This window comes from Thermobia domestica, chromosome 4 (assembly GCF_964235325.1).
Source record: "Thermobia domestica chromosome 4, izTheDome1.hap1.1, whole genome shotgun sequence".
NCBI lineage: Eukaryota > Metazoa > Arthropoda > Insecta > Zygentoma > Lepismatidae > Thermobia > Thermobia domestica.
The window spans coordinates 34,232,376-34,304,464 of NC_137457.1; positions in this window are offsets into that span (position 1 = coordinate 34,232,376).

Sequence of the window (72,089 nt, forward strand, 5' to 3'; positions counted from 1 at the left end):
GCCTCGAGTTCATTGTATTGGTTTGATCTTACGAAAAAAGCAAGAGAATCGAAAAGGAAAACAACTGATACTGAGCAAGAAAATAATTTATCTGTAATGTAGCAGCTGTAATAAATAATATATAGCGCTTTTTCTTTCACAGGGCATTATAATTCATTCAAAATATGGATAAACCCGGAACAAATTGTAATAGAAACTCTGTTTCGATTTTATTTTGGAGAAAAGCAATCGAAACAACATATTAAAAGTGTAGTAAAATCTCATGCGTATTTTGCCACCATTTTGAGTTACCATATAGGATATTCAAACAATACCTTACTTTGAAACATCACGTATAGCTTCTCACGGAATTAAGATTGAACTTCGTTCTTGTGTCAAATTAATACTAATAGGTCGTAGAAGTGTGGAATGCTTGTAAAGCCCTGCAATAATGCAACCAAATTGAAATATGGCGTCTGTTTTCCCCAAAATTACGTTACAATCGGTCTGTTACATTTATGGCACATAACTATAAAACTTAAAAATATGAAAAACCCCTAATAAAAGTTGTGGATTAGAATTTGCTCTATCCGTTGATGTTAAAATGATTTCGTTGTCTTAGAAGCTAACCGAGCTAGACTATGTTTTATAGCGAGAGTGTCACTGTAATGAATATTAGCGATAAATATAGTAAACTCATAGCGATTTTATTTTTCACAGCATTCTTCTGTACTATGTTTCATATTAAATCAACAATTAAAGAATTTGGCACGTAAATACATATATAATTTGCAATATCAAATCAAGCAAATCTACTGAATGCTAATGAGATTAACAAGAGAGAGAGATATATATACCAGGAATAAATGAATGATCAGTTGGTGTTATTATAGTAGTGCATGTTTATAATATTATCAGTCAATATAGTACGTTCATTATTTCATATCTTCTCGTCCTTACTGCACATCATCATTTTAATCATCATCCTCGAAATTACGCGGTATGTCGTACTCATGTGGGCTGCCGGAACACGCTGAATGCCGACATTCTGCACCAGGGTGAAAAAACACGTTTTTTTTAAAAAAAAAGAACGTTTTTGTTTAAAACATGTTTTTTGTTTAAAACGTTTTTAACGTTTAAAACCAAGTACTTTGTTTAAAAAACGTTTAAAATGTTTATTTTGTTTAAAACAATAATCTAAATAGGCATATATATTCCATTTTTACACGCTCACAGGTATTTCTTGCCATCTATATTTAACCGTTAGATCAAATTTCTGGAACTTCCCTAATCTCGGTCCGTCGAAATCTTCAATTCCGGAGAAAGAAATTGAATTTTCCCAGTTTCTGTTCATTGAATGTGTAGTTTCTTTGTGTTAAGTTCTACTGGTCGTCTGCATTCTTACATTTTAAACGCCCATTGACGCAACTGCTGTATCAGGGCTTTAAACCTCAATGGCTCAGTTCCTAATTAAGGCTGGAAGATGGTTTTGAAACCAATTTATTCCTGAAGGATGCAGCTTTCCGCTCTTGTGCATCTTATCTATGGGGGGGTAACATGTGGCGGAGGGAAGAGGGTAAATATCGTGTTCTTTTGTTTTTTAACGGTTTTTGGGGAGCCTTTTCCCCTTCTTGGCGGATAGATTCATAAAAATTGGTATATGTAGCAATGAGGTATAAAGCGTCCAGTAAGAGAACGTCTCTGACAGCTCGCAGTGACATTGCCACTACTCGCGTGTCAAGGTTTTTTTCGGTGCAACTGTAGTGGCAATTTAATTAATGGTATAAGGCAGAGTGATCGTGGTTGGTAACACTGGTATCAAAGTAGGGGCTGCAATCGTATATTTGTACTTCTTGCTTATATTGTGGAGCAGGGAGGGGGCAAAGTTAGACAATTTTTGGTGTTTCAGTTTTTTGACGTAAATTACATTTATTTTTACAACAAACATCAATAGCTCAACATTTAATTAAGCTAGAAAGATGATTTTGTACCAAAGTATTCCAGATGAATGAAGCCTTCCGCTAGTATGCCTTTTTGTTAGGGATGGGCATATTCGAGTCGAGTCAAAGGTTTCGAGCAGAGTTTCGAGCCAAGTCTCTGTTTTAAGGTCGAATTTCGAGTCGAGTCAAGTTTGATAAACGGCTCGCTCGTTTAGCTCGTTTTGAAATCATGGCCTAATTACACTGGAAAGCGAAAGTCAAGAAATGTAAGCAGTAATATGGAACATTGTTAGTGTTGCTCAGAAGATTGGACATTGCTCGCATCTCGTCTCGTCTCGATTAACAGGACGTGTATGGACTTTTTTTTAACGAGACAGCCTCAAATGTAAGCACCAATGTAAACACCGATATTTATTGTACTCCTTACCAAAAAGGCTGAGATCTGCACGATCTAACTTTTGAGCCGAAGCAGAAGCCCAACCCAGGTAGTGATGATAACTGGCTCAGTTCGGTTCAACTGAGGAGCAGCTCGAGTCGGCTCGGTTGAGATTAGGCACCAACTCGGCTCAGGTGAACTATCGGCTCGAGCCGTCTCGGTTGGGTGGTCTGTTGGCTCGGTTCGATACTGAATAAGCTGTGAGTTGAGCCGCTATAGCCGTTGAGAACCCGATCCGAGCAGGTTTGAATAAGTTTGGCCGACGCTGGCTAACTTTTAACGATTTTTGGTTCGAGCCTGGATACTTGCTCCTTCGGAACTGAAACCCAGAACCTTGTGAACGATGTCCTTGCCTCCTTGACTTCACCTTTTCCGAGGTCAGCTGTCAGCTATTGTTTAGTATTCAGATACAAACCGCGTATTATTCATGTTTATACACACTGGTGTTATAATAATAATAATAATAATAATAATTAGTTGTAGTAATAGTATCATTGATAATAATTATCTTGTTTATGTAGGATACTTGAAGGAAGTACTTGAAACTACACACAGAATATGGCTCGATTTCGCTCGACACGACTCGAAACTAGAGTCGAATGGGAGGAAATTTTTCGAGGCGAGTTCTCGAGTCAAGCTCAATGATGTCGGTTTCGAGTCAAGTCGAGTTTCAATGAAAACTCGCTCGAACTCGCCGGTGCACATGCCTACATTTTATGTATGTAGTGTTTATTTACGTACGGCCGAGAGCGGGAGAATGAAGTTCGTTTTTTAAATTTTTCATAATTTTTTCATTAGATTTTGGAGGCCATTTCTCCCCCTTTGTGGTACATTCACAACCATTAGTATGTGAAAGAATGAAGTAGTCCCGTACATGATAGTAACCTGTATATGTACTTTTGTTTATAGAGGAAGAGAGGGTCAAATTTGGCTAATTTACATTTAGTTTCAGAACTGTTCCATATAAGCAGTGATGAAAATTTTCCGAAAAATTTTGATACGGAAAATTTTCCGATTCATAAAAGTATACTCCACTTATTCCTACATCAATGTTTGGCGGCGATGTGAGGTGGAAATTTTTCTTCCATATTTATCCGGAAAATTTTCCGTTCTAAACAAATATCAGTGATCAAGTTACAATTCTAAAGTAGTCATAAAATTGAGTAAATTCATGTAGAGAAATGTTACAAAGTGAAAGATCGTTTAAAGAATCTGATAATGTTCACGGCTCAGACAATATTCAGTACTATGTAGGAACATGAGAAACAATTTTTCATGAATCGAAATATATTGTCTTCTATGGAAAAATTGAACTTTTTATGAGTCGGAAAATTTTCACCATTTTGAAGCAAAAAATAAAACATTTTTTTTTAATCAGAAAGTTTTATTGCTCTGTAGAAATAAGTGAAAGGCATTTTCATTAATCAGAAAATTTTCATTGCGATGTAGAAACAAGTGAAAAACATTTCGTAAGCCGGAAAATTTCAGATATTACGTATAGTGATGTTAGGTGGAAAAGTTTGCACTATATTTTACTGCACATTGAGCTATAAAATTAAATTCCTGTAGACAAAAGTTAGACAGGAACAAAGTAAAATTACACAGTGTTTCTCTCTCTCTCTCTGTTGGTGTGTGTGTGTGTGTGTGTGTGTTTTACTGGCGTCAGATTTTCATCTATAATGTTCAAGGTACATACACTTGGGTCAAAATTAGTGAACCATACATAGGCAACAGCTGGAAAAAATCAAGTTTCTCGGATTTTGGTAAAACATTGATACAAAGAGCTACATTCCAGCATTATTTTGATGCTAGGTCAGTTCTAAAATGCGCATGTCCAAAACAATGTGGAGGATTAAAATAACCGCAGATGGAAAAGTTGGTATAATAACCGGTCAATCACATCCTCAAGGTGTCCCGTGCTTCAGTAGAAGAAAGAACATGGTTGAAAAGCGAGGTAAGGTAAACTTTTCCCGGTGTCTTGTGAAGCCAAAGAAAAGTAGAGGAGGATGGTGGGCACTTTTGCTATCAAGTGACAGTCCATGTTGATGTGTTTATCTTTTAACTTCCGAAGAAGGCCACATAAAAGAATCAGTAACATCTTGCTGCCTTGGATTATATTCGTACAATTGCACATGTGGGGAAGGACGGCTAAGCATCATTCTCACTTCCTTTCTTCTCTTTTATCTCCCCTTAGGGCAATCACGTTAAAGAAGTATATTTATAGTTTTCTAAGAATTTAGACAAGAAAGAATGCAAGATAGTTGTCACAGTTTTGGGACTGTATTCCTGTATCATGCGGGTCCGGCTGGTGCTCTTTAATATCGTATCTTAAACAGTGGTTTGTATTTGAGTGGAGACAAAATGTTTCTCTTGAAGTATTTTTAAAAAATCAGTGGCAGTGGTAGTGTCAATTCAAAAAGGAGGGTAGATAACTCCTCATGAATGAGTGCTGCGGAGAGTACACTCGAAACGGGTGAATCAGTGATACCAATTTCTTCAGAACCGTTTTCCCTTCACAAGCTTCAGAGTTTCCCTTTTGCGGACAAAATTTCCCTTCATCAAAACCTTTCAAGTACTGTATTTAGTAAACGTATCATTAATCGTTTTCGCTTCCACCCCCTCACCCCAATCTTATAATCACATACAAGCAGATACCTGATAGCCTTCCTTTGAGCTTACGTAGAATTTGAACTGGATTTCTTGTTTAGGTTGCTAAGACGTTGTGATAGAGCTGGGGAAAGGATATGGAAAGGTGTAGGTCAGGACTTATATTAAAGGTACAATCTCTGCATTTGCCTGGTGTGACTGAATAAAAACCCTATAAATACCTTGGTCAGGAAGAAAAACCTAAATAAATCATAAAAATATAAAATAAATATTATCAAAATTTAATTTTTGTCCTAGATATCATGATAGATTTTAATATTAATGTAACCTAAAGTACAAAGAAAATATTAAGTATATATTTAGTATGCACTTACTTAAGAACAGCACTCCAATATTTACTGAAACGAATACGAAGAGTTACAAAGAAAACTCTAGCTGCTACGGTCTTTGGCTGTACATGAGGAATGTTGGTAAGCACAATACAAACTAAATGAAAGTTTAGAGATGTGGAATTCTTAAGAATTTATAATTCATTGGGTACAGTCACCAGAAAAATTGTAAACTTACCCAGACACACATACACGAATGACCCAGTATTCGCCCATATATACATATTTACTTTCACGACACCCAAATTTTCTTCTCTTACATTGATTAATCCTTTTCACAATCAATTTTCCGGTTGGGAAAAACACCCATTCTTCTATGCTCTGCTGTAACTTTGAAAGAGGAACAATCAATACCATTAGCTTCGAAAGAAGAACGTACTACGGCTACTGCGTTCATGATTTCAGAGTTTAGCTTGTTCCTTTTTTACATTTTATGTCTGTTACAATGCTCAGCTTCCGCATTTGAGTGAGGAAAAGTTAGTACTAATGATGCCAATTATGAGAGTTTTGCTAATTGTAGATCGCGTTCAAAATTTTTGATTTGGGAAACATGAAACCACATGTCGTCTGTTGGTTTATCCTTTAGAGTGCTATTTTCTTCATCGTTTAATTTATGCCAGAGACGCCTCGATTCTGCAAACAAATCGTTGCCATCAAGGAATTCAGAAAAATGACTTCGAAGATGCCCGATATCTATTGTCTTTTTTAATCGGAGCTACATCCGCGCAAAAAAAGTTACATTTTATTAAATGGTGGTGAGTCAAGTGGAAGCCGCGCTTCTATCTCTGTTGGAGGCTCATTATAAAAATCAAGACAGCGAAGCCTAATAGCTTTCACACCTTCTTCAGGTAATTCAAGCAAAACATCTTCGCATTCTTGCCCAAGAAATGCTTCATCTAACGGCAAAAGATTTCTTGGGTTTGAAACATTTATGTTATATTGGTGTACTAGCTCAGGTTGCAAAACAATTTGGCCTAGTGTTCGAAATAATTTCCTTGAGTTTTCTGCAACAAATGGAATCAAAACCTTCCGGGATTGAAAAAGTGCATTAAAGGATTTGAAAAAGTTAGAGCATATTTTAGAAAAACGAAGTATGCTTTCGTATAAAAATTGTTCAGTTCACTTAAAATAAATTCGGAATTCTTTAGTTTGTTCTCGAACAAAGCTATTTGGAAGTAATTGTGAAGAACTGACATATTTTCCAGTAGCCTTACAAAGCTCTGATGAAGAGATAACCACCTTGTTTCGGACACTTTGAAAATACTTTAACATTCATGTGTTCCTGAAACTCGGCCAACACTACGCATCGCTTCGAACTTCCTGATATATATGTAGAAATAGCGCGAAGCAATTCCTCCGGAGCTCGCAGTAATTTTTCGCATCCACAATAACAAGTATCTTCTTTTCAGCTACATTCTCCACTACGGTGGGCAAAATATCTTCAGCCCGCCCAACAAAATATTCGCTGTTTGTGATGTCGTTCTTTACAGCATTGGCTCTTGCATTTTCAATTGCATGGTTCGACATTTCTATGTCAAGGATTTGAGCACATTTCTTAGCAAGAGTAAGTCCAATCTCTCTAGTGGTACAACACACATCTATCAAGGAAGTTTCTTCGTCAACCTCAACCATTTCCACGATCGAAGTATAAATCTGCTCGGCTCCCGAAGTATTCACTTGAAAATAAGAATCTGGAGATACTCGGAAATTCATGTCACATATAGTTTCTTCCAGTTATTCTTTTCCGAACAATAGCTGCAGTGGTGAGGGTTTCTCATCATCTTTCTTTTCAGTGAAGATCTGGAAATAGAACGATGTTATATTCAAGCTGTTTCTTTCTCTGTTTTGGAAGTAATCTTTCAAATCATCCTTAATCTTCCCTATTTCCTTCTCATTCAGGGTTTGTGGATGCATAACTACCAACAGTATCAAATCGCCAGTAGTCGATATTCGGACAGTCAATTGTCTCCAGTAACCTTCATGAGTCTCTGCAACAAATGGCTTATCTGACTCTCGTATGTATTGTTGAAAGACCTTTACTGCCTCTTTCATTCTGTCAGGCAAATGCCTCAGAAAGTCTGCCGGTCCAATCCTCATTGAACCTTCTTTGAAGCTAGCCAGTAGAAAACCCACTGTTCGCTCTTGCATCTCAGAATTTATGCTCAATCTAAATTCACACTTGTTACGGTAACCATCAACAAGAGCTGGTGGTTTAATTTCAATGAGTTCAGAAGCAAGTCCTCCATTCTTCTCTTTTCACTCTTCTGCCCAACCTGCCAAATCCAGATTCCTTCTCGGCAGCAAATCCTTCCGTCGCGTGAGCGAAGATTTTGTTTCTTCAGTGTTTTTCTTCAACTGTTCTTCATAAGGAACATCCCATAAAGGTATTGTAACCTGTTTCATTCTATCTTCTACAGGTAACTCAACTTTCCTCTTTTTAGAATCATTATCATCAGACTCTTTTAATTTTTGCTTACGTTGATCAGTTAATTCAACTTTTGTATTCAACTGTTCATTCCTTAAGTCCAACTCAGAACCAATTTGCTGAGTCATTTGTGGAGTGATTTCTTGGGGCAGCAGCTGTATTTGTTGACTTATATTTAATTTCATTGCATCAAATTTCGTTGTAATTTGTTGACTCGTATTGAGTTTAATTTCTTCGAATGTCGTTGTAAGCTGTTGGCTTATGTCAAGTTTCATTTCTTCGACTGTCGTTGTAAACTGTTGGCTTATGTCAATTTCATTTCTTCGAATGCCGTTGTAAGTTGACTTGTGTTAAGTTTCATTTCTTCGAATGTCGTTATAAGTTGTTGCTTCAATTGCATAAACATATCCAAGATTTGGTTAGCATTTACCATTTGCGATACGGCTTTTTCTGTACTATCCGTCGTTAACCTACCATCATTATTTATATTGGCCATATTATTCTTGTTCTCAATTTTTCTTCCACTACGCAAACAAGTATAATTTAAGTTCATAAGTCCCTTGATATTAGAATTGAACCCTGTATTTACTATTCTTCAAGACTTTTACAGGGTCCCTGGATTCGTCCCACAATTATATAACGAGAATATATTTATAATATACAACGAGAATATATCTATAATATATTTCTATATTATTAAATAATAATAGCAGCAAGACTTTTAGAAGATATTAGAAGCTTACAATTCTTTTATTCTGAAAGATGACTATAAGTATCCACATCACAAAATATTTGTCTTCATAACAATCATACCTTCTTGACAACCTACCATATATCCATGACAACCTAATCAACAAAACTTTTTCTTTTTCAGTATATATCCCTGCTTACTTATTGCGCCTCTGATCATATTCATAAAACAAGTACAGATTATTGCGCCTCGGATCATTGAAAACATCATTATGATCGTATCGTTATAATGGTATTACTAGAAATGTTGGCACGAAAGTGACTTTATGATTTATACGTTTCTAGGAAAACAGAAAATAAATAAAATGCAAATAAAGTTTTAAAAATTAAATTTGTTTTTTTTTTATAAGAATACAAGAATCACATAGTTATATCTAACAGACTTTATATATACATTTTTCCCTTCAGTATTCGTTTTCTTCCTTAACTCGTTTAAAGTAGTGATTTCAGTTTCGAAGACTTAATTTTGATACAACGATACTGCAATTCCTTTATTTTAACCATTGTATTACCTGAGTAGAAAACGTATTTTTCAGTAGTAAAACAAAACATGTATTCATTTATGCAGAAAGAAATATTTTCACTGAATTACATTTAAATATATAAAGTAATATTTAGGCACGAAAGCAGTTAGTAGAGAATACGAGTCATACACCATTGATGTTATAATACAGCTGATGTTACAGCTGTTATAAATAAAGTTATAGATATCAATCCAAATTGAAAAAAAAAACAAGTGTCATATTTGTGCCTAAAATAATTTCTAGGACAAAACTATCCTTTCTTAACTTTCATTTTTGATACACAAGAAGCTTTGGAAAACTGTCTCACACAATATAAAGGTTAATAAAACATAATCTTCCAGCTTTATTAAGTCAATATATATTTACTGAGTTTGCAGTTGGAATGTTGTTCCACAAGACAAAATTCTAATGTTTTATACGAAAAAGTTGGAATATTGTTCCATATGATAAAGTTGGAATGTTGTTCCATACGATAAAATTGGAGTGTTGTTCCATACGAAGTACGGATACAAAACATGGAACAGCACAGAATCGGGAAATGTTACGGAAAAATTGGAACAGCAAAATGTTTGACTCGGTGGATAAAGTTTTGACTTACTTTTACTTATTTTTGGACTTGCTTTTAGGAAAACAAAAGTTTCTTTTACGGCGGCAAATACGGTATAAGTTCATTAAACAAATCATTGTAGTTCTGTTTGAAACCACCACTCGAAATTAATCTAGTACGTTACTCATATCCTTCCAAAAATATACTATTATATTTAAGAAAAATATTAAAACATTTAGTGTAACCACCGCTGAACATTAAGGTATATTACGACCCAAATATGTACTTTAGAAGAATAACTTTCAATTCTGAAATTACTTTAAAAAATATTACAATTCTTTCTTTAAAAAGATTCTATAAATACAATATTTACTTAACAGTAAAAATGTATTGAATGTATAAAATAACAAAAGATTTATTTTCATCACATCACACAAGTGTTTCACATATTTGGTATCGAACACATTACCAAATAAATTTAGTACTGGACACGGCACACAAGTGTATTGCATATTTGATATCAAACACATTACAAGATAATTTCAGTGCTGGATATGGCACATAAGTGTATCACATATTTGAAATCAAACACATTACAAGATAAATTGAGTATTGGACACGGTACACAAGTGTATCACATATTTGATATCAAACACATTACTAGATAAATTCAGTGCTGGACATGACACATAAGTGTATCACATATTTGAAATCAAACATATTACAAGATAAATTCACTGCTGGACATGGCACATAAGTGTATCACATACTTGTAATCTAGCACATTACAAAGGGATGTACTAAAGGGTATGGTGGCAGAAAAGAGAGAGCGAAGGAGTCTACAATTGATAAACGATATTAAAACAAAAAAATCGTAGAAGACTAATTAGTTATCGGAAGACGTGGAGCATGGAAGCTTCTCAGTTGCGACAAGAGACCTGCCAATAACGGCAGAATACCTATGCTAATGATAACCAGATCAATTCAGTGCTTACAGAGAATGCACTGAAGAGAGCAGTTGTATTTAATGCTGCTAATATTTTGCCTTACGTCTTGAAGGAAAGTGATTGTCCCTCACATTCGATAATATAAGAGTTTATAGAATTGTTGTTAATCACTATGTAAACTTCAGTTTTCATGGTTTATAAGAATGAACAGTAGAAGGTATAACGTACAAATCGGTGTTCCTATTCAACTCTGTAAAGCAGGAATTCTTGTATATGATAGCAGGAATCAGGGTGTCTACTAAAATTCCAAAATGAAATGTTGTGACTTTTCTTTACCAAAGTATAAAATTCCATAACATTCAGAAACTGATAGCACCACCTATACTCTTTAGCCCTTATCTCTACTATCAAAGACTGTTCCCTGGAGGAATAAAAACTTGGAGTATTCTCAGCTGAATAAACTGGTTAGATGTGTAGGTGGTTCGGCGATGCCATGCGATTTGCATCACCACTGCTCAATAATGCCACCTGAAGGACAACTCAAGAACGAATTTGGGTGCGACTTGGCCAAATTTTGATGCATGCGATAGAAGCGTGCTTCGCTTGCGACTTGGTAGCTTCTAAAGCATATCATAGACATTATTGGAGGTGAATTTTTACATTTTATAGAACAAGATTTTTCAGTCTCTATTTACGTCTGAACAGATAAAAAAATCATGTCCTAAAACCTAAATTTCGTGATATTTTGTTGACTTTCGCGACCGTTTTCTGATTTCGTGACTTTCGTGACCGATACACAGCCTGGGAATTCTTACAAATTACTAGCGGTAAGTACCCATTTTTACCGGGTCTTAGTTCAGGACCTGGACAAAAGGAGAGAGGAAAAAGACTGTTCTTCAGAGGAAATTCTCACGACCATTCCATTGCCTAAGTATTTCTCCTCTGTTATGTAAACCTACATAACAATATGTAATGTTGATTTCAAAGAAGCAAGGCCTTCTTAGAAACAGCCAGAAAGGTCCACAAATTTTGTTTCTCCCCGTCAACACCTCCTCCGCCGAACAGGAAATAGAAAAATCTGCTTAGTATGTGATTAAATATGACAAAGACCTATCTGTATACAAACTTTGGTTGCTCAAAGAAGCAAATTTTCTATGCAAAATTCGTGACTATATGATTAGCCTATGCATCCTGGGTGTAGGAGATCCAACGGAAGCTCTTGTGATTTTTATCCTACATTAAGCTGTAGGTCCACGTCTCATATAGCCTCGTTACTCAAAGGTACGGTAAATTCAAATATAATCCCTAATCTATGTGCAATGCTTATGATAAATACATACATTATTTTATAATTATTAGTCAAATAGCAATTTCGTATGAAATAATTAACAACGTAGTATTTGTCAATTTTCTTCAAGATATAGATAAGAAAGTATTCAGTAATTTCGTAGTCTGAGGAAGCCCGCAAGAAGATTTTGTTTCATATGTGTCTGAGTGTTATGACCGAAAGCATGTTCTAATCCAGTTACCTGAACTAGCTAAGCAACGTACAAAGCCAGTTCACCAAGTCTAAGTTGGCCAGCTTGTTTCCAGTGTGAATAAAAAGATTACCTGAACACGAAACGACCTGGAGTGGGCAGACAGGTTGGAATTACGATTAGGGACATAACATATATTAGAACTGTGCAATTATAGCTTTATTATACAAATAATCATTTGTACACTTTAATTTGCATTCCTCCGATATAAAACGCACTGACTTCCTACACTGTCAAGGAGATGGAATCTTCACAGAAGGTAGGTAGTTTTTTAATAACTAAGTACTAAAGTTAAGGTTCGTAAATAAATGCTGATATACTGCTTGATTACAATAGTATATTACAACAGTAACTTGCAACTGAATTGGAATGTCTTCTTTTTTTAAAAAAAAAATGTATTTCGATACATTAAATTCAATACTAAGTATAAAATAAATAATTCTTAGCCATAGCTTGTGGACGTTTTTATAATAGGACATAAAGATTAGTTCAAGAAATAACACTACAGTGAAAAGAGAAAAACTACAATATATGAACGAAGGTTATAGAAATCTTTGTGTATCTTAACCATATGCACTTCACCTAAAAATCTAACCCTTCCTGGTTTCCTTCCTTAAAAGTGAGAATCTAACATTATAGTAACAACAAAGTATCTGTGCAAAATCCAGAATATCCTGTTGTGGAGTTCTTGTTTTGACGTGAGGTTTTATTTTGACCAACCGTAGAGCTATGCGGTTAGATTCAAATCAACTGTTATTGTTAATTAGTTGACTAGTTGCTAATCGTAAAGGGATATTATTCGCAAAGCAAGGTACGATGATAAGTCAGAAAATATCACAGTTTTGACATAACTCCTCTTACATTATTCATACTGACCTGTGTTATCGCGTTTTTATTGTTATGCCATTGTGCTAATGCTATGAAAGTCTGATACTAATTTCTCCATTTATCTTCCTCTTTTGTTAGATAGATCATATCAACTCCATTAGAAGATTGCACCAAAGCAGAACAACGAGAATTGATTTGGATTTTATGGTCGGAAGGTGTAGCGAACAAGTGTCAATGAGTAGAGTGAAAAATTCAAAGTTGTAGCACAAGTGTTCGGCTCGAGAAAGGAGCCAGATGACCATCTACGGCCACAAATGGCAACATTAAGTGTGCACGTGATTTTGTTCTGTTAAACAGATCAGTGACTAGATGAAGTGGCACATGGTCTGGAAATTAGTCACGGTTCCTGAAAAACCCTATGACCACAAAACACGGATAACTGCTCGTTTTTCCTCTTCGGTGCAAACTTTTAATGGAGCGATCATGATTTATTTACAACAAAAGGAAGACAATGGAGGAATTAGGATCCGACTTTCATGACTATAAAATAAACGAGGACAGAGGTCAGCATGAACAATGTAAGAGCTGTATAAAAATGAGGATATTTTTTGATTTATCCCCGTAGATTATTTTAATTCTACTTCTACTCTCAAGAATTCCTTGGTTCCATTTTCAATGTATCTTGTTTCACTATGCTAACAACTAATAATAATCATGTTTTAGTTGGTAACGTAGTGAAAGATACACTGAGAAAAAGGTCAGTGATGGTTTAAAAACATTTGTTTTCATATTTGTTTACAGGAATGCAAGGTATGAAATTTCTTTCCTCCTCTAAAACTATGAAAGCATTTTGGCAAAGCATATACACGTTACTGAAACAATAGCCGTTTGCAAACTGTAATTTTAAAACCCAAACTGTGCTCAAAGCATACTATAAAATGCTTTGTTTGTTTAGAAAATTAACAAATACTTTATATCCTGTAAAAATATAACAAATAACACAAGTAGGTGATTTATTTACATTTTTTTTCTTAAAACAGGAACTTAGACCGATTTTGTTGTTAGCTCTACTATTAACACAGACATTTTTCGCTTAGGATCTAAGTCGCAGTTTGTATACTGCTCCTCATGAGATATAAAATTAATACATAACGGAAGCGTGGAATCTACAAAGTGATGAACGGAAGTTAGTGCGACGAATTCTTAATGATATTAAGAATTTTAACAAAAGTGTTCACATACGTCTATCGTTATGTACTCTATGTAAACATACCTAGGAACAAACAATATTTTTAACCTGGAAAATAAAGTAATAAATGAAAAAGTATTATCACCGCTTGGATAATTCTGTGTCTTCTTCAAAATGTATATACGTATCTGAGCTGCATGTAAGCTGATCTTCTATAGGAATCGTACTGAACATTAATTCCACATAATCTCCAATTCCCATTCCTGTATGTTGTAGAGCCACACTACTCTTCTCCATCGCAGCAGATACTACTTTCACTACATTATCTTCTCTCACCACTTTCAACCACTTATTGGAAGATTCTAACGCTTTAATTTCACGTTCATACGAGCTTTGGAATCTTTCCACAAACAAGCGCTCTGGAAGGTCTCCATCTGTAGTCATAACTGGAGGCATGCCTATTATAATAATATGATGGTCTCTTCCCCAGGTTATATTATAGAAACTTTTCTGGTATGATTTACCGTCGACAATAAGTATAGCTGGACTTGTGGAATTTGGTTCCACATATTTTTCAATCATTTGAAGCCAGCTCAAATATGCGCCAACAGTCATCTTTTCTGTGCTATTAGCAGTGCCATGAACTTTGTCCTGTAACTGATCAGCTAGGTCGCTACAAGCTGGACATACGTAGAAGGGTGGCAAATATTCTCCTCTGCAATTTATACAAATATAAATAGTAACATCATACATTGTAAGCATATTGGGATCATAGTATGCCAAATCAACCTTACTAGCACCCAATACTTTATTTGGCGAAATTTTGTACTCTTGTGTTAACGCGTTCATTTTCTGGAGAAACGCGTTAAAACAAATGGATGGCTTACTAAACACCTTTTTCTTTAGCTGTGGATTTCGACGTAAGAAATTTGGAACGAAATTATTTTCTCAAAGAGTACTTATTTTTTGCTTTGCTCCACAATTCTGTTCGATATTTACAATCTTAATCAACTCTTCTTCAAACCCCTTTTCATTCAACGAAATCATATGTTCGTTAGTGAATTTGATGTACTCTACAATATTTGCCTTCAAATCATCAGGAAAACTTCTTTACTTAGAGGTATTCAGTGATGAATTTGCAATGAAAAAGGAAAAAAGTATGAAATATAGTATATGCCAACCAGATAAAGGGCATATGTCCCTTCCAACATGTTCTTTAGTAAATAAGTTCGAAATGATTAGGCCAATCAAAATTCAAATGTTATCGAAACACAACACAACATCGTAAACTGGGGTTACTTGGAATGCTTTCTATCATACTGCTTTTGTAGTTTATTGCAATTAACTTTATTTCCTTCTGTGATGTTTCTAGAGCTTAGTCCATGTTACCTTTTCCTGCAGTCATAACAAAATTTTACTGGGACGGAAGGCTCCCAGAAGCCAAAATGTGATGTTCCCAATTTGTCCCGCTTAAGGAGCTACTTGGAAAATGTATATCTTTTAATATCAATAAAAGCTGCGCGAAAGATGGGGCTATTTGGAAAGAACAACTTTCAAGATCACACTTTCCTGAGAAGGTTAATGTTCAACATGCCTATGTTTCTTTCATAATTATGTGTTCCTAGGCTATTTAAGTAAAGAGGAGACATTGCACCACCATTTAGTGAAACACAATAAATTGTTTAATGAATCTAAACTAACTACTGTGGTAAGCTGGTTTTCCTGAAAACCTACAGAACCTGTACTAATAAATGTTTTTACAATATGATTTTATAAAGTAGTATTTCAAACAATGGAAGGGAAAATTTGAAAATGAAAATGCACGCATAAGCCCTTGACACTTTTTTAAGAGACTGAAACAAGGCCTACATTATTATTATTATTATTATTATTATTATTATTATTATTATTATTATTATTATTATTAAGTATTATGCTTTTCGGCAGGTTCTGCGACACATTTTTTTATTGCAGATTTAGGTTCGAAAATATTTTTTCCATAGTTTCAATCCTGAGCTTCCTCTTTTAACTCCCAATATTTTCTTTGTTTCTTTAATCATCGATAATTTGCTTCGTCTTTCATATCGCTTTCCTTCCATCTTTCCTTCTATGGCGATATGAAGAAGACAATATCTTCGCAAAATGGGTCAATCCAATGGCCTTCCTACGAAGAATGCTGTCTAGAAGTGTATTCTTCCCTCCTGGCCGCTTTCAAACTTTATCCCATGTTGCTCTTTCTGTTTATTTTGTCTTCTACATTCGCTCCCAACACCACTTTTTCCACGCTTTTGAAGTTCTCATAACTTCCGTAATGTCCAAATCTCAGAACCATACAGTCCAATGCTCCAGATATAGCACTTGACAAACTTCGTCAATAAATACAATATTAAGCTTGCTAGTTAACAGTGTATTTTCTTATTGAATGCTTCTTTCCCTATGGCAATTCTTGACCTAATCTCTTTGGTGAAGTAGGCGTCTCTTGTCAAAATACTTCCCAGATACTTGAAATCCTCGACCTCTTCAACCTTTCTTTCTTCTACTCTGACCCATAAAGAAGGGGTTCCCTCGGGATATTCTCATTACTTTCAACTTTTCAATGTTGATTTCCATTCCATATAGGTTTCCGCTGTCAAATATTTTGTCAATCATCTACTCTAGTCGTTCTTCGGTTCTAGCTATAATAACTCTATCATTTACATACGTCATCTTGTTAATGATCCTCCCTCTGATCTTGAAATCTCGAATTCCCATTAATGGTTCCAACATTAATCATTCGCTATAAATGTTGAATTATTGTGGCGACGTACTGCAACCTTGTCTGATTCCTCTTCCAATCTCCACAGTACTGGATTCTATTTCATTCAAGCGTAACTTCACACGTTGCCCTATGTACAAGTTTCGAACGAGTCGTCGGTCAATAAGTTTTTCGCCAGTCGATGAAGCACAAACATAGTTCTTAATTCACATCAAGAATTCGCTCTGACACAATTCACATCAACTCAAAACCATCTCCGGTGCCTTTTCCTTTGCGGAATTCAACTGATCTTCTAACATCTCTTCTATCTTATTTTCTCGTTGCTTGTTTGGTATGTGTCCAATAATGTTTCCAGTGTGGGAAATAAGGCTAATGGTTTTGTGGTCGCTGCACTTCCCTGCTTGAGTTTTCTTAAGCAATGCATTCATTGTAATATTAAAAAAATCCTTTGGCCATTCTCCACTCAAGTAGATTCTGTTAATAAGTGAATTCAGTTATTTCATTGTCTCTTTTTCCGACCTTCTATTTTAAATCAAAATTTCGACCTTCCATTTTAATTCCAGACAATTTTCCAGATGTAGGCTTGATTCCCGGAGGTGTGGTAAGCCTACCCGGGGAAAACTTTGAAATTATCACTGAGTTTAATGATAAAGATGTAACACGGAAATAAATCTATTACCACGACAGCGAATATATACACTGTTTGTTCTAATATGAACAAAAACACAAGAGGTGCAAAAAGTGCAGCCAAGTTCGCCAACCTCAAAAAGTGTTGAGATGTGGATGGATGAGCCAAGTTCCTTGGCCCTGCATCTTCTTTTTGTAGTTCACCATGTCAATATCGTATATTGGGGTTCTCAATTGTGGCATATTGTTGGATTTAATTTTAAAATTTACATTTTTAAAGGAGTCATAATGTGTTACATGCAACATTAGTTCCCAAGGGCTCTCCCACCGGGAATCGAACCCAGGACCCGTACAATAATGGCGCACATGGTAACCACTAGAACAGTTGGGATGATTTATTCTATTAAATATCTGTCAGAGAGTTATGTCCAAACGAGATTCTAATTCATTTACCCAAGCTACAAAATCACGATGGCTAACATCTTATTTTTCGTTACCTAAGTCCCCAAACCCTTGATGCTGAATCCTCACTGAAACATCACTAGACATGGCTGGTGTTTCAAGATACTTAATTATTCTCTACCTTTCCACATTGGAAAGTTACGGAGTTCATTACATGACGCGCATGTTGAACAGTTTCATACTCCCTCGGGTTTTCCTTCCAATGATGTGCAACTTTCAAATAGCTTGCAATCTTAATTATATTTGCCACCAACATATCCTAACTGTATATAAAACTACATGAACTGACATAAATTAAAGAGATGCTTCCGGTTGATGTGGCAAGTTGAAATGATGAAGGGTGATGAAGAATTTTCCCATGTTATTTAAATAGGTCTTTTCGTGAAATAAAAGCAAGGATAGGAATGGCGAAAGAAGCCTTTAAAAGAAAGAAAAGTCTGTTTTGTGGGACCTTGAACAAAGAGTTGAGAAAAAGACTCAAAAAATGCTTCGTGTGGAGTCTTGTACTGTATGGGGCGGAAACGTGGACATTACGTAAAGGTGACAAAAATCGACTGGAAGCCTTCGAAATGTGGGTGTGGAGAAGAATGGAAAGAATTAGTTGGGTCAGGCGGAAAACAAATGAACGAGTGTTTGAAATGGTGGGTGAGAAAAGAACACTTCTAGATACACCCTCCATTCCAAAAGAAACCGAACGTTAAAAAAAAACAAAAAAGCAATGTACATTTTGGAACAAATCATTTTTATTAATCAATGTATTCCCCTTCTGCATCGATACACATATTTGCACGCTCCAACAAGTTGTCAAACGACTTCTCCATGTCCTTTATTGGAATGGTCTTTAGGACGGCGGTCGTCGCCTTCTCAATGGCATCAATCGATGCGTGCCACTTTCCTTTCATCGCCAAATGCTGTTTCGGGAACAGATAGAAATCGCACGGAGCGAGATCTGGTGAATAGGGCTTATGATGCAACCGAATAATGTGATTTTTGACCAAAAATTCAGTTACAAGTCGCGAACGATGTGATGTTGCATTATCGTCCAAAAGAGTCCAACTGCCGATTTCGCGCTATTCGGGCCGAATACGATGAATTCTTGCCAGCAAACGCTTCATGACGCCCAAGTAAAACTCTCCAGTGACTGTCTGGCCGGGCTGAACAAATTCTTTGTGGATAATTCCTTTTGAGTCGTAAACACAAATCAGCATCACCTTAACTTTTGACTTCACCAAGCGACTTTTTTTGGGTGTTCCTTCATCCGGCGCTCTCCATTCAGCGTTTGCCGCTTTGTTTCGGGCTCATATTCAAAACACCACGTCTCGTCACCAGTTACAATCGATTTCAAGAAGTTTCGATCCTGCCGAGCACTTTTAACGATGTCTTTGCAATGCGCAATTCGATCAACTTTTTGGTCTTCGGTGAGTTTGTGTGGTACAAACAGCGAATTAACCTTCTTAAGGCCCGAAACGTCGGTCAAAATGCGGTATGCGGTTGTTTGAGGAATGCCTAATTCCATTTCAATAACTTTCACCGACGATTTTTTGTTATGTTTGATGAATTCACGCACTTTTTCGATGTTTTCTTCCGATAATCCGGTTCTGGGATGGCCTGATCTTTCGTCATCATCCAGCGTCTCTCTACCCGATTTGAATCGCCTGAACCACTCGTAAACTTGCGTACGGGATAGACACTCATCACCATATGCATTTTGTAGCATTTGGTGCGTTTCACTAAAAGTTTTACACAGTTTAACACAAAATTCAATTGCAGCTCGTTGTTTGAAAATCATTTTCCGGCCGATGTACACAATACACTGACAGTTGAAACGCAATGACTTTGTTGCCGTGCATCCAAATGTCATGACATTTAAACCAGTTGTCAATGAGGGACTACGCCATCTACCGGTAAAATATTACAACAGATGGCACTAGTGGTACTATTTGTTTTCAAAAGTTCGGTTTCTTTTGGAATGGAGGGTGTATTATTAGGAAGAGAAAGAGAAACTGGTTGGGACATTGCCTAAGAAGAGATTGTATCATGAGGGACGTCCTAGAGGGTATGTTGGCGGGAAAGAGAGGAAGGGGTGAAGGAGACTACAATTAATGGATGATATTAAAACAGAAAGATCATACGCGAAGACGAAAAGGTTAGCGGAGGACCGTGGAGCATGGAAGCTTCTCAGCTGCGGCAAGTGACCTGCCAATAAAGGCAGAATACCTATGATGATGATGATTTCATGGATCTATAATCTCATGTTTTAGGAATTTGGAATTGGAATAAAAACTTGAAATTCGGTATGCTTCTACATTCTCGTTAGTATTACCTAAGTAATCAGAAAAAATTACCAATTCCAACTTGAGAGTAGTTTTATGGGGAACAGAAAAACCCTTTCCACGTTATTTATATTGGACGTCTTCTACACCACAAAATGTTTAGGTACTTCCGGCAGGATTAGAATGATGAAATTTGGCACGGTTGTAGCCTCCCAGGAAAATTGCTAAAAGTGAATATTTTTAATTTTTAAGGAGTCTAAAGGGAGATGAAGAAATCCCTATGTTATTTAAATAGGCGTTTTCCTGGGATACAAAAGATTATGTTTTAGATAGTTGAAATAGGAAAGTAAATTTGAAATTGGGTAGAATTGTGAGCTTAAGAGGTGTGAGGAAGTAGGCCGAGCAAAGGCGGGAGCGTAGGGGCGAAACCCCAGGTGGGCAAATTCAGGATACATGAAGAGCAAAGGCACGAAATTCATTGTTGATGAAACGGCTGATACGTAGAAGATTCGCACACTGTTCACTGTTCACTCTGTAACATCTAAGCGGGAAAGAGGCCAGTACATATGTAGCATATGGACAACGCAGGTTAAGTATTGATTTCTGTAGTAAACTAAGGATCCCGTATATTTATACAATATACCACTGTCGCATAACTGATTTTTCTCAGTGACCTTAGCTCGTTTTTCTATTAACCTAGAACAACAGGGACAAGAACACAGAAGCATCGAGGAGTGTTAAGATTCCAAAGGCTCTTCCACCGGAAATAGAACCCGGGACCCCATACTCCAAAGGCGCACGTGATAGCCAGCGAGGAGGGCACCAAATCAATCACTCGGACGATTGACAACATTATCACTATCCACATGATGTGCTCAATAACGCAATCGTTCTCGATTTCTGATTTAAGGATAGTTTTTTTGCTAATGAAAAGTTTTCCATAACAAATACCTCAAATTTCATTCTCAAGCCGCTGCAGGGTACCTTGATGGAAATCTTTGCATCTTTTTCTCATTCAGAATTACCTAATGGCTATGGACAGTTTTTTCGCCCATAAAAACCCCTATAGTACATTACTTAAATTTGGAACCTTTTACTTAGACAAGTCATTACATAAGGTAGGTACCATTACGCAGAGTTTCAAATCGCTATCTCATTTGGAATCACTTAATCAATAATGAGTGAGTAAATGAAACGATCCCTGTTTGAGTAAGGACAGTTTTTCGTCGCCCATAGAAAATTCCATAGCACATTCCTTAAATTTCGGACATTTTTCATATTCAAGCCATTATAAGCTAGCTTTGTGTAGACGCTCACATTCATCTCATTGGGGAGTACCTAATGCCTATAGACAATTTTTCCCCTATAAGAATTTCCCCATAGAACATTCCTCACATTTCGTACTTTTTCCATACTCAGGTCATAAGATACCTTTATGTACAGTTACACATCTTATCTCATTGGGAAGTACCACATGAATGTGCTGAATGAGTGAGTAAGTGAGTGAGGCGATTTGTGCTTGGCCAAGGACAGTTTTCACCCATAAAAATTTCCCATAGCACATTCCTGAAATTTCGGACATATCCCATACCCAAGTCATTATAAGGTACATTTATGCGGACATGCATGCCTCTATCTCATTGGGAAATGCCTAATGAATGCTATGAGTGAGTCCGTCAGCGAGTGAACAGATTTCTGCTTGGCTAAAGACAGTTTTCACCCATAAGAAATTTCCTTTAGCACATTATTTAAATTTCAGACTTTTTCCATACTCAAGTCATTATAAGATACCAATATACTGACTTTTACATCAATATTTCATTAACAAGTACTTAACCAATTTGAAGAGTGAGTGAATGAACCGATTTCTGCTTGGCTAAAATCAGTTTTTCACCCATAAAAAATTCCCATAGCACATTCCTCACATTTCGGACCTTTTCACACTCGTCATTATAAGGTACCTTTATGCAGAGTTTCACGTCTCTATCTAATTGAGAAGCACGTAGTCAATTTGATGAGTGAGAGGACGAACCTATTTATGTTTGGCTAAGGACAGTTTCTCGCATATAAAAAATCCAATAGCACATTCTTCACATTTCGGACTTTTTCTATACTCGAGTCATTATAGGGTGCCTCTATGCAATGTTTCACGTTTCTATCTCACTGGGAAATACTAATCAATTTCATGAGTGAGAAAATGAACTGATATCTGCTTGGCTAGGAAAGTTTTTTGCCCATATAAAATTTCTCATAACACATGCTACACATTTCAGAATTTTTCTATGCTCAAATCATTATAGGGTACATTTATGCAAAGTTTCACCTCTCTATCTCATTGGAAAGTACCTAATCAATTTGATGAGTGAGAGAATGAACCGATTTGTGCTTGGCTAGGGACAGTTTTTTGCCCATAAAACTCCCATAGCACATTTTCCATATCCATATTTCATTTCCGTATATATATGGGGTGTAGATAGAAAAAAGAACCAAAGTAACATTAACGTGCTTATTTAGTGTTTCACTTTATTTCACTGCATATTTAGTACTAGTATATATATATATATATATATATATATATATATATATATATATATATATATATATTGCCAACCTGGGTTGCTCTTGATAAAATTTAATAAAACTTGAATATGTAGAACACTCTGAGCTCCCCAGATTGATCTAATTTGCATGAAGCAAATCTATATCTACTTGCATTTATATGAGAGGTAAGTTTGGGGATACTCCACCACTGGTTGCATTGATTGAGGGCCAACCAGAGCCCTATTAAAATGATAACAACAATGTCTACTTAAACATGTGTATTTTAACAGAACTAGTAATCATTTATGTGTGAAGGGTTTGTTTGTGTAATGAAGACTTAAGAAAGTGTAATTTAATGTGTAAATCATGTATAACGAATTGGATTAGCCCAGAATTTGGTTGTGACACATACCTGTTGTTGATGATTAGTCGAACCAAGCACTGAATGATCGTATACTAGTAACAGCAGTCGGTTGTATTTCAACGTTGAACTTCTTAGACTGTTCTCTTAGTATTTGAAGTTAATAATGTTTTAACTTGACGAATTGTAGAACTTTAAATGCTACTTCTCTAATATTGATCCTCTGACAGTGATCCTCTGATAATGATCTCATTGAATAAAATAAAAGGTTTTTATACAACTCAAACTGCTGACGATCCAGTAATACGGTTTCAGCACTCGGGCCGATTTTCGTCCACGTGCGTCCCAGATCTAAAAAGATCTTATTCAACCAAATTCTCATAACCTCAATTCAATCATGCTGACACGAAACAATGTCACTTTCTTGATGTCCTCATTGTCCGAAGAAAAGTGTGGATGTTAACAAATTTATTACATAACATTACAAGCTCTTGTTGATAGACTAGAATTCATACAATTTGAAGTATACACATACTGTATTCTTTGCACATATCTCTTTAGAGATAAACAAGAGTAAATCAGGTCTCCTGAAACTCAAGACCATACTACAATTAAACTAAACAAATTAAACCAATAATTAATAATTATCTATGGTCTTGACAATATATATATATATATATATGTGTGTGTGTGTGTGTGTGTTTAACGTTTATTTTTAGATTATCATCTTAATCAAGGTTAACCCTATTGCGTAAACCACTAATTCCCATAACGTTGAAGTATTTTCTCTCTCTACTATCCTATTTTTCCTAGAGTGTCAGTTTATTCATTATCTGATCTCTGTAGGAACATTTGGGATAGGACTCTCTCATTTCTGTACTATTGCCTGACATATCATGTTGTAAGAGTTGTATTCTTTTATTCGTAGTGAAACAAACATTAGTTTAATTCAGAGCTAGGCGAAGTGGTTAATATTCGTATGGTTCCGGTTTCAATCCCAATGAAGGTACTTGCCTTTGAGAAAAGTCAGAGCAATGATTTGAATCTAACTTTATGAAATAGGACTTCCCATATATTGCATTTGTGTTGAACTGTAATATTAATACCAAATAAAGAATCGATAGTGAATTTAATAGTAGGATACATGACGATGCATCAATATAGGTTACACCAAAAATCTCATTTTCTGAATTGCAATACAAAAAACAAAAATCAGTAGACACGGTAATCCTGAACACCTGTAGAAGAGAAGAAAGTCAACAAACATTCTGATAAAACTAGTTGCCACCCTTCCCACTCCCTTCATTGGTAGAGGAGTTTTGTGATCAGAATATTTTTAGAAGAGTCACGAAAATCACAAAGAAGGCTTGATTGTTTGAAGGCATGCGCAGTAGGAAATTTTCTCTCTCTTTGTCATACATTGTCCATCAGTTTTGCAGTACATCCATTCCGATATTTCTTAACTGTCGGGATAGAAACGAGAGGCACCTAGAAGGTGCGGGATAACAATACCAAGTTCATAGCAATAAAGCACAAGCTAAATGAGGGCGACTCCATCACTAGTCTTAGGCGACCAGAACCACGAGCAAAATTAGACAAGGTAATAAATATGAATTTGGTGTTAAAATAATTTGAAAATAACTAATGTATTTTTCATTGAGAATTGGAAGCAATAAGGGCGTGAAGTAATAGGTGGTAGAGAAAACTAATAGCAACTAATTTTTAAAAGTCTCACTCCAACTCCATGTAGTTCCAATCTCCTCCCTCTTACCCATAGGTGATGTTTAGGGGCTGTCCTCGAAGTTCCAGTGACTTGAAATCCACGATGAAAACTTGTCCGACAAACAACCACAGCATTGAACGCCGGTCCCAAATGAAGGGAGACTCTGATGTGTCTCGCGTCGTGGTTGAGATACAAAGACCAAGATCATGCTCTCTCAATTGCTTTCGACCTGACTGTCCCTCTTCCGTCAGAATGAGATGACGGTGACAGCACAAGACTTAATCAATAACAGCAAAGAATAGTTAATTTATATTTCGATGTAAAGTCAGCTAGTGACGTACAACAGAATATTGGTGTTAATAACATTAGGCAGTGAACTCTTTAAGGCTGGTTGGCTTCAATTGATGACTGGTTGAATTTTGACATGAAATAAAGATGTCCTAGCTTGTCCTAACTTCATATCCCGTATCATGGCCTTCCTCCAAAATGTCAAATCGGAAGGAGTCGAATCCTTGGAGAATCTTGACGTTTCGACAGCAAAGATCTGTGGAATCGTAAGAAAGAAAAAGAGATTTTAGATCTCAACATGGGATAGATGTAAATAAGATAAACGTTTTACCGCTGGACCATGAAGAATACGATGAGCTAATTTGCAATTAATTGTCCAAGATGCTAACAGATGAAGGATGCATGTCATTGCTGACTAACTGCAACATCCAGAACACACACATGATGCAAGTGACAACAGTCAAACTAGTAATCATGGCTGCTCGTGAGTACACAGTGCTTGTGAAAAAGTCGGTAAACTCATTTGGTAATTTCTTTAAAAAAAGGCAGAAGATAAGTCCACAGTTTTGTTTTTAAATAAAGTAATAAAGTATCGTCAGAATTCAATCCTGTAAACACACACTAATACTTTTGCGAAGTAAGTGAGATTAACAACAGCTTCCAGTCTATAGAGTTGCTTTAAGGAAAGAGAATAAAATGTTATGCTACCAGAAGAATATTACCAAGTTGAAATGAAATTAAGAGACTAAAAATGATAACCGCAAACAACAAAATAATGAACCAGTAAAAAACAGAAAAACAAAATAAAATGTAGAGCGGAATTGAAGCAATCATCGAACCTGAAAAAAATAAATACTTAAACAAGATACGGTACTGTAAATATAAAAGTGAACACGGTCATACACACTGATCTAATATCAAAATTAAAACAGCCTCAACTGGGTTACGAAGTCATACGAATGGGTCACTGGGTTCAAAACAATGCTCCTTAGGGTCCACAATCATGAACCAAGAAAAAAGTACCTAGAAAAATAGGCAAAAGCAAAACAAGCGTAAAATCTAAGAAAAGTAATGGTAGCGTAATTAAGAAACTATGGAATCGAACATACTGAAAAAACATCCCTATTGCTATCCATAAAGGGGAGGATTTAATCCATCCAAAGAATTAAAGATATAACAACACAGATGGGTTTAGAATTTAATTACTTTCTCAAAACGAAATAAGTTTTCTTTCACATTTCCTTGAAACAATATAAACCATACGGGCAGGTATTGTTGATATTGGCGCCGTAGGCACTCTCCGATCGAAAGTAGTTAAATCCAAAACAAAGGCCGTCACCAAATCTAATTCCAAGGGCCAATATTAATAATACTTGAGGAGGAACCTATGCAGCAAATATCACACATTATATAGGTCAATAAATTTCCATAAAATAAGAAAATACATAGGCATACTAGACACTGATAGGTCAGCTTCATGGACAATAGACTAATCCATTTACCCAACAAATTATATTTTCAAAATAATTACTAAAATTGAAAATTAAATTCTTTAAAATTAACTGAATTAAAATTCCACAAGTCAAAAGTCAAAATTAAATTACGGCCTCAAAATAATAAATTGCATTCAAAATATTATTCAGTGAAAAAGCAAACAGTTTTCTAATGAATAATAAAGTTACAAAAGACGTTGGTATTAGCAAAAGGCACGAATGAAATTAAATTCAGAATAGCAATTCAAATAGAAACAAAAAAAAAAAAAAAGAGTTCCTTCGTGGCTACGCGGTTAGCGTACGCGCCTTTTCCTTGGGAGACCAGATTCAATTTCCGGCGGGAGCTCATGTGGTTCGGATTCCACGTTAAAAGGTAGCTCCAGGTCTCATATAGCCTTGCTGCAGAACGGGACGTTAAACTAAAAAAACATCAAAAATAACTAATGCAAGAAAAAAGTGCCACCATAAACATGTAGCTTAAATATTAATTGAAAACAGGTTAAAATCACGATATAAAATTCACTTCTATATAAATAGTCTCAAATATCATATACATATATTATCTCATAAATTCGAAACATACATAGAAATCGAATAATCATAAATGTACACTAGATAAAATACCTCAAGATGAAACAGGCTATAGCTGTAAGTAGTGTTCTCAAAGATTAATTGAATGAAATGTCAACAATAATGTAAGAAAAAAATTACTGCTTTTAATTATGACTTGCATAAAATTCACAGAAATGAAAATCAAAAGCAAAACAATGAAAAATTCACTGCGTGAATAACCATCATAAATAACTTGAATATTAATTCAAAGGGTAAAGATGAAGTAAAAAAATATCTCATATTAATATAGATCTTCAAATATACGTCACAAAGAATGTAAAAAATCAAACAAAATATTATTTTTTCCTAAATAATATAGACGTACTTCTTCAATAAAAAACAAATTTGAAACAAGAAAACACATATCAACGGGATAAACTCATGCATGAAAGTTGCATCCTGAAAGCAAAGTCATTACTAGGTTAAAGTCACAATTAATATATGTCACAATCAGTATAGGCCGTAGTCAGTATTTCTGGAAATTGGAGCCTTAATTCCAAATATGCGTCGAATCCGGGGGAAAAAAGGTAAAACAGGTTGGAAATTAATTCAAGCTTAAGTATAATTAAATTCATGCAACAAATTACGCGAATATATATATGAATTTATATAACCTCAAACTTTAGCTAAATAAATCAAACGAATGATCTAATACACTGTAGATAGTCTAGAAAAATAAGTAAACCAAATACATATATTCAAAAATGATGTATACCATTCGTCTAAACCTGCTGCTTATCCAAGCATATATAGAAACTAACCTCAAAATGTAAACTCATTAAAGTACCGTAGCAGACAATCGTCAGAACTACTCATGTAACATGACATAAAATTCTCTGTGTTCGTGTACTCACTTATATTAATGCACGCTAGCAAAATACGACATAGCACATAACAACACTACTTTTATCATGTCAAGGACTGAACTTCCATCGTCCAAAACAAACGGCGACATCCTCTGCTGCACCGAAAACGAACCACTCTGGTCCAAAACAAAACAACTGAAAAAAGGGTGCATGCACTACAACAGCTAGCGGCGAACAATATGGGAAGATGCTTGGAGAAATAATAAGCATAAAGAACAAGCTTCAGGACATGGTACCCTGAGCGTAATGCATTCCTTAGCGGTCACCTCGCTCACCTATAACAACAAAATGGGCGTACTCTAACTATTGTAAATAAACTCTTATCATATGCCGTAACGAACCCATAAAGACAAACACAAGAAACAACAGACAAGGTTACGTAATGGTATGCTAGACTAATCCATTTACCCAACAAATTATGTTTTCAAAATAATTACTAAAATTGAAAATTAAATTCTTTAAAATTAACTGAATTAAAATTCCACAAGTCAAAAGTCAAAATTAAATTACGGCCTCAAAATAATAAATTGCATTCAAAGTATTCTTCAGTGAAAAAGCAAACATTTTTCTAATGCATAATAAAGTTACAAAAGACGTTAATATTCGCAAAATGCAGTAATAAATGAAATTCAGAATAGCAATTCAAATAGAAACAAAAATAAATAATGAATGTAAAAAGTGCAACCATAAACATGTAGCTTAAGTATTAACTGAAAACAGGTCAAAATCACGAAATAAAATTCACATCTGTATAAAAATTCTCAAATATCATATACACATATTATCTCACAAATTCGAAAAAACATAGATATTGGATAACCATAAATGTACATTAGATAAAACAGCTCAAGAAGAAGCAGGCTATAGCTGTAAGTAAAGTGATCTCAAAGATTAATTAAATGAAATGTCAACAATAAATTGAGAAAAAATTACTGCTTATAATTATGATTCGCATATAATTCACACAAATGAAAATCAAAAGCAAAACCGAAAAATTCATTGTGTTAATAACTATCATAAACAACTCGATATTAATTCAAAGGGTCCAGGTCAAGTAAAAATTATCTCATATTAATATAGATCTTCAACTATATTTCACAAAGAATGTAAAAAATCAAACAAAATATTACTTTTTCCTAAATAATATAAACGTACTTCTTGAATAAAAAACACATTTGAAAGAAGAAAACTCATATCAACTGGATAAACTCATGCATGAAAGTTGTATTTTGAAAGCAAAATGAAATGAAATGAAATCCTTGAGTTTTACGTTCCACGCTTATGCCGGTTAGGCTAAAGGAGACCGTGGTGATGAGTAGTGAATAAAATTGTGGAATGAAGAGTGGGACGAAACGGAAGAACCTCGAGAAAACCCGCGCACGCGGTGTTTGTCCACCACAAAGTTCACTTGGCAGGGGCTGGCATCGAACCTGGGACCCCAAGCACCAGAGTTGATCGCTCTACCACTGAGCCACCGCGGCCCCCTATCCTGAAAGCAAAGTCACGACTAGGGTAAAGTTAGATTTAATATAGGTCACAATCAGTATAGGTCGTAATCAGTATTTGAGGAAATTGGTGGTTTAATTCCAGATGTGCGTCCAATTCGGGTATAAAAAAAGTCCAACCAGTTGAAAATTAATTCAAGCTTAAGTATAATTAAATTCAAGCAATAAATACGATAATATACATATATGTATGTATATGACCTCAAAATTTACCAAAATAAATCAAACGAATGGTCTAATACACTGTAAGCAGTCTTGAAAAATAAGTAAACATAATGCATATATTCAAAAATGGCGTATACCATTAGTCAAAATCTGTTATTTATCCAAGCGTACATAAAAATTAACCCAAAACGTAAACTCATTAGGTTACTGTAGCAGGCAATCGTCAGAACTACTCGTGTAACACGACATAAAATTATTTGTGTTCGTGTACTCACTTATATTAATAACTACTCAACTTGTCATACATACTGCACGCTAGCAAAATACGACTGGCACATAACAACACTACTTTTAGCATGTCAAGGACTGAACTTCCATCGTCTAAAACAAACGGCCGCATCCTCTTCTCCACCGAAAATGAACCACCCTGGTCCAAAACAAACGGCGGCATCCTCTGCTCTACCGAAACGAACCACTCTGGTCCAAAACACAAAACAACTGAAAAAAAGTGTGTATGCAATACAACAGCTAGTGGCGAACAATATTGGGAGAAGCTTGGAGAAATTATAAACAAAAAGAACAAAATTCGGGGCATGGTACCCTGAGCGTAATGCATTCCTTAGCGGTCCACCTCGCTCCCCTATAACAACAAAATGGGCGTACTCAAGCTAATATAAATAAACTCTTATCATATGCCGTAACGAACCCATAAAGACAAACACAAGAAACAACATACAAGGTTACGTAATGGTATACTAGACTAATTCGAAACCTGAAAACTTTAATTATCAAAAACAGCGCACCAGAATAATATAAAACCGTACTACACCACAGAAAAAAATTGCCACAATCTTACTGAAAAATTCCAAAAATTTTGGGGGCGCTGTTCTCGTAGTTCCAGTGACTTGCAGGTTGGGTTGTCTTGATGAAGTCCATGATGAAAACTTGTCCGACGAATAATCATGGTATTGAATGCCCGTCCCAAAGAAAGGAATACTCCGATGTGTCTTGCGTCGTGGTTGAGACTCAAAAGCCAAGATCGTGCTCTCTCAATTGATTTCAACCTGTCCCTCTTACGTCAGCATGAGATGATGGTGACACCACAAAATTACCTGAGTGTGGTCGATTACCCAAAACTGGTTTGGGTACAAAACCTCGCGGACCAGTACCTCGCCACCCAAAACCTCGCGTCCCAAAATCTCGCAGGGCCGAAACCTCGTCTGGCCAAAACCTCGCCACCCAAACCCTCGCGGGACAAAATCTCGCCTGGTCAAAACCCCGCCTGGCCATAACCTCGCCGCCCAAAACGTCGTGGGCCAAACCCTCGCCTGGCCAAAACCTTGCCACCCAAAATCTCGCGGGCCAAAACCTCGCCTCGCCAAAACCTCGTCTTCCAAAACCTCGTGCCCCAAAATATCGCCATACCCAAAATCTCGCATAACCAAAACCTCGTTGTAATAATCTCGCGACACAGAATCTGACCTGGTATAAATTAGGCGAGACGTAGTGTCACCTGGGAAAAAAATTACGTCAGGACAAAACCTCTACACGACGACTTCTTCAATGTAGAATGTTCTATATATTACTATATGTATATATTTAGTAATAACACATAATTAAATTAAAACAATGACAAGAAAAATTCTAATGCATGCTTTGGAAATCTATATATATAAAAATTAAATGACTATGTTTGTTACGTTATATCTCTTGAGCTATCCTACCGATCTAAATCAAATTTTCGACATAGACGAGGTTCGAGCCTAGGATTTCTTTTATAAATTCACTTTTTCGGCACAACAAAAGGGAGGGGGAGTTGGATATATATATATATATATATATATATATATATATATATATATATACAGAACCGTAGCTAGAGATTTTAGCGCCCGGGGCGAAGTAGAATTCGGCGCCCCTACTCTCACCACACCAAGCTCTTCCTTCCTTTTTTCTTTTAACTTATAAGAAAAGGAGCAGATATTGTTATACTACACTGAATATTTATTAAGCTGCAGGCGAGATTTTGGCGGCGAGGTTTTGGCCACGCGATATTTTTGGTGGCGAGGTTTTGGCCCGGCGAGATTTTGGGCGGCGAGATTTTGGCCGCGAGATTTTGGGCGGCAAGGTTTTGGCCACGCGAGGTTTTGGCAAGGCGAGATTCTATCCCGCAAAGTTTTGGGCGGCGAGGTTTTGCCCACGCGAGATTTTGGGCGGCGAGGTTTTGGCCACGCGAGATTTTGGGCGGCGAAGTTTTGGCCACGCGCGGTTTTGGCCGGCGAGATTTTGGGCGGCGATGTTTCGGCCGCGAGATTTTGTCCGTATCCCTCCAAAATTGACATTGACCAAATCCATATTTCTACATGTCGTCGACTCAACACAAAGTTCTCAAACTTGCTCCTGAGATTGACAAAGTTGACATGTAAGTGAACCAAAAGGAGACTCACCTGAGTGAAAAGACTTACTTCTATATTCATTACTTCCTTTTTGTAACATCGTGTCGTGGATAAACGAACGAAATGGACAATGTCTTGTAGTAGCCTGACTGTGAGGGGCCAATGAGGTCGAACCAATTGAGAGAAGCAATTGATCTAACGAGGCAAATTAAAACATCGCGTGTGAGACTGTTAAACGGTGAAGGTTCTGAAGGTCGCTACCACTGTTTATTACAAATTACAAGTACAAAGATTTCCTCAATAACAGCAAAGCAATAGTTAATTTATATTTCGATGTAAAGTCGTACAACAGAATATTGGAGTTAATAACATCAGGCAGTGAACTCTTCAAGACTGGTTGGCATCAATTGATGACTGGTTGAATTTCCACATGAAAAAAATATGTCCTAGCTTGTCCTTACTTGACATCTCGTAACACATCTTTTCTCTGATTCCATCTATATCAATACATCAACTGGGTCTACTCTTGATCATGTGCTGTTTGGTTTCGTCCTCTAGTTCCATTGACTGAATGCATTGTCTCAATCCGTCACTTCCTTCCGCTGAGCGAGTCCATCTTTTCATTTCGCCTGTCAATCCGGTTCCATTTATAGATTCGATCCTTTCATTCTACTAAAGGATTCATTTTTTTGGAACCAATCTTTCTGGAAGTACCCGTCACCCATATAGCAGAACATACCACAATCAGCGATGTAATCGTAGAAAAGTGGCCGCGCCTGTGCAGAAAAATTACCTGAGAAAAAAAATAGCCAACAGAAAAGTGTATAAACATGCCTGCTATATGTATGTGCGTGAACCTGGCAGAACCCATTTTCGAAAATTGAAAATAAATCATGCACATCGTTTGTTCATCGTTTATTCACGATTGTTCATACAAAATTTTCGTTTGTTCACGTTTTATAAACAATTTATACAAAAAACAAAATGGGCGGTGCCAACTTCACGCAACAGAACCCATTTTCAGAAATCGAAAATAAACCATGCAGATCATTTGTTCATCGTTTGTTCACGATTTTTCACATAAAATTTTCGTTTGTTCACGATTTATAAACAATTTATACGAAAAACAAAATGGGCGGTGCCAACTTCACGCAGCAGAACCCATTTTCAGAAATCGAAAATAAACCATGCACATCGTTTGTTCATCGTTTATTCACGATTGTTCATACAAAATTTTCGATTATTCACGTTTTGTAAATAATTTATACGAAGAACAAATTGGGCGGTGCCAACTTCACGTACCTGAAAATTATTGCAAATCAAAAATAAAGCATGCAGACAGTTTGTTCATCGTTTGTTCACGATTGTTCACATCAAATTTTTCTTTGTTCACGATTTATTAACAATTTATACCAAACAGAAAATGGATGGTAGCCTCTCCACATACTAGACATATAGTGGATGTTGCAAATAAACTCTCCAGGAGAATTTAAAATTATTTTTATATATAAACCTTGACAAACGATGTTATATTCCGGTTTTGACGGGAAGTGTGGAGCAGCCACATATGTAGCAGAAGACCCCAGGCTTAGTTACGCATCTGTATCTAGTTGAGGAAGCCATGATCCGATTGGAAGACAAGAAAAAGGGCGTGTTAAGAACGTATATAGACGAATAATCTTTAAGAAGCTAAAATGAAACAACTTTCTTAGTTCTTGTGAATCCATATATTTTATTAGATGATTTAGTCCTGTTAAACTTTATTTGAGAAAATAAAAACAACAATCACCATTTGGCAAAAATGAGATGGATTTGATAACCTAAAAGATCGTGCCTGAAGTTGGCCTCCCCACTTCTCTCAAACTACGCCAATTGTCGCACATCGTTAGTGTATCGTTAATGCACGTTAGTGCAAGAACTAACGTTAGTGCTATCGCACTTTACGAGTTATTGCAGTTTTTTAATTTAAGACTGAATACCCATCAATATGCAGGCAGATCTGCACCAAACCTATCACATCGTTAGTGCATCATTATTATACTAAAACGCACTAAGCACTTACGTTATTGTTACCATATTTTGGGATATATTTAAGATTTCGGGTGAGGGATATGAAATGTCACATTCCATACAAATTAACGTAGAAACATGGAGTTAATGGCAATCGTTAGTGCATCATTAGTGCACTTAAACGCACTAAGCACTGACGTTTTTGTTACCATATTTTGGGATTTATTCAAGATTTGGGGGGAGTGATATGAAATATCACATTCCATACAAATATACGTAGGAACTTGGGGTTAACAGCAACCGTTAGTTCATCGTTAGTACACGCACTAAGCACTAACGTTAATGTTATCACATTTTGGAATTTATTCAAGATTTTTGGTGGGGGTACAACTCCAGAATTATCAAATTCCATATAAACTGTTATTGTTTTCTACAAGTACTAACGATGTATAATAGCATTAATTTTTTATACCAATGAACAGCATTAATTTTTTCGTTAATGCTTGAAGTAGGGATCGGGTTCACGCTGACCACCAAATATATTTTACTTGTAGCACCTACACTAATAACGTACTAACGTTAGGAGTTGGTGCACAAAGAAGTACTAACGATGCACTAGAAGATGTCATTAGTGCTTTTGAATTTGGCGGAAATTTGACGCAGTGAAAAATTCCCCATAAATTTCTTTTGTGAGTTTCATGATATGTAATTGGCCATAACTGCATTAATAGTGAAGCACTATCAAAACTGCTAGAGATATCTAGGAGCACTAACGATGCATTAACGAATGGCACTAATTTTTTCATTAGTGCTTTAAGTGGCTGGGCCAGCGTGAACTTATTCCCACAAAAGATTTTTACTGGTAGCACCTACACTAATGAAGCACTAACGAAGTCCACGAACATGGCCCCCACATGATGCACTAACGAAAAATTTAATGTCAATCGTTAGTGCATCGTTAGTGCTTCTTAGTGCATCAACGACTAAAGTTAGTCCTTCATTAGTGTTCGTGCTACAAATAGAAACCTTTTGAGATGCCAAGTTCACGCTTCCCCAGCCACTAAAGCACTAACGAAAAATTAGTGTCATTCGTTAGTGCATCCTTAGTGTTTCTTACAGATCCAACACCTAACGCTAGTACTTGATTAGTGTAAGTGCTACAGTTAGAAAACTTTTGGGGGCCAGCGTGAACTTGGCTCCAGCTTTAAGTACTAAAGGAAAAATTAAGTGCCATTCGCTACTGCATCCTTAGTGCTTCTAGAAAACACTAAAGTTCGTTAATGCTTCACTATTAGTGTAGTTATGACGAATTACATGTCACGAAACGCACATAAGAAATTATGGAGAAATTTCATTGCATCAAATTTCCGCAAAATTCAAAAGAAATAATGATCTCTTCTGGTGCAATCGTTAGTGCTTCTATGTGCAACAACCCCTAACGTTAGTGCTTCATTAGTGTAGGAGCTACAAGTAAAATATCTTTGGTGGTCAGCTTGAACTTGTCCCACTTCAAGCGATAACGAAAAATTTAGTGCAATTCGTTAGTGCATGCTTACTGTTAGTGCCTCTAGAAAACACTAATAGTTTGTATTCAATTGATAATTCTGAAGTTATGCCCCACCAACAATCTTACAAAAAATCCAAAATGTGGTAACATTAACAGTGTTTAGTGCATTTAAGTGTACTAATGATGTGTACTAACATATGCCATTAACCCTATGTTTCTACATCAATTTGTAAGGAATTTAATATTTCTGAAGTTGACCCCAACCAAAAATCTCAAATAAATCCCAAAATATGGTAACATTAACGTTAGTTCTTAGTGCGTTTTAATGCACTAATGATGCACTAACGGTGTGATAAGTTTGGTGAAAATCTGTCTTCATAACGATGGGCGGGAGAATAATTTAATATGAAGTTAGGCCTCACACCAAAATCTTCAATATCCCGTAAACTCGATAGCACTAACATTAACGTTAGTTCTTAGTGCACTAACGATGCACTAACGATATGCGACGTTTGGTGTAATTTGGGAGAAGTGAGGTGGCCAATTTCAGGCACGTCTTGAAAGATTATTCTTCCTAGTTAACCTCAATAAATTACTTTAACCATTGTGGGCATTATTATTATTATTATATTATATTATTCTTATTATTACTATAGTATTACTAGTAGTAGTTGTTGTATTTGACTGTTGAGAGCAATGACAGGATTATTTCAGATTAGAGTACAAATTAATAAATTACTGACACAGAGGTAAAAACATTTATGCGACATGCCAAAGCTTCTCCGGAAAGATTACAAGTTTGAATTTGAATGAAAACTAGCATTACAGGAAAACGGATTTCAAATTTGAAATCACCGATGACAATACATACAAAAAACAATGTAACACAAAAAGAGAAGGAAATATTACACAGTGCAGATTCTTACGCTCTTTGTGCAAGAATTCGGTTAGAATTCCAGTTGTTTATAAATTGTTTATAAATCGTGAACAAACGAAAATTTTACGTGAACAATCGTGAACAAACGATTTGCATGGTTTCTTTTCCATTTATGAAAATGGGTTCTGCTGCGTGAAGTTGGCATCGCCCTTTTTGTTTTTCGTATAAATTGTTTATAAATCGTGAACAAACGATTTGTTTTAACAATCGTGAACAATCGATGAACAAACGATGTGCATGGTTTATTTTCGATTTCTGAAAATGGGTTCTGCTGCGTGAAGTACGCACCGCCCATTTTGTTTTTCGTATAAATTGTTTATAAAACGTGAACAAACGAAGATTTTATGTGAATATTCGTGAACAAACGATGAACAAACGATCTACATGGTTTATTTTCAATTTCCGAAATTGGGTTCTGCCAGGTTCATGCAAATGCTATACGTAGATGTTTTGAATACGCAGACAACTCGCATAAATATAGTTTGAACTGTTTTTTACGTCGTGTAAAGCGTATTTTTAACAATCACAACTGTTTTTTCTGCAAAATTCCTGCAGAAATTTTTTGACTTACACAAGCTTATCGCAGAAAGACAAAGAAAGTTCTGCCATTTGGCCCATCACTAATTGAAAGTATGAATATTATCGAAGTTTCGGTTATTATAGAAAATTTGAATATTATCAAAGTTTGAACTATTATCAAAAGTTCGATTATTATCGAAGTTTCGGATGTTTAAAAGTTCTAGTGTTATCAAATTTTCAGATAATTTTGAAAATTTGATTATTACAGAAATTTCGGGTATACTTGAATATTAACAAAATTTCTGATATTCTCAAAACTTTGGGTATTTTTTGGGTATTTGGGTACAGGCTTTGGCAATGTAGAAATTTCTAGCATTATCCCAACTTTCAATATTACTAGCATTTCGGTTATTGTCGAACTACTACGGAACTTCAAAACTTAGTCAAGTATTCAAAAGTTTTCAAATGTCATCAAATTTTGTCAGGCATTATTTATTATTATTATTATTATTATTATTATTTGATGTGACTGTAGGCCTCTGTCATGCGCGAGGCTAATGGTGCCAAATATACATGCTTGAATGACAATCAAGGATCCCTAGCTTCGGAGTGCAGCAAGTAACCAACCCCCTTTGCTAGCAAGTTTGGCATGAAATCTTAAGTCCCGATAACAATGCGGAAATTAATAATAGCTATGTCAGGTATAAAGGAAAAAGTGCTTATTGATGCTTGAAATTTACCTGTAATTTGAAAGGATTAGAATTTATCATTGTCACCCCATAGGAGAGGAAATGGTATAAAATGGCTTTCCGAAGAAATTGATATTCAAACCTTATAGCTATCGAGCAATCCACTCTGACCCATTTTTCTCTCCTTTAACCCACCCAATAAGAAGGAACGGGCTAAAATAACGGCTCGCTTCGTGTGTGTATGTGACTGTGCCATGCAAAGGGCACCAGATAGAGCGATGCGCTTTTGCACGCACTCTAACATTGTAAGTTATTGTCACAGACAAGAGAACCGGCACAGTAAAAGTTGTCAGTCGCACCATTTCATTTCAACATGGTGGCCAAAAGAAAATTGAGGCAATGGTAAAGTGATGAAGTATAATCATGCCAATATTCTAAATTGATGAACCGAATGGAGTGATTCTTTGCACGATTACTGACCTTAGTCAACTACAGCTGCAGGCTTATAATTTCATGAGGGGCGGGCTCCGGCGGGCGCCAAATAGAATGTTCGAAATGGGCAAAAAAAAGTGTTCTTCTGCGAACCTTCTTATCAGAGGGGAGATGTGTCCGATTATTACAGTACGTGCTCATAGGCATTTCAAGATGGCAGGAAAACGGAAATTTTGACCATAAAAGGGCGCGCTAAAAATAGAAGGGCGGTCTCAAATCCCGATTTCTAATCGCTACATATTACTACAGTACGTGATCATAGGCATTTTAAAATCACAACATAGAAGAAAGTGGAGGGCAACAAGATGGTGGTAAAAGAAGCAAACTGGCGAAAGGGTGGTTCTAGCTTATCTTTATTCACATACTGCAAGTATTTGATGGAAAGAGATATTTAGTACTGTATTGATATTTAGTTTTCTATTACCATTGCAGAATTTGCCTTATTTGATTGTAGGTAAAGGTTAATTGGGTTGTATAACTTTAAACTATCCTAAAAACATATCAATAATTTGGTGTAAAATGCACCTACTTCACGTAACTTACATAACACCATGAGTCTACTCAACATCACGAATACGCTCAAAGAACATATACTCGAATTAAAGGGAGGTCTCCTTGTCATAAGGCAACCAAAAACAACAGGTGAATGACGCAAGCAAGGAGGACAATTTTAAACTAAATTCCATCAAAATCGTACAATCTGTTCGAAAGTTATCGTCGGACATCACATATAAACAGACAGCGTGATCTAGATACAGCTTCAAACCGAAAATTCCCAAAGTTTGTTTCAATGATACTCGAAGTCCAGATATTACACAAAATTTAGACAATCTCAAATACTCAAATGGTTTCAAATACCGGATAATAAATTCTCAAAACCTAGATTTGACAAGTCACCAGCCTTATTGAATTTTCTTACCTCTACCTATATCAGAAGCTGTCTCCGTCCAGAACTTTAATTTAAACCCTCGAAATCAGAGAAAATTTTCCTTTTCCGCCTACCCTGTTGTCGACAATCGGTAAAGTGGCAGTTTGAAAACTAATGGGACCTTATGCACAGTCGTTTTGAAGTATGATTAGCGTTATACTAAATGTCTGACTACTGCACGAAACATGTTAGTCGAACTCTTTAATATGGCACTAATCACGGGTCAAAACGACTCTGATAAGGCCCATGGTGTCTTGGTTTCCAATACTGTTCGGATGATGCATGTTTTATCTTCCTTTCTCTGTCCCTGCTTGTTTGTCTCTCTATTTAATCCTTGCACATGCATAAACGGGGACGCGGCAGAAGTCCTAAACGGCATTAGACCTAAAATGCACAAGTCCTAAAAATTATTTCGCGGCACAAGTCCTAAAAGGCACAAGTCCTAAACGGCAGAAGTCCTAAAAATCATACCGAGGTAGAAGTCCTAAAATGCAGAAGTCCTAAAGTGCAGAAGTCCTAAACTGCAGAAGTCCTAAAGTGCAGAAGTCCTAAAAATATCTTGCGGCGCTACCATCGCGTCCGTAGGAAGAATACTGTCAATCTGTTAGTCAAAGTTTTAGATATACTGTTTCATATTACAGAGCCTTAGTTCTTACAAGTTATTTGTATAAATACATATTCTATCGTTCTGAAATAATAAATAAATAAATAAATGAAGCCTATTGTCCTTTCTTACTCTTTCCATGATATATTTCTATGTTGACAAAATTTTAACTTTCTACCAAATGTGATTTCCAGATCTTTCATAATGTCTGTTTTTCTCTATTTCCACACCATTTCCTTGTGTTGTTTTGAAGTAAATTATTTTTACACATATATTTCTTGTACAGAAGTCTTTCTGTAGCAAATAATTGTCATACTCGTAATTAACTACTCCTGGGAGACGGCTGTTTCGGTGTAGGACGTTTTGGTGCAGGGCGTTTTGGTGTACGGATTGCTCGGTATAAGGACGTTTAGGTGTGAGGCTGATTCTGTGTAAAAGTTCTAATGTTTACACCAAAACGTCCACTCTTCAAAATGAAAATTATTCGTTAGAGAGAAATAAATTTACGAAGTAGAATATATAAATTAATAAATAAAATAAAAATTAAATATTTCTGTAATTGGCAAGGGTTACTTATTTATAGTGAGTCCCCTCGCTTCACTCTATGTCAGAACTTCTTATATCCTCAAATGTTATAATTATTAATTGATTGGGAAAACGTTTTACGGTAATGATATATAGTAAAAAAGTGTGTGATGCATAAACATTGTGTACACCACACACACCTTATTACGGCAATAACTGTGCACAAATCGCAACATGCTGCACAATCTTTGAAAGAAAATTTTCAAAAACAGGTGGTTTTTCTTCCAATAATCGCTTTTATATCATGCATATCCAATAAGATTAGCAAATCTAGGAAAATAAAACTGATTATGAACATAATCAGATCTTAATTATATTATTATGGAGATGTAAATTCATGTTATAGTTGTAGAGAAGGACAGTGTCAGAAAAATGTCTTAAGAAAATTTTTAGCGGCCTAAAGAACACAACAAGAGGCTGAATTCTACCAGTTGTTCCTGCAGAAATTGTTTCTATTATGAGTTACTCTTTTGTTCTTAAAATAGGTCAAAGTTGAATTGTGACCACTCCATGAAACTAATAACAAAATGAACTTTGCATTAGACGCTTGAAGAAAAATCTCTTGGAACCATGATCTCACAAGACTTGATGTTAATTTTTCCGGATTTGATGCTTTTACAAGGATATCTTCAAATTTATAAAGAGGTTGTGTTGGACTATAAGACCAAATGTTCCATTGTTTTCCTACAAACAATTAAAAGTGGTTATAACAAAACACTATTTGCAGAAATTAAAGGCTGTATGATGTAGCTACGAGTCAGAATTTACTGACTGTACCACCCTTTCTACTGTTTGTGTCCCTGTAAACAATAGAGTACGTCCCGTCTGCATTTAAAAATTAAACCTATTGATCCGAGTTATAAATATTTAATTTTCCAATATGTGTTGCTTCACATTCGCGACAAATGCATTGGCATTGGCTTCTAACTTTTTGGCTATAGATATAATCAAACGTCCTGTTAAAATAAGTACAAAAAGGGGTTTCAAATCAGTTTGCACCTTCTCTCAGTAGCCCCTGCTAATTATAATTGTTCTTGGCTAACTGCAGAACATTTCAAACCAGAAGACTATTTGTAATTGTAATCATCATATTGGATCCGCCAATTTGAATTTTGTAATTTCAACGTCAGGTTCTGAATCACCTGTCCTAAAACCTCCTTGACAGTAAGCTGGTCGTATCATTCAATGTTCTATTTTAATGATTGCTTTCTGTTTATGCTTGGAGACCACCTCTAACGTTCAAAGAGTGGTTTCTACCCTTAAACCCGCACCATTGCCAAAAATAAAATTAAAGAAAAAGTGACGATTATTTTTTTATATTCTACAAGTATGCAAAGTTTCATTCAAATCAGAAAATTACACTTCCGTAAGTCTCTTTGTTAGTGCTGTTCAAATGGAAAAAATAAGTTAATTGGCGGATATGAAGTCAGAACAAAGAAAAAATACGCCGATGTTACGAAGAGACTGAACAACGTTTGTGAAAATTACAAATCTGACGATGTTATTACAGTCTTAAAAGGAATTATGTACAATTTTAGATTCTTAGTTGAGTGATTCTATGTAATTATATTTTTTTCAACAAAATTCCTTTGAGTTGAGATGAGTTGATTCTGAGTTTAACGTCCCATTCAGCAGTGAGGCTATATGAGACGTCCACATACTGATTAACGTGGAATCCGAACCACATGAGCTCTCACCGGAAATCGAACCCGGGTCTCCCACGCAAAAAATTCCTTTGAGGTATTATTCAGTTTCTATGTATTATTACTGTGTCTCAGGAAGTTTGTACAATATATTTATTTCAATTTAGAAATAATGCTGAATATTTTGCAGTAAATTTGATTATTATTCTATAAAACTCGCCTATGGACATCTCTGAATAGAAATTATTGTTGCGAATGGATTGGTGTTGTATTATCATCCTGTCTCAATAACAATGAGACTCAATAACAATGTTAATCAGTTTACACCATTCCAGAGTGGCTACACTATGACACTTCATGCCTGTTCATTACAAGCATATGATTAATGGAATCAAATCTTAGACTATACACCGAAACGTCCTTTACAGCAAGTGTCCTTACACCGAACCGTCCTTACACCGTAGCGTCCGTACACCGAAACATCCGTACACCGAAACGTCCTACACCGAAACATCCTACAGCGAAACACCCTACACCGAAACGTCCTACACCGAAACATCCTAAACCCTTACTCGTTATCATTATTAATAATAATTTTAGTGTTACTCACATAGTTGTTACCGTTGGAATTAAATACGTTCATATTGGTATTGTGGCAACTACTTAGTACTGAAATGCTTTATCGAATATTTAAGTCTGTAATTTGTAGCAGGGTGGCCATAGAAGTTAATGGCTTATAGCCCATAGTGCGTCACTGAAATTTTAGAGGATCTTAGAAAAGCAACTAAATTGAAATTAATGAGAAATATATATTTAAAATACATTTATTTAATATAAGAACATTACGTTTAATCAATTCCGCAACCATGGTTGAGGAAGGGATGTATTAAAGTACGTACCATTGAAATAGTGCAGAAGCAATAGCTGAGTTTTTTATAAACATATATATAAATGAAAGTATACTAGAATGTAACTAACTAGACTAGAAATGAAAGAATGTAACTATATATATAAATGAAAGTAACTATATTTGTAACTTAACAACACTTGAACCACCAGACTGATCTCGACAAAAACTTTCAACATAGATGAGGTTCGGGCCTGAGATGGTTTTATCATTTCACTTTGAAGGTGCAACTTGGAGAAAGGAAGTACGGATATATATTAAAAATTATCGATCTTAGTGTCGAACCCATAGTTTTCGGGGTTGCTGAGATGAACACTGATATCTCCGATGAAGCTTAAATTCTAATTCAGCACTGCAACTTGGCGGAAGGAGAGGAAGGTGTATAAAATGATCGAAAATGACCGCTATAAGTGTCGAATCCATAGTTTTCGCGGTCGCTGAGATGAACAGTTACACTTTCGATGCAGTTTAAATTCAAATTTACTCCCGCAAATTGAGGGAGGTACATAAAAATGATGCGAAATAATTGATGTTAGTGTGAATCCATAGTTTTTGGGGTCGCTGAGGTGAACAGTTACACTTTCGATGTCGTTTAAATTCAAATTTACTCCCGCAAATTGAGGAAGGTATATAAAAATGATGAAAAATAATCCACATTAGTGTGAATCCATAGTTTTCGAGGTCACTGAGGTGAACAGTGACACTTTCGATGCTGTTTAAAAAAAATTAATTTGTCCCCGCAAATTGAGGGAGGGGGAGGTATATTAAAATGTTGGAAAATAATCGATATTAGTGTGAATCCATGGTTTTCAGGGCCACTGAGATGAACAGTAACATTTCCGATGCAGTTTAAATCCAAATTCAACACCGAAACTTTAGGGAGAGGGAAGGGGGTGATATATAAAAAATGCTCGAAAATGACTGATATTGATGTTGAATCTACAGTTTTTGGGGTTCCTGAGATGAGCAGTGACACTTCTAATGCCGTTTAAACCCAAATTAAGTGCCGTGACCTGGGGCAGAGGAGAGGGCTATATATATGTGTGACCGATATTATAGTCGAATACATCTTTTTTGGGGTTGCTTTGATGAACAGTAACACTTCCGATGCCGTTTACATCCAAATTCATCTCCGCAACTTGGAGGCGGAGAGATATATAAAAATGATCGAAAATGACCGATATTAGTGTCGAATCCATAGTTTTTAGAGTCGGTGAAATGAACAGTAACACTTCCGATGCACTTTAAATCCAAATGCATCCCCGCAACTTGGAGGCGGATATGTATATGATCCAAAATGATCGATACTAGTTTTGAATTCATGGTTTTTGGGGTCCTGAGATGAACAGTGATATTTCCGATGACATGTAGGTCCAAATTTAGCCCGCAACTTGTGGCGAGAGAAGATGTGGGTATACAAAAATGGTCGAAAACTGTCGATATCAGTGTCGAATACATACTTTTCTGGGTGGCTGAGATGAACAGTGACACTTCCGATGCCATTTAAATCTAAATTCAGCCCCCATTATTACTCCTAAAGGGAGAGGATGACATGTAATAGTAAGTGAAAATGACTGATACTAGTGTCAAACTCATAGTTTTGGGGGGCCGCGGTGACTCAGTGGTAGAGCGTTCACCTCTGGTGCTTGGGGTTCCGGGTTCAAACCCTGCTCCCGCCAAGTGAACTTTGTGGTGGACAAACACCGTGTGCGTGGGTTTTCTCGGGGTTCTCCCGTTTCCTCCCACTTTCTTCATTCCACCATTTCATTCATTTCTCATAATCACCGTCTCCTTTAGCCTAACCGGCATAACCGTGGGACGTAAAACTTAAAGATTTCATTTTTTTTTCATAGTTTTGGGTTCCCTAACTTCACTGGTGACAGTGTTGATGCTTCTTATACCGAAAATAAAACTATTATCCCCGTATGAAGAACGGGTATTCTGCTAGTCTTTAAGAATAACGAGCGGAAGTTTCACATGTTAAATTCTTTAATATATTTGTCGCTGCTGAAATTTACGCACTTATGCGGTGTATGTGTGTATATGTAAAGAAAATCCTTTCTCTTTTTGAGTTCTTCGAAAAGTATACAAATAATAAAGAGGTATTTTTTATCAGAAAAATAAAAAGTAAAATTAAAAGATGTTGCTTTAACTATTTTTCCTGCTAGCGAAATACGTTGTATGTATAGATGCTGCAGACACGTTACAGCAAATAAGATTAGCATCAGGCGAATAAATAGTTTTTAAATTACATTATCCGGGTTTTGCCAATATTTCCGAACAAAAGATTTTTTTTCTAATGTGTTCAAAATTTACAAAAATTTACACAGCACAAGGAAGATACGTGTATCCATAAAATAAATATTTGATTTTAACATACTGGTATTAACTAAAATGATTCTGGCCCTGTTATTTTAACACTTCCCTCCCATGAAACGGTAACTTTATAAGATTACTTAAGATAATTTAAATGCGTCTATATTATTTAATCTAACTTCGATTATATTTCATAATTTTTTGTAGCCATAACTCCATTCTATCACTGTGCTAACTTTAAAGGAATGGTGTAAATATATTTATTGCCATTAAATTTCCCTATTCTAATACAAGAAACATAACTACTCAATGATCTTAACTGTAAAGCAGTAAATATAAAATAGTATAGTTTTCATTTTAAAAGCATAATGTGTGAAACATTCGAATATTTCAATTTTTCAAAATCTTTTCGTTCTTTTCAGGTTCGGGAAAAACGGTAAAAAACTGCTTTTTTACCCAAAATTTCCTTTTTGTTTTTTCTAGACCTTTGCAACACTAGTCGCACATATTGTGAACATTCATCAGACACGAAGATATGATTCATCACTGAAACTCCTATTCTCCAATCATAAGCAGTCCAATGTTCTTTGCCACGTGCAAATTCGAGGCGCTTCTTTGTAATGATTGGATTAATTTTTGCTTTCTTTCTTGGCCTGAGTGCTTTTATTCCCTTAACACAAAGAACCATTCGAACATATTCAGGCTAAATGTCTATACCATACTCAGCCATTTTAATGTTTAAGTCTCTAGAAGTTGCGTTTCTGTTTACTAGAGGCAATCTTTTTTAGTTTTTTGATACCTCTTAGCAATAGCTTTGGATCTGACTCACTGTTCCAAAGCCTATTTTGCTGACACGTTTGCTTCTTGCTCATCGTAACGGAGATTTTACTCACAAATTTTTGCCCTACCCCAACTCTAATAGCAATTTGTCGTGTATATCTTCCTTTCACCAGAAGTATTTTGACAACTTCCACTTTACGGGAAGAAAGGTCTCTGGCTTTTCAAATTATGCCGCGATTACAGGACTTCATAGAATAAAAGATTAATACACAAAACTCGTCAAGATCATTTCTAACTGACCCATACGAACTGTTGAACGCTTTGAATGTCGTAACCGCTTACGACACAATACTTCAGATTGTAACTTGTTCGAAATCACAACAGCTGTCTAAGATGAATACCACTTTCAGAACTCTCTCCCCTCTACTAATGCCATCTGCTGTTCAACGGTGAGATCACCACTTCACGTCTACAGTAAACAAACGACGATTCCTATATTGGTGGTTTAAACAATTACATTACACTTTCAAGAAGTCTGAAATTAGGACTGCAACATCAATTTCGCATTTTTCGAGGGTAAGTCTAATAATTTGAACACTTCTGTACAACTGTCTTACGTGTTTTATTGAGTTTTAAGTATTTTAAACAGGTTACTTCAATAAAGTGAAGAATTACATATAACATTTTAGGTGCATGACATCATCATCTTCATAGGTATTCTCCCATTATTGGCTGGTCAGTTGCTACAACGAGAAGCTTCCATGCTCCACGGTCTTCTACTAACTTCTTTCTCTTCACGTACGATTTTTCTGGTTTTATATCTTCCATCAATTGTAGTCTTCTTCGTCCCTCCCTCTGTCAAAGATGTGTTACAGTTGCAGAAAAGAATAATCATCATCCTATTAGGCTGCGCCTATGATTCTGTCCCTTGATTTTAGTTCATTTTGTCAGAATTTTCAAGCTCTTATCCTCTTGGATTTTGTCCTGCATTCATAATCATCTGTTTAGTAATTCTAACAAAGTCTATAAGAAGAATAACCATATCTTCAAGTTTCATCATAAATTTTAGATGTTATTCTACTTGTTCTTTTCGGAAAAAAATGACTAGGATACAGTTCTGTCATTAGCAGTGTTATTCACATCACTTTAGTACAAATGAATGTAATTTTATAACACCTGCAGGGAAATGGAAAATCGATTGATTCAGTTGCAGGAAAGCCGTCTGACATTGTGACTTAAACGAACATATAACATACCTAATGCGGCCTAATATCAAGTCATTTCGCATCAAAATTTTATTCAATTTTCCAGAAGTTCATTTCCAGCATGCTAAGGCTCTCAATACGCTAAATGTGTCACAGTTCACATCCTCAAGAGATGTTTGGCCACATATTAATTAAGCAACGCAACAGAACGCATAAGGAGTACCTTAAGAAAGAGTCTTACTCCTGTACATCACAACTTCTTTTTCGGTATCACCTTATCAGCATATTTGTCTTCTATACATAAATCTATACTATATGCGATAACATACTTCTATACTCATATTTATATTGTCAATGTACAAGCTTGTAAATAGCACCAATTTAGGTATCAATATAACACCTTCAATTACTTGTATGTTTTTTATAGAGTTTCAACCAAATCAAAAGGTCAGATAATCGGGGATAAGAGCCGTCTTATGCACCCTCCTGGATTATTTGTTTAATGTATGGCCAAACATATCTTGGAGATGTGAAATCTGATACCTTTAATTTACTGCTAACCTTAGCATGTTGGACATGAATTACTGGAAAAGTGAGAAAAATTTTGTTTTGAAATGACTTTATATTACACCGAATTAAGTTTGATTTATGTTTGTTTCAATTACAATGTCAAACGACTTTCTTGCAACTGAGTCAATCAATTTTTCATTTCTCTGCAGATATTTAAAGAAATCACATTCATTTTTACTAAAATAGATGTGAATAGTACTGCTAATACCAAAACTGTATCTACTCATTTTCCCGAGAAGAACAAGTAGAATAACATTTAAAATTTATGATGAAACCTGAAAAAATAGTTATTCTTCTTACAGAATCTCTTACAATTAAGAAGAAAAACATTCGTAGGAGAAATCTCTCCCTGTACAGAATTCGCACCTTCAAAGATTAAGCAGAACGAGAATTCCCGTTCTGCCTAAAGATAAGAATATTTATAATATTTTTTACAAAGTGCTAGAGGGTCCTTAGGCAGAACAGAAAGACACCGAGTTTATAACGAAAAGACCTCTCGCTTTCCTCTTCGGAGAAATTGACAGAAGAATAACGAAAGAATATACTGCATATTATGAGGGGATTCCAAATAGTAAATAGCTTTCCAAAGTGAATAGCTTTTATGTAGGATACGGTTCACTAGATGCTCTGCTTCTGTGATGATGTACATTCGATGTTCTTTGGAAAAGAAAGGAAAAAATAGAAAACATAGAAACATCAATTTAAACACAAAAGCATTATTTACTTGTTAGGAAACTATTCATACTGTACGAATAAATTTCACATTGAATTGAAGTATTGATAGCAACGAGAGGTGATTAAATGATTTCTCATGACAAGGTAAAAGGACAGTCTAATATTTCACGTCTTTTGTGAACCATTACTAGGTTAACAGAGTAGCGAAGTGTTTTAAGGCATAATGCTTGCAATTTTACGGAAGTAGATTCGAGTCCCTATTATGGTAGAAACTTTCGTTTTCTTTATATAATGGAGCAATTTTCTACAACTTACGAATTATTCATTGATAAAACGCAAAATCAGCAAAAGTATCGGAAGTGATAGAATACGAAGGTAAAACGAAACACATAGTTATTTCATGACGGCAGTCTTGCACCAAACGAGCTTCGAAACAACACTTTCCATTGCTTGATGTGAAGTTCAGTAATACATTGGACTCAAGCAGAGTGTGGGCAATTACTGTAATTGTTTAAAAAATAATTTCTTTTCTTTGCGCTCTTAGGAACATCGTTTTGTAGATTATAAACACTTTTTTTATTTCTTCATATAAACTATATAATACATGTCATATTTTTCGCTACAGGCGCTCATGGAAATAAAAGAAAAAAAATACTCCCGTTTCCATCTTAATGACAACATTTATGTAATTGTTGGTGGTGAATAACTACATTCAGTGCTCGAAATGCGACAGGTGTCAGGAATTTACTACTTGTTCATTTATTTAAACGTTTTCGACTGTTACTGACATTTAAAGTCTTCCTAAGATACAGTTACTTAATTTAATAATGTTGCCACGAAATGAGGCGAGAGGAGATTGTAGGCTGTCTCCCGTGGTATGATGCAAATGCCATCTCGTCTCGAAACATACCGGTATCTTTGTCTCTTATGTGAGATCCTGGCCACTCTTACACTGAGAAAAATCCGTTCTCCGGACAGCGGTACATTGTACAAATTTACGGTATCCTCTTGCTTACTACAGAAATCAGTACGGAGCATACGTTATCCGTATGCTACATAGGCACTGTCCTTAGATGTTACATCATGCTATTGCAGGATGTCTGATATCTAACAGTTTTCCGTATATGACATACATATACTTATGTTAGATTCCTCAGCTGTATGTTATAAACGCCCATATTTATGTGAGATCCTGGCCACCTATATTGTTTCCTACGGAAAGTACGTATAGAGGGAACGCTTATACGGAAAGTATTATAAAACATGCGATTTCAGTTATACGTCTGTTGTACGTTAAGTCCAAAAACTGCAGGAATTACGCATGTAACCTACCTTTTTAAGTACGCCAGATACATTTTTTTCTCAGTGTAAGGGTCTTGGTGATAAGCTTTGATAGGCGGCCAGCAAGATGGAGAAAATTCCACTTTGATGGTTACCTGGCAATACATTCGGTCGCAGACAAAACCCACCCAAAAGCTTTCATGTCTAGAACAAAAGTCTACTAGATACATATTTTAAGATTAAACATTAAATACACACTCTATGTACGAAAACCTTGTATACATTAAAAGCTCAATAAATTTAAAATTGAAAGGATAAATAAGTTATTCAGTATAATTACTAGTTGATATGTAAAAGCGTAAAAATGAAATGAAATCTTTGAGTTTGATATCCCAATGTTATGCCGGATAGGCTAAAGGAGACGGTGATGATAAGAAATCAAGAAAATGAAGGAAGTGGGGGGAAACAGAAGAACCCCGAGGAAACCCACGCACACGGTGTTTGTCCACCACAAAGTTCACATGGCAGGAGTCGAGATCGAACCCGGGTCCAATGCACCAGAGGTGAACTCTCTATCACTGAGCCGCCGAAGCCCGATGTATAAGCGGAAAAAATAAACATATGTAACGATCACCTACGATCAGGACAGTATACAATGTGAAAATGAAAAAAAAATTCCAATATTAAACAAAATAAAACTGTGTTTTCCTACAAGTTAACAAGAAACCGCTGGAAAAGTTTCCGTGGCTGCATTAAGACACGGGACACAAGCTAAAAATTAATTCCCCAAGTAAAATTTAGTTACAGAAAGTAGTTCGTAACCTGAAAAACCAAGAACAGTAAGGAGTATTTAAACTTCGGGTTTTGAGGTCACGGAGGTCCTTCTCGGAGGGTCCTACTTTACGTTTGCCGAGGAGTTCTTGATTAACAGGCTGCCTCGATTTCGGAAGAGAGAGGCCCAGAGTTCAATTCAGTTTTATTCAGCTCCATAAGTCACGCAAAGAGTTTGCTGTGGGCTGTGACTGTTGCTTACCTCAGCGGTCCTGAGATCCATACCGTTCTATATAGCCACGCAAAGAGGTTTGCTGTGGACTACCACTGATGCTCTCTTTAGAGGTCAAAAGTTCGATCCCGACTACGTAGTCACATAAAGAGGTTTGTAGTGGGCTCAATCCTGATCGCTACTCTAGGCTTGGAAGAGAAAGACGTGATGCATCTAGTGAATTGTAGTGCCTAGTGCCTATAATTAGTGTGCAATTAAAACAGTTATCGTGGGATATAAAAGGAACACGAGAAGCTGACTTCCAATACGAGGCCGAAACGTGTAAGTAGCCAGTAATGAAATTTAATGCATAAATGATAGATTCGCTCTTAAAACAGTTCTAAGCGATATAGCCCAAGGCTTAACCTATGCCTGGCGTGTTATTTCAAATCATTTTGCTAATATGATAATCTTTGTAAGTGAAACAAAATATATATTATTTTAAACTCTGTTAAACTAATTTTTGTGACACACAGAGTTTGATCCTGGTTTAGCAGATACGCAGTAGTGACCAACAGATTCCCTTTTGTTGTATGTATATCTTATGTAAATAAACAATCATCATCATTATAAATTTTCTCCCTTATTCCATTTTGCAATTGTTAAATAAAATTACCAAAGGTTGTAAGAACTAATAGCGTTATACTAACAAAGGTTCACCAAGTAGTTTATAAAATAATTTCGTCCTTATTTGTAATGGCATTGCAGGGGCTTATCGCCCATCCTTGTTAGGAAGAAGAATCATATACAGTTTATTGCATTGCAGATAGCATACCTTCAGGGAAATTAAATTATAGGTCACTCTCTATCACTGTACTACCGCACCAAACTAGTAATATTCCAAGACAAGAACCATTGTCTTGTTCTACAAATAACACTAGACTAGTAAGTGATAACACAATACGTGTACAGAAACCAATACATAGTCATTGAGGGAGTAGCCAGCAAGTTATTCTAGAGGGTCTTGAGTTTTACAAACTGAAAACAAATCCAAAGTTTCTTTCAAGATTATGAAAGAATTAATAACGCATAGATACATACGTATTTCAGAAGTACATATTATTATTATTATTATTATTATTAGTAGTAGTAGTAGTAGTAGTAGTAGTAGTAGTAGTAGTAGAAGTAGTAGTAGTAGTAATAGTAGTAGTAGTAGTAGAAGTAGTAGTAGTATATTTCATATATGCTACATTTCTGAGACTTGAGTCTTGAGAGTACGTGAAGTTAAAATCAAAGGTTATGTTACGGACGGCAAATGATGGCTTAACACCAAAAACACATTCCTGCCCGGGACCGGAGATTAGTCTGTCTTATGTTTACTAAACGTTTTTTAATAATTACAGCAAATGAAGGATGTTTAGAATAGAATGTGAAAGAATACAGTTTTAAAAGAATTCAACTACGTCAACATGTTAAAATAATTAAAAGAACCTAATTAATTAGCCACTTTGTACTCTCATTTGCTTAACTGGATGAACCGAGCCCTAAAGGAAAATAGTTTTTTGCCCAAATCTTATAAGCAGTGGGATATTTTAATATTATAGAAATTGACCCTCCTCCCCCTTAGAAGTGTAATTTTCAAGATGCTGAAACATATAGTATTTTACTACTTTTAGTTAAAAGTTCAAATACCGAGTTTCACGCATCTAGCTTAAACAAATCCTTCCTTAATTTATTTACATATTTTCTGAGTAAGTAATGGGGAATTCGAACATAAAAAAAGTGCTCCCTTTGCTCTTTCCTTTTTATGTGTTCAATTTTCAGTTTTTTTAAACAGGAAAGATTATATGCCAAGTTTCATTTTACTAGCTCCAGAAACTTACGAGATACACTACCCTTTAAAAAAAATCTTGCCCCACCCTTTTTACGATACTTATTTCCAAAAATTATTTCATATGTCATGCTTTCATAAGAAAATTATATTTTATAATTAAAATTTAACGACTCTACTTGTAGTAGTATGCACAAAAAATCACTCATCTTTACTCTTTTATATAAGAGTACAGAAGATAAATACAGTCAAACAAATGGATTTCCATGAACAGTTTCCGATTTCTTATAACTACCTGATTCGTACATTTCCCACAAGCTGTGGTTTTAAATTTACGCTCTGCCAAGGTCCAGGTTTCAAAAAGGAACTAAGTGGAAATATAATAATATTATGCATTTGTGTACATGTGTAATATGTATAAATTTATTGCCTTATTGAAGCTTTCGTAATCTGGAAATAAACTTTTGATTTGCTTTTAATATATAAAAATCATGCTTCTCTAGAAAAATTTGCAAGCTACACCCCTAAATGACTATGTAGTAATTTCTGCAAAAATGGCACAGGACCTAAAATTTAGGTCTAGTGCCTATATTTTTAGGACTTGTGCCGTTTAAGACTTATGAATGTCACCCACTGTATTGCATAATAAATGTTCTTTGCTCAATTTTAAATTTACTGCGTTCTTTATGTATACAGTTGGTATTTAATGTTCACTCGTGAAATGTCTAGTGAGCTTTTGTCCTAATTAAGTAAACTTCGGTGGATTTTTGTTCTACTCTTAATAAAATACGCTCCGCACAGTATATATTGCAATTCTGAATGTTTGCTTGGTTTCAGAAGTCTGATAAAATATGCTTTTTAAACATTTTTTTTATTTAGTTTTGTTTTAGGAATTTGTCTTGGGATTCTCGTATCTCCATTCGAAAGAAACGAATTTCTTAACTAATTATGTAATTAATTCTTAGAATGAAATAGGTTGTATTATGTAATTCGTGTATAAGTGCAGAACAGATAGTGATAATAATAACCTTAGTAGTACAAATATAACTGTTACTGTTGGAATTAGATACGTTCGTAACATTATTGCCAATTAGTTGCTGCATCGTCCCAATTTCGTGTGGTGGTGGCGAATTTCAGAACTAAAGCAAGTGAATGAAAAAGGCACATGTCCTAAATGGCAGAAGTCCTAAAAGGCACAAGTCCTAAACGGCAGAAGTCCTAAATATCATACCGAGGCAGAAGTCCTAAAGTACAGAAGTCCTAAACTGCAGGAGTCCTAAACTGCAGGAGTCCTAAAATGCAGAAGTCCTAAACTGCAGAAGTCCTAAAATTTAGGTCTAGTGCCCATATTTTTAGGACTTCTGCCTTTTAGGACTTCTGCACTTTAGGACTTCAGGATGTCACCCGCATAAACATTGGTCTTAAAGACATGTGTGTAGAAACTATTCTTTTTCTTCATTTCAAGGGAGGCTACTTTTAAAATGAACACCCTGAGTATATGTAGTACATATGTAGGCCTACACTTATGATAACATCGATTGCATTGTTTCTTCCAGATCTTTCAGCATTTGCTGCTTTCAATCAATTCGAGTCCCTCAAACTCCTCGAATGTTTCAAACACTTCGAGTGTCTCAAACGTTTCGAGAGTCTTAAACGTTTCAAGAGTATTAAATATTTCGAGATTCTGAAACAATTCTAGAGCCCCAAACAATTCAAGAGCCTCAAACATTTCGAGAGTCAAAAACAATTCGAGAGTATCAAAAATTTCGAGAATCTCAAACAATTGGAGAGTCTCGAAAGTTCGAAAATTAGATAAAATTATTTGTTTTATCAACGAAAGGGTTTTGAAATTTTATCGAATTGTTATCGATTACTTGATTACTGGAACAGCACTAGTTGGGGCATGCCAAGGGAATAAGCAAGTGATCACGAGTAGAAGTGATCATGCAGAGTGAGTAAAATGACAACAAATCGGACGGTGTGAGGTAGACAAGACAAAATACCCTTCAGGTAAACAGTGCAGACCGTGTCATTGAAGACGCAAACAAAGAATTGTTTATTTGTGGTTGATAAATAAAGAATGTTAGGGAAATAGAATTGTTATTACATGGTACATAGGTTAATAGATGCATACCTAGTCCGATGAACGGAAAAAAGAGGAACAAATAGGAAAAAAAGGTAAAATAAAACATTTATGGGTCAAAAAAGACTCAATCTCTGTTGAGCGTGTGTTGAATATTACTGCAGTACGTGATCATAGGCATTTCAAAATGGCAGCAGAGAAGAAAATGGAGAACAACAAGATGGTGGTAAGAAGTAAAATGCGAACACTGGCGGAAAGGTGGGTCTAGCTTGTTTTTCACTCACGTGCAGCAAGTATTTGATGGAAAGAGATCTTTAATAATGTAATGAAATTTAACTTTCTGTTACGATCGCAGTTCTCACCTTTTCTTTGATTGTAGTTAAAATTTAATTGGGTTGTATAGCTTTAAACTATTCTAAACGTATAAATAATTTGGTGTAAAATATTCCTACTTCACATAACTACATAAAAGCAATGAGTCTACAAAGAAAAAAGGCTGAGATATGCTACTGAAACGTATTAAACGTCAGATGCAAAAATGACAGTAAAAAGCTATAGTTGTTAGTAGTAACAGAAGCAGTAGTAATATTATAAATGTAACCAAGAAAGTTCTGTCGGTTTTTGTGGAAATCTGTATTCAATTGTCCTTACACAGTGAGATGAATGCGAATGGATATAAGGCAAAGGTCAGTTGTTGGTGTGGGTATATCCTACATACTACCCGCTTCTAGCAATTCAGTTCCACCGTGAACTTGGGTAAGAACACAGTGAACATGATGGGACCTCCACAGAACGTCATACAGCTGTGTGCACCAACTAAGTTTAAACGATCGTTCACTTAAACGCGTTCAACATTAAACTTTCAAGTTTAAACGTGGTTCCCGCACTTTTGTTGCACCATTAAAAATCGAAGTTCAGTAAACCTCGTTTAAGTAAACTTCAGTCAATTTGTAAAATCGACTCTGATTGGTTGTCGTCTTTCGTCTCTAACCTTCGTTTACCAAAAGTAACAAATGAAGAAGGCATACCGCGTGCCGGAGTTATCGACTTTCGAGATTGTGTGTATCTCGACTGAATACAATATCAAGGAATAGAATAATAAGTTCAACCTGTAATAACATAAACGAGTGATACTTGGTGTTGCAATATTGGTAGTAGATTTTAGATTAGATTCCAGCGTGTAATAGCAGAGTGAAATACTATCCATAGTAATACTAGTAGTAGTAGTAGAAAGGGTTAGAAGTCCCGCAGGAGCTTGACAGGTTTGTTCTCGGTGCAGTTTTACTATACGGATATACCGATTGTAAAATGTATAGAAAAATATGGTCAAGTCTTTAATTTGCTCATTTTATTCCAGAACAGAAACCAACTAACCCCTGCGGGGCTTCTACCCCGTTCCTACTACTACTACTTAAACTATGGATTCGTAGAGTAAAACTGCACGCTGTTCTCCACATAAAATGGACAAATTAAAGACTTCTGCAATTTTTCCGTATATTTCACAATCTGTGGATCCGTATAGTGCACCATTAAGATTACACTAAACTTATAACAAAGAATAAATATAATGTGGATTTATGTTCACCAGTGGTGATTTCAGGAATTGGCCGGAGGGAACTTTTCCACGAGAACCATGAAATTCCCTCGGGACCATATATACTATGCTCAATGTGGATTCCCAGTATTTTCGTTACTAATATATTTCATCCCCAGGATACTGAAATTCGCTACCACTAGAAAATAAATTTAAAAAATTCTGGAATCCACTGATGGGGAATATTGATTCAACGGTTATACATATTTCATCGTGAAAATGTTATTCTAATGTCTTTTACATCCTTTCCTTGTTGGGGTTGCCTACCCAGCATAGGTAAATTTGAGGAGCGCTACCGTTTATTCTTTCCACTTATGAGCTAACATCTTCTGCATTCTTAGTTTCTCACCTGTCCACCAGCTGCGTACACATTTATAATATGCTTGCAAACTTATATGTTATAAATACAATAAGTGCAAAAACCATGTACGAATGTGTGCTAAGTGGCCAAGATAACCTGAGTTTGTATCTATTCCGATTCCAAGCAGCGCACAATTTGAGTGATCGCTCGTGGTTTTCTACGAGAAAGCAGGCACATTAGCGATGGTGCGTGTGCATAACGAAGAAAAGTGTGGGAACTATCAACCTCGTGTTTTCCGGAGCAATTTCCCAAAATACATTCGTTACACTTGTAATGTGATTATAGAAAGAGCATTAAAATGTATGGTTCATAATTATACAATTATAACGCAAATCTGGCTTGTAATGCTCACCTACTACAGATTGGTACGTATTTTTTGTTCTTATTTCTTCAGTACTCGAACAGACGGTTCTACAAAATTGACACATTCTTACATTTTCAGGTTAGGTTAGAGCTTTCTTTTAGCAGAGCATGCACTAAATGAAGAGCTCCATTACTACTTGCGAATTGACTTCAGAATGGCTCAGTATCGTATAAATAAAGTGTGGACGTACAGCATAAAAGCTACTGTGTATAAAACACGAACCAACTTGTGCTACGTGACCACCAAAAAGGAATAATGCTATTTAACCATATTAGAGTAGGAGTGCAATAGGGAGGCCCGAGCGATTGTATCCATAGGGAACAGGCGCGTCAATAACGGGGTATACGCATGAACGAGGACAGCGGAGGATAACACTTACCCCTACAATAATTTCTGTATCACTTATAATTCATTTCAATATGCTATGATAGATGGTAATTTCTTATTCACACTTTAATTCCTTCATAAAAAATATTTCACGTCGTAGTTTACCCATGAATTTTCGATTTGATAGAACCATCTGCTCGAGTAAACCCTCCATTTGCTTACACGTATACCCACCATCGCAAATTCGCCTGTTCCCTACGGACGCACATCGACTATAGTTCTCCAGCTTCACCTTGATGTGAACCGTAGTAGGTACAAAAATAGTTTCTAACGAGCAGCTTGCAAGTTTGATGCGTGGTTTTGAGACGTGTGGCTTTCACTATATGTAGCTAAGTTTGTATGCGTCTTATAGAATTATACGCAATTGGTTGATACCACTCGAGTAGTAACTACATAAGACGTTCTGCGATAAATAACTGGATAATAAGTTTTACGCTGTTTGTATGGAATTTTGACAAGAAAATACTGAATTTATAAACCTAACTTTTACGCCCGCCTAAGCTTTATTGGAAAATTGTTGAAGTACATTGTTGAAAGTGCTATGAGCAGATTTTGTCACAAAAAAAAAAAAAATACGCACAGTATATGTAGTTTATTTCAAGAGGGTTCTCTATAAAGCTACAGGCTCTCAGGTTTTTATCTACATGTCCTCTTTATTTCTTTTTGCGAGTTAACAGACTTTACCTGAAAATTAAAAAAGAATTGTACTTCTAAACTACACCTTCTATTTTTATATTATTATTATTATTATTATTATTATTATTATTATTATTATTTGCTTTTCAATTTCAAGAACGAACTTCAGATACGACATACATTGTAATTTCATTAGTAGAAAAATACATAGACACTATTGGATGTAAACGGGCTGACATGGATCAAAGAAGTTTAAACACCCAAATTCGGCCGTTCAACCTAAAATCAAGTTTATCCATCACTTGACAGAGACTTAAGCATGAACGTTGTTGGTGCAACAGACATTTACACCGACGTTGGTATATGACCCTCGTTCAACAGTTGAACATCGTTGGTGCACATGGCCGATAAGGGGGTGTATGCTGTACGAGTTCAAACTGCGGTCAAACGCCGCTGCAGCGGGACGTAAGATATGCCAGGTCCTTGGCGAGGGTGTCGTGGCTACCCGGACAGTGTGGTTTAACAAGTTTCAGAACAATGACGAAACACTCGAAGGCGCAACAGGTGCCGGCAGAACAACACATGTACGAAGTGAAGATGTTTAGGCAGGCAGCAATTGAGACGAACAGTGGCCAGACATGTGGGGAACTGACAATAAAATTCAGTGTGAGTAGAGAAATCATCCGGCAACACCTCCATCAACTTGAAAAAGACTGCAAGTTATGTCGATGGGCCCCCCACGATTTGACTCCGGGCCACAAGGCAACGCCAGGAGAGACCTGTGCTGTCTCGTCTGAGGAAGGAGCCATTTCTGGACAGGATGTTAACATGTGATGAGAAGTGGTTCTTGTACGAAGCTCCACGGCACCATTATCAATCTTTAGCATCCCATCAACCGGCTTTAAAACACCCGAAAGCAGCACTGCACCAGAAGAAAGTTCTCCTGTGTTTCTGCTGGATTGCTCGCAGCATCATGCATCAGGAACTGCTACCAGCTGATCAGAACATCAATGCAACCGTCTACTGTCAGCAGTTGAGCCATATTCAAGAAATATTCAAAACTATGGGGCCAGTACTTTTGAATCACAAAGTTGACTTCCTGTTACAAGACAACGCTAAGACCCACGTGACTAAGATGAACAAGTACATCATTCTAAGCCTTGGATGGAAAACACTATCGCATCCGCCATACTCCCATATTGCCTGTTCCGATTATCGCCTGTTCCATTCGTTGGCCAATCACCTTAAAGAATGCCAGTTAAAATCCCTAAAAGAAGTGCAAAATGCATTTGATACGCATTCGCTTCAGGGCTCATCAAATTCAAATTCTACGGCGATGGAGTCTATTGAATTCCGGAATGTTTGCAGAAAGTGGTGACTGCTGATGGGACTATTTCTGATCTTCCAGGTACGTCTTAGGTGACAAATCGATATTCAAAAGTGGTTGGTGAAAAAGCGACAAAACTTTCTTGGTTACCTTTATAATAGTGAGAAAGCAGTGATATTAATAATAGTTGTAACATCACAAGAAAGTATAAATAGTTTAATAGAAATAGTTTAATAGAAGTCTAATTGAAAGTATAGTTCCCCTTTTAAAAGCAACGAAAAACAATAGGTGTATGATGAAAGAAAGAGGAACATTTTAAAGTAAGTTCCATCAAAATCGTAGATTATATTCAAAAGTTATCATCCGATGTGACATATGAACAGACAGCACGATCTATATTGATCTTCGAACCCAAAATTCCCAAAGTTAATTTCAATGATACTGGAGGTTTAGATATTAGACGATAGTGGCCTACTCTGAATGAGTGTCCCCAGTGGATGAGTAGTGTTTTCAGGGTGTCCCGGACTCAGTAGGGATACAAGTGGTTCGGAACCTTATTACATCATCACCACATGAAGGGACATGTCGAAGACCATGGGTTCATCTTATAGAGGGATATTCAGGTCAAAGACATGCCTTTAAGCAGAAAAAAAACTATCATCGTCATCATTTCTGAATGATGTATTTTAGTAGTAGAAAATGGATCGATCAGGGCCATATGAGGCCAACTTAGGCCAACATAGAACAACTCAGGAGCCCCTGGGAAATTGAGCACCTTACACCGTGAACCCACGGTCTTTTACGACCTCCATTTCAGGGGTGAATTTATTCCCTTTTATGACCACTTTTTAAGGGGTGTACTCGTTCCCTTTTATGAGCACATTTTGAGGGGTGAACTCGTTAACTTTTATGAGCACTTTTCCAACCCCTATTTTAATTACGAACACAGAAGAGCAGATAACACATAAGAGTACGTAACACACAGCAGAGCAGATAGCACATAAGAGTACGTAACACACAGCAGAGCAGATAACACATAAGAGTACGTAACACAACAAGGGTGTACTCGTTCTCTTTTATGAGCACATTTTAAGGGTGAACTCGTTTCCTTTCTTGAACACTTTTTCAGTCCCTATTTTAACATAGCAGATAACATAAGATTACGAAAAAAATAGAGGAGCAGATAACACATAGCACTATTTTAACATAAAAGAGCAGAAGACTATATAACATAGCAGGGTGAAATCGTTCTATTTTATGAGCACTTTTTAAGGGGTGTACTAGTTCTCTTTTATGAACACTTTTTAGGGGTGAACCCGTTTCCTTTTATGAGCATATTTTCCAACCCCTATTCTGAACATAGCAGATAACACATAAGATCACGAACACATATAAGAGCAGAAGACTACATAACATAGCAGGCCTCCATTTTAGGGGTGAACTCGTTCTCTTTTATGAGCATATTTTTGAACCCCTATTTTAACATAACAGAAATGACATAAGAATACGTAACATAACAGATAACTCATTCCAACCCTTATTTTAACATAACGAGCAAAGATTACAATCGAACACACACGGTCTACAGATAATCATTTTAGAGGGTCTATTCATTCATTCTCTTTGATGACCATTTTTTCCACCCTTAATTGAAATTACCTAGCAGAGCAGATAATACATAAGATTCGTTCCCTTTTATGAGCACTTTTTAGGGGGTGTACTCGTTCCCTTTTATGATTACTTTTTCAACCCCTATTTGAACATTCTAACATAGCAGAAATTTATGAACACATTCTCCACCCCTATTTTAACGTAGCACTGATTTCGTTCCCAACCCTTAATTTAACATAGCAGAAATGACACAAGCATGTCCCCAAACTACTGACCATCGTGAACAAAGGTCAAACTCAAAAACGAAACAACATATCGAGGTGGTGTTTCCACATCTAGTAATTGGTCATCAACTAGTACAAGTTCCAAAATAGTGACCAACGAAGTCAAAAGTCAAAACTCGAAAACGGATTCACATATTGAGGTGGTGTTTCCACATTTAGTAATTGGTCATCAACTACTAGAAGTTCCAAAATAATGATAATCGAGGTCAAAGGTCAAAATACTAAAAACTTAATAACTCGAAAATGGATCCACATACTGAGGTGCAGTTTCCACATTTAGCAAGAGGTCATCAAATACTACATGTCTAAAAATTAGTGGACATCGAGGTCAAAGGTTAAAATACTTAAAACCTAATAACTCTTAACGGAGCAACGTATTGAGGTGCTGTTTCCAAATCTAGTAATAGATCATCAACTAGTACAAGTTCCAAAATAATGACGATCGAGGTTAAAGGTCAAAATACTTAAAACCTAATAACTCGAAAACGGAATCACATATTGAGATGCTGTTTCCAAATCTAGTAATAGATCATCAACTAGTACAAGTTCCAAAATAATGACCATCGAGGTCAAAGGTCAAAACTTGAAAACGGAGCCAAATATCGAAGTGGTGTTTCTACATTTAGTAATTGGTCATCAAATACTACAAGTTCCAAAATCATGACCATCGAGGTCAAAGGTCAAAACACTTAAAACCTAATAACTCGAAAATGGATCCACATATTGAGGTGTTGTTTCCACATTTAGTAATTGGTCATCAACTACTACAAGTTCCAAAATAATGACCATCGAGGTCAAAGGTCAAAATACTTAAAACCTAATAAGTCTTAAATGGAAACACGTATTGAGGTGCTGTTTCCAAATCTAGTAATAGATAATCAACTAGTACAAGTTCCAAAATAATGACCAACGAGGTCAAAGGTCAAAACTCGAAAACGGAGCCAAATATCGAAGTGGTGTTTCTACATTTAGTAATTGGTTACCAACTATTACAAGTTTCAAAAATAATGCTCATCAAGGACAAAAGTTAAAAACTCGAAAATGGAGCCAAATATTGAGGTAGTGTTTCCACATTTAGTCATAGATCATCAACTAGTACGTGTTTAAAAAAATTACTGACTATCGAGGTCAAAGGTCAAATATTTAAGCCTTAGTAACTTGTAAACAGCGTGTCGGATAAATTTGTGTGACCTATTCAGTTTTGCACCAAGCAGAAAAAGTGAAGAATGAATCAATTTGAGTGGTTTATTTGCTATTTTACTAACGAGGACTGCCATTATGTACTACTCAAATAAACGAAGCAATAAATTTGTACTGATCTAAGAAAAGCGAAAAATGCCCATTTTAACTAAACGAATCAATAAATTTATACTAACCAGAAAAAAAGCGAAGAAGGACCATTTTGTACTACTCCAATAAACGAAGAAGTATTTAGTATTGTACCAACTAGAAAAAAAGACCGAAGGAGGACCATGTTAACTATTTAAATAAACATAGGAATAAATTTGTACACCGAGGAAAAGCAAAGAAATAGCATTTTTATGGCATTCAAATAAACGAAAGAATACATTTGGATAGAGTATTCAGTTTTGTACCAACCAGAAAAAAAGAATAAAATTTGAGAGGTCTATTATCTTTTGTACCAACTGGAAAAGTGAAGAAGACCCACTTCAACTATTTTAGAATTTTATATCATTAGATACTGTTTAAACAAACGAGAAATGACAATTTTAACTAGCTCAGAATTTATGTAACAAAAGAACAAATTTGAATGTTCTGTTTTTCTATCAAACCAGAAAAAACCTAAGAAGGACCATTTAAACAGAAAAATCGAAGGAGGTACCTTTGTACTAGTCCAATGAACGAAAGAACAAATTTGAGTGTTCTACTTTTTATACCAAACATAGAACCAATTTAGCTACCTGAGTATTTTATACCATTTTGTACTACTCAAATAAACGAAAGAATAAAATTGTACTAACCATTTTAACTAGCTCAAACACAATTTTAACTAGCACAGAGTTTCTGTAACGCAAAAATTAATTTGAATGGAGTAACAAGAAGGAAGCAAAGATATGAAATATTAACTATTTAAATAAACAGAGATAAATTTAAGTGATTTATTCCATTTTGTACCCAAGGAGAAATGCCCTTTTAACTAGCTCAGAATTTATAAAAAAGCGAAGAAGGTCCATTTTAACTATTTAAATAAACGAAGGAATATATTTGAGTGGTACCAACGAGAAATGCCATTTTTATCTATCTCAGGATTTCTAGTGCATGTTGTATTATTTAAACTAACGAAGGGATAAATTTGAGAAAGCGAACATGGACTCAGAATTTTATATCATTTTGTAATATTTAAATTTGGATGGATTTAGTTTTGGTACCAAGCAAAAAAAGGAAACAAAGGTATAAATTTGTACTGACCAGAAAAGCGAAGACTTTTATTGAGGTGTCCTATTTCTTTTTGTACCAACGAGAACCATTTTTAACTGGTTTAGAATGTTAAACCTTTTTTATGAAATTTGTACCAAACCGAAAAAAGCAAGGAAATAGCTCAGCATGTTATAACTTTTTGTGCTTTTGGTCTACCTAATCTCTTGACCATGTTGTACTATTTAAACAAAGGAATAAATTTGTGTGACCTATTCACTTTTGTAAGCAGAAAAAGGAAAGAACTAACATTTTGTACTAATCAAATTTGGGTGGTCTATTTAGTTTTGTCCATTCTTTAACTAACTCAAACAAACGAAAGAATAAATATGAGTGGTTTAAGCAAAGAAGGTCAATTTACATCTTTTTGTGCTATTAAATTTGAGTGACCTATTCAATTTTGTACCAAGTAGAAAAATTTTTTGTTTGCAATTTAAAAAGCGGAGAAAGTCTACTTTTTGTACCAACCAAAGAAAAACAAAGAAAGAAGCTCAGAATTTCTATATCTTTTTGTGCTACTAAAACAAACGAAAGAATAAATTTGTGTGACCTATTCACTATTATATCATGCAGAAAAAGCCCCTTTTTAGTTTTGTACCAACCACGAAAAAAAGGGAAGAAGGCCCATTATAACAAGCTCGGTATTTTTGTACTATTTTGTATTACGGGTGGTCTATTTCATTTTTGTAACAATCAGAAGAAAAGCTCAGAATTTTATACCTTTGTGGTGCTACATTTTGTATATTTTTGTATCTTCCAGATCAGTTTATTTATTTCTTTTAAAGAAAACAATACACTACTATTACTGACAATTCAGTTGCCAGAGTCCCATGTTTGTAATCTATTAAATTCTTAATATTACAATACCCCAAATTGATCAACTTATAAAAAATATAGTTAACTTTAGCTCTAATATGTCCTTCTATTCTTAAACAGTCAAATGCATACGATACAGTGTCTCAGTGTTCATTTACAGAATTAAATAATTGTTTATCTTTCTCTAAAAACATTTCTACTATTTTGTTGATATAATAATCACACTTTTAATAGCACAAAAAGATGTAAATTGACCTTCTTTGCTTAAACCACTCATATTTATTCTTTCGTTTGTTTGAGTTAGTTAAAGAATGGACAAAACTAAATAGACCACCCAAATTTGATTAGTACAAAATGTAATGTATTCATATATCAGATTAAATTTTTTCTCCAAAGTATAAGTGTTCTTAATATTACAACTTTAAAATCCTTCTTTAAATAAAGTTTATAGATTTTCTCTCTCATTTCACGTTTAATTAAGATCGTCCACACCTTTTGTAATAATTCGTAATCATACTGCAGCAAATAGTTGTGATCTTTTTCATTTTCATTATGTTCAGAACATGCTTCACATAATAATATTGAACTTTGTGTATACTCATTAAATAATTGTATAACACATGTATCACTAATAATTTCACTAGTACAGTCGCACTCATTAGCTTCCATTTCAAAACAGTTAATATTTAAAGTACTGTCATCATCCCTTTGAGGGAATATTTCATCAATATAATTATTATAGCGTCTACAATAAAGCACTTCTTCTATTTCTTGTGTTGGATATATGATTCTCACTTTATCACGTAATTCATCGGGCAAATCGGGATCAGACGGATGAATTAACAGTACAGGTTTTTCGTTTTCACGCTAAATTTCTTTTTCTCTAGGTGAAACATAAACACCCTCCGTGCTATTCATTTTCTGCTCTTCAGCAAAAACAAATCAAACAATTTTATATATCTACAATAAAAACATTCTATGCATTCTCCGTGTTTAATAATTTGTTTCAAGCAATACAAAACATCATGATGTATGTTCTATTATTTTCTAAATATACTCCATAAACTTATATTCCATTATAATAAAATACATAAATGCAAAAATATATATTTGAAGTTTCCTATAATTTACCTTAGACGAGTAAAGAAAGTTTTAAAAATATAATTGAATCGTTGAACAATAGGCAGCACCTTAGCAATACAAATGTTATGTAACGCATTCGTAACGTTGCTTAAATATCTGCAACACTCTTCATAAATGGTATGCAACATGGATCTTTGAAAACTTTTCTTTTCCTTTATGAGCTGATTCTTTTGCTGTGATCAAAAGTGGCCGTGCATGCTGTCATGATTTGTCGTCCTTCATCAGTTTTCTTTAGTAGGCTAATTGCTACTGATTAAGTTATAATTGAATTTGTAAACCTAATTCGCTAAACACACGTCAATACCTATATTGTGACAAGAGAGGCAATTTAAATTGTTCTCTGAAAGACACAAAAATATACAAAATGTAGTACCACAAAGGTATAAAATTCTGAGCTGTTCTTCTGATTGTTAAAAAATGAAATAGACCACCCGTAATACAGAATGGTACAAAAATACCGAGCTTGTTATAATGGGCCTTCTTACCTTTTTTTCGTGGTTGGTACAAAACTAAAAAGGGGCTTTTTCTGCTTGCTATAAAAGTGAATAGGTCACACAAATTTATTCCTTCGTTTGTTTTAGTAGCACAAAAAGATATAGAAATTCTGAGCTTCTTTCTTTGTTTTTCTCTGGTTGGTACAGAAACTATACCTTCTCCGCTTTTTTCATTCCAAACAAAATTTTTTCTCCTTGATACAAAATTGAATAGGTCACTCAAATTTAATAGTACAAAAAGGAATAAATTGACCTTCTTTGCTTAAACCACTCATATTTATTCTTTCGTTTGTTTGAGTTAGTTAAAGAATGGACAAAACTAAATAGACCACCCAAATTTGATTATTACAAAATGTTAGTTCTTTCCTTTTTCTGCTTACAAAAGTGAATAGGTCACACAAATTTATTCCTTTGTTTAAATAGTACAACATGGTCAAGAGATTAGGTAGACCAAAAGCACAAAAAGTTATAACATGCTGAGCTATTTCCTTGCTTTTTTCGGTTTGGTACAAATTTCGTAAAAAAGGTTTAACATTCTAAACCAGTTAAAAATGGTTCTCGTTGGTACAAAAGGAAATAGGACACCTCAATAAAAGTCTTCGCTTTTCTGGTCAGTACAAATTTATACCTTTGTTTCCTTTTTTTGCTTGGTACCAAAACTAAATAATCCATCCAAATTTAAATATTACAAAATGATATAAAATTCTGAGTCCATGTTCGCTTTCTCAAATTTATCCCTTCGTTAGTTTAAATAATACAACATGCACTAGAAATCCTGAGATAGATAAAAATGGCATTTCTCGTTGGTACCACTCAAATATATTCCTTCGTTTATTTAAATAGTTAAAATGGACCTTCTTCGCTTTTTTATAAATTCTGAGCTAGTTAAAAGGGCATTTCTCCTTGGGTACAAAATGGAATAGATCACTTAAATTTATCTCTTTGTTTATTTAAATAGTTAATATGGCATATCTTTGCTTCCTTCTTGTTAGTCCATTCAAATTAATTTTTGCGTTACAGAAATTCTGCGCTAGTTAAAATTGTGTTTGAGCTAGTTAAAATGGTTAGTACAATTTTATTCTTTCGTTTATTTGAGTAGTACAAAATGGTATAAAATACTCAGCTAGCTAAAATGGTTCTATGTTTGGTATAAAAAGTAGAACACTCAAATTTGTATTTCCGTTCATTGGACTCTTACAAAGGTACCTTCTTCGATTTTTCTGTTTAGTACAAAAAACAGGCCACTCAAATTTGCTCCATCGTTTGTTTAAATAGTACAAAAGTACAGAAATTCTCAGTTAGTTAAAATGGGCCTTCTTCGCTTGTTACTGGTTAGTACAATTTTGTTCTTTTGTTTATTTGAGTAGTACACTCATATTTATGCCCTCGTTTATTAGACTAGTAAAATGATCCCTTTTTTGCTTTTTCCTTTTGTTTGTTGAAATAACAAAAAATGGCATAAAATACTCAGCTAGTTAAAATGATCCTTGTTCTGTTTTTCTCTGGTTGTTACAAAAATAGCTCACTCAAATGCATTACTTTGTTTAATTGATTCTGAGTTCGTCAAAATGGTCCTTTTTAGGGTTGACACAAAAAAAGGTTACTCAAATTTATTCCTTCGTTTACTTGAATACCCCAAAATAGTACAATATACTCAGATTGTTAAAACGGTATTTCTTTACTTTTTTGTTGTTGGTATAAAACTAAATACTCCACCGTTTATTTGAGTAGTACAAAATGACATAAAAACCCAGCTAGTTAAAACAGCCCTTCTTCGCCTTTTTTAAGGTTAATACAGAAGAAAATAGACCACTCAAATTTATCCCTTTGTTTGTTTAAATAGTACAAAAGGTATAAGATTCTGAGCCAGATAAATACGGCACTTCTTGTTGGTACAAAATTGAATAGGTCACTCAAATTTATTTCTTCGTATATTTAAATACTACAAGATGATATAAAATACTCAGCTAGTTAAATTGAACTTTCATTTTTGAGGACACAAATTATTTCTTTCCTTCACTTGAATAGCACGAAAAAGTACAGAAATTATTAACTTGTTTAAATGGTCCTTCTTAGGTTCTTTCTGGTTTGATAGAAAAACAGAACATTCAAATTTGTTTTTTTGTTACATAAATTCTGAGCTAGTTAAAATTGTCATTTCTCGTTTGTTTAAACAGAATCTAGTGATATAAAATTCTAAGATAGTTGAAGTGGGTCTTCTTCACTTTTCCAGTTGGTACAAAAGAGAATAGATCTCTCAAATTTTATTCTTTTTTTCTGGTTCGTACAAAACTGAATACTCTATCCAAATGTATTCTTTCGTTTATTTGAATGCCATAAAAATGCTATTTCTTTGCTTTTCCTCGGTGTACAAATTTATTCCTATGTTTATTTAAATAGTTAACGTGGTCCTCCTTCGGTCGTTTTTTCTAGTTGGTACAAAACTAAATACTTCTTCGTTTATTGGAGTAGTACAAAATGGTCCTTCTTCGCTTTTTTCTGGTTAGTATAAATTTTGTTGATTCGTTTAATTAAAATGGGCATTTTTCGCTTTTCTTAGGTTAGTACAAATTTATTCCTTCGTTTATTTGAGTAGTACAAAATGGCATTCCTCGTTAGTAAAATAGCAAATAAAGCACACAAATTGATTCATTCTTCACTTTTTCTGCTTGGTGCAAAAATGAATAGGTCACAAATTTACCCGACACGCTGTTTACAAGTTACTAAGGCTTAAATATTTGACCTTTGACCTCGAATGTCAGTACTTTTTTAAACATGTACTAGTTGATGATCTATTACTAGATTTGGGAACAGCACCTGAATATGTGGATCCATTTTCGAGTTTTTGATCTTTGACCTCATTGATCAGTTCTTTTTTAACATGTACTAGTTGGTTACCAATCACTAAATGTGGAAACACCACCTCAATATTTGGCTCCGTTTTCGAGTTTTTAACCTTTGACCTTGATGATCATTATTTTCGAAACTTGTAGTAGTTGGTAACCAATTACTAAATGTGGAAACACCACTTCGATATTTGGCTCCGTTTTCGAGTTTTGACCTTTGACCTCGATGGTCATTATTTTGGAACTTGTACTAGTTGATGACCAATTACCAAATGTGGAAACAGCACTTCGATATTTAGCTCCGTTTTCGAGTTATTAGGTTTTAAGTATTTTGATTTTTGACCTCGATGGTCATTATTTTGGAACTTGTACTAGTTGCTAACCAATTACTAAATATGGAAACAACATCTCAATATGTGATTCCGTTTTCGAGTTATTAGGTTTTAAGTATTTTTACCTTTAACCTCGATGGTCATTATTTTGGAACTTGTACTAGTTGATGATCTATTACTAGATTTGGAAACAGTACCTCAATACGTTGCTCCGTTTAAGATTTATTAGGTTTTAAGTATTTTAACCTTTGACCTCGATGTCCACTAATTTTGAGACATGTAGTATTTGATGACCACTCGCTAAATCTGGAAACAGCACCTCAGTATGTGGATCCATTTTCGAGTTATTAAGTTTTAAGTATATTAATCTTTGACCTCGATGGTCATTATTTTTGGAACTTGTAGTCGTTGATGACCAATTACTATATGTGGAAACAGCACCTCAATTATTGGAACCATTTTCGAGTTATTAGGTTTTAAGTACTTTGACCTCGATGATCATTATTTTGGAACTTCTAGTAGTCTATGACCAATTACTAAATGTGGAAACACCACCTCAATATGTGGATCCGTTTTCGAGTTTTGACCTTTGACCTCGATGGTCACTATTTTGGAACTTGTACTAGTTGATGACCAATTACTAGATGTGGAAACACCACCTCGATATGTTGTTTCGTTTTTGAGTTTGACCTTTGTTCACGATGGTCAGTAGTTTGGGGACATGCTTGTGTCATTTCTGCTATGTTAAATTAATGGTTGGGAACGAAATCAGTGCTACGTTAAAATATGGGGTGGAGAATGTGTTCATAAATTTCTGCTATGTTAAAATATTCAAATAGCGGTTGAAAAAGTAATCATAAAAGGGAACGAGTACACCCCCTATAAAGTGCTCATAAAATGGAACGAATCTTATGTATTATCTGCTCTGCTATGTAATTTCAATTAGGGGTGGAAAAAATGGTCATCAACAAGAATGAATGAATACACCCTCTAAAATGATTATCTGTAGACCGTGTGTGTTCGATTGTAATCTTTGCTCGTTATGTTAAAATAAGGGTTGGAATGAGTTATCTGCTATGTTACGTATTCTTATGTCATTTCTGTTATATTAAAATAGGGGTTGAAAAATATGCTCATAAAAGAGAACGAGTTCACCCCTAAAATGGAGGCCTGCTATGTTATGTAGTCTTCTGCTCTTATATGTGTTCGTAATCATATGTGTTATCTGCTATGTTAAAATAGGGGTTGAAAAAGTGTTCATAAAAGGGAACGAGTTCACCCTTAAAATGTGCTCATAAAAGAGAAAGAGTACACCTTTGTTATGTTACGTACTCTTATGTGTTATCTGCTCTGCTGTGTGTTACGTACTCTTATGTGTTATCTGCTCTTCTATGTGTTCGTTATTAAAATAGGGGTTGGAAAAGTGCTCATAAAAGGGAACGAGTTCACCCCTTAAAATGTGCTCATAAAAGGGAACGAGTACACCCCCTAAAATGTGGTCATAAAAGGGAATAAATTCACCCCTGAAATGGAGGTCGTAAAAGACTGTGGGTTCACGGTGTAAGGTGCTCAATTTCCCAGGGGCTCCTGAGTTGTTCTTTGTTGGCCTAAGTTGGCCTCATATGGCCCAGATCGATCCATTTTCTACTACTTATCTTTACATCAAATTTCGTTTCTTTAGCTCTAGTGATTTGCGAAATGCATTAGATTCAAGACGGCAAAATTTTTGAGAGTCAAAATATTAGTGACTCATTTTAATTATCCACCTTTATACCAAATTTCGTTTTTCTAATTTCAGCGATTTGCCCTGCGCAGCGATTTTGCCCTGTGCACCCTATTTTTTCAGAATAGTTACATTTATTTGTTTCTACTATTTTACGTAATAATTTTCTGTAATTGTCTTAATACTGTGCTACTTTAGAGGATTTATATTTTCTATTATTTTGGAACAAATATGGTAGTAGTATGGGCCTCACCCTATCGAACTTTTGATTATCCAATTTGGGGCCACCATGAACCATAGCGAATAAATCAGGGATGGTTTGCCCCGGGATTGTGTCAACTATTGAAATTTTGCTTATGCTTATTCAGGGGCCATGCACGCTGGTGCGAATGAGTCAGAGGTACTTTGGTCCTGCTATGACGTAATTGAATTGGGATTTTTGGATTAGAGGTTATGATGATTCTTTAAAATTATTAAAAATATGGTCTTGATGATTTATTACGTTATGAATTAGCACAGGCTTATGAATGCTTTTTATTTTCTTTCCCTTTTATGGCATAAAATTTGGAGATTGTTTGATGAGATGGACTAACACTGATGCAAATGAAATCATTAGTTTTACGTCCCATGATTATGCCGGTTAGGCCAAACGAGACCTTGACAATGAGAAATGAATGAAGTGTGGGAGAAAATTGGAGTATTTCGAGCATAATGTTGCCCACCACAAAACTACTTTCGCGGCTTTCAACCAGGGACTCCATACAGCAGAGGTGAAAGCTCTACCACTGAGCCACCGCGTCCCTTAATGGTGCAAATGAAGTAGAGGTATTTGGTTCGAGCTAATGTGTTTGTTTGACGTTGAGGAGACCCTATTTCACTCTTGATTATACCATTTGGGCCCTCACATGGACCATAACGTTAATGTGAATGAGTTAGAGATGCTTTGGTCCGGGACTGCTTTACCTATTGAAGTTTTGCTTATGTTTACTCAGGGGCCAGGGAATACATAGGAACATTTAGGACAC